Source organism: the organism of the source record quoted next, unplaced genomic scaffold (assembly GCF_019419815.1).
Source record: "Pyrus x bretschneideri cultivar Hongxiangsu unplaced genomic scaffold, Pyrus_bretschneideri_v1 Contig32, whole genome shotgun sequence".
Taxonomy (NCBI): domain Eukaryota; kingdom Viridiplantae; phylum Streptophyta; class Magnoliopsida; order Rosales; family Rosaceae; genus Pyrus; species Pyrus x bretschneideri.
In genome coordinates, this window is record NW_025999635.1 from 549,850 (window position 1) to 614,326 (window position 64,477).

Genomic DNA, 64,477 nt, shown 5'->3' on the forward strand with positions numbered 1-64,477 from the left:
GAGTTGAACCACAAATCCATGTTTTGAGGCATTTGAAATCATGAACCTTAAAACGCTCTTGGAGTTTTGATGACCGTTAGCAAGATAAGTTCCAGAATACAACTATTTTGATCTACTATTCTGCCACAAATATAGGTTTTGGGATTTAAACTATTTTACTTAAAAAGCTTGAAATCATAAAAAATCAAACCGACAAAAATTCATGAGATAGGTAACTCCACACCAATATTATTATTTTTCAACTATAAAATTAAGATTGCGAGTTGACGTTTAGCAAATCTCACAAGCTGGACCAACCCAAGAGACAAACCAAATTCATAAAAACTAAAAAGACAGCAAAAGATGGACATATCACACATCATTTCTGCGTGGAATTTGGATCTTCATTTGACAAATGAAGGTTGTGTTTGTCAAATAATGTCAAAAGTCTTATATCGACTATGTTACAAAACAAATTTCAACTTATATTAAAATGTTTCACTTTTAATTACAACGATATTTTGTAATAGCACAATATAAATGTGATTGGTAATAGACCAACCGTCACTCTAAAATCTGAATACATACAACCAAATTTCAAATAAAACAAAATCCAGATTGGTCAACTATAATATTAGACAAAATTGAAATTGGAACTCGTTTTTGTAACCACAATAAGTGGTCCAGCGGTAAGGGAGAAATATGTAAGGTCGTGGGTTTGATGCTACGAGTTGGTGAGTCTGCTTGACTGTGGCCCAGACAGGATGAAATTTTCCCATAACCTCTTTGGGTCCGAAAAGAGTGGATATCGTGGCTTGAAAAGAACTCGTTTTTTGTATAACAAATTTACAACGATGATGTGTTTCTCAATATTATGTGTATATTTTATTGACCAAGATCCAAGATTTCCATAGTTTGCGTCCCTACTCTCCTTATTAGTCAACCGTATCGATCGGATTTCCGACATGAGTTTTTGCAAACAAACTACAACCTGTGTTTCCATTTGAATCTTAATTAATTTTGCCTTTTCTAATCACCTGCACGCATTGCATACATGAGAACATAAAATATAATTAAGTTTAATAACAGAGTTTGAGACATTGATTAATCTCAAAGTCAACACCAAGAACACCACGAAGCAAATGTTGAGGCTGAGCATGTGACATTATGTTTTATTTAGACAGTAAACATGTTACATTCATTTCTAACAACGTGTAGTTGTCGAGTCAACGAAGAAATATGTTTTTTTTTGTATTAATTAATGTACAATGGTTACAATATATAGGGTTGAGTTTACTTGATATACAAGAAACGTTAACTAATAAGGAGAATTCGGAAATGAGAATTATACTCTAATAGTCAAACTAAAGAAACAAAACGGTGAGTATGAAATTACTGGGTTCTTATCATAGTTGCGTAAATTTATTTAATACGTGTTGTTTGTAAGTGATTGCACGTATTCAAAGTTTATTTTGTAATTTTATACACAATAAGATAACGAACCGTAAAAGCTTTCGGACAAGAAAAAACCTATTTGTACAACGTTTATGGATCAAGTTGCTTAGTTGCTACAAGTGAGATTTACGTACGATTTAATCCTAATTCTATCTTAAATCGTTGGGTCAGAAAAAATTAGCCAACAGATGAGCCCATTAGATATTTAGTCCAATTTGTGTAATTGAGCCCATTCTTTCCGTGGACACATTTTCTGGGTTCATCCAACTTTCGTTCCTATCTTCTTCTGTTGATGTCGACCGGCCTAGTTTGGTGGTTTATCTTCCACTCCACATGTGGTCATAAATTGAAACATGATAAAATAATGTTTTATCTAACTTTCGTTCATCAGATTTAAATTCAATACATTTTCTTGTTACTGAGATTTAAACTCAACACATACTCTTAAAAAATGACGTGTTTACTAATTTGAATCGAAAACTGAAACTATTATGTCTTGAATTCTTTTGTGTTTACTAACACATGAGTATTGAAATTATTTTGATTTCTAATTTTCTTTACATTTATCGATACATAAGAAGAGAAAAAAATCGTGATTAAAACATAAACAACAACAAAATTTTATTCCACTAAGTGAGATTGACTGTATATATCTTACAACGCTAGTTTTCATAATTTTATACTGAGTCTTCTGTTAATTTAAAGTACTCCAAACCCAAACGTATAAAAGAAAATGAGAGCTTTGTATGATCATGTCCGTGCTAAAGATTGCCTTTTTTTTGTTGGTCATATGAATAGAAGGTACCAGAAAGAGTGTTAGAACTTGGTAGGTAGTACCGTAGTAGATAGAGTTACTGTTTGTTGATAGTGTTTTTCTTGATTCGCAAATATATTTGAGTGACGGAAACTTGTAGGCAAATAAAATACGTAGAAATAGCCAGGTGTCCGTGGCCTTCAATATTCATCCACCTACCCTCTTCTTCCACCGCCGTCTTCTTCTTGCATCTATCGGCTTCTTCGCCTAACTTTCTCTCCCCAAACGCCGATCGGTTTACAAGATGGAAGGTAAAATTCTGCTTCTTTTTCTGAAATTTGAACTAATATCAATCCTCCTAGCTTTCCCATTAGATAAAGATTTCTTCTTTTTTGTAAGTTGTTATTTGCTCTGTGGATTTGCTTTACGAAAGTGACGATTTTTAATGCATAAGATTGGGTCACTTTGTTCGGGATGTGCGTGATTAGAGAATATAAATTTGGGTTCTTTGTTAATTAATTTAGTTGTCAGCTGATATTTTGAAGTTCAATCCTAGCTGCTGGATTACTGAATACGAAACTGGTGATTATTTTATTTGTATTTTTTAATTTGAATCTTAAGGCGGTTTGGATTAGTGGTGAATGGAATTGTTCTTAATAAGTAGATTATGTTGATGAATGATAACGAAAATACGCATTGAATCGTTGTTTAGATTGTGAACTGTGGTTTGCTGACGACGATATGAGGATTGAATCCTAATTCTGTCTATTATCTGTTATGTGCTTAGTTGATATTATGCAAGTTTTGATCAAGTAGTTATCACATGGTGTGGCATTACTGAAATAAATTTAGATGAAACCCTCTTCTACTCCGAATGTCAGTTCTCCGATGTTGTAATTCGAAATTCCAAAAGATTGCACTCTTCTGTAGAATTGACCCTTCTTATCTCACAAATAATTGTGGTGAAATTTGGAGGTGGATTTCAAGACTCACAAAAACCCGTTGATGAACAAACTCTCTTGATTATATTTTATGACCATGAGATCTGATAAAATTACAAAACTTCTATGCAGCAATGTCAGGGAAGATTGTCCAAAATGTTTCTGTGTCTCAGTGCCACCAACTAAGTAGGAAGTTTGACACCCAATGTAAAAGGGGCAATTTTGCCCCTTTTTTGCGCAACATGCTTCCCTTCCAGCGAGGGAAGTTAGCATGTACTTCCATTCCATCCATGCAATTGCGCAACTTATCAAAACACCAGAGCAGTTGCATAAACCGAAGAACTGTTCAGTGCAACGGTCTGTTCTAGACTCTCATTATCAAGGTCGATATCAGATTTAAAATTAGTGTTCTACACTTCCTTAAAATACGTACTCTTCTATTTCATGCTTGTCATAAATATCTTTTCTTTGGCATGGGCGAGTTTTTATTTGGGTTGTTTGGATGGCTTAGGTTTCAAAATATAAAATTTTGGATCTCTTGTCAACTTATTTATTATGGTCCTACAAACGGTTACCTTTTTTGATAATGTATGATATTCATTTGGGATTTTCTTGCAGCTGCTCCATCTACCGCTGCAGTGCCAAATCTTGACAAAATTGATTTTTCAAAGCTTCAAAATGGCAGGTAACAAATGATGCTACCACAGAGTAGTCTTGTAGTTAAAATGTTTCCAACTTTCTCGGCACATGACAGTTTTTGGAATTATCAATTTGATTTGTTTTTCTTTGTGGTCTGATGTTTACATACACAGTGATATTCGAGGTGTTGCTGTTGCTGGGGTTGAAGGAGAGCCAATCAGTCTGACTGAACCTGTTTCAGAAGCAATAGGAGCTGCTTTTGCTGCATGGTTAGTGGAAAAGAAGAAAGCTGATGGTTCTCAACGTTTGAGAATTTCTGTTGGCCATGACTCTCGAATATCTGCAAAAAAGTTAGAGGTATGTCCTAACTAAATGTCACAGTCTGTTCAAGTATGGTTTTTTTTTTTTTTTTCCTCTGGTTATGCAGTATGTGATATTTTTTGGATTGCTCAGTTAAGTATTATATCTGTCACACTATCTTGAATATGTGTTTACCAAGTAGCTTTTGTCTGCTTCATTTTCTACAATATTTTAGTAATAACTTTGTAAACTTAAACATGGCAACCATTGTTTAAATTGGAAATTCAGAAGAAAACTTAGATGTTGGCAGAGTGGAATTGCAAGTTGATTATAAGTAAGATTCATATGAAAATAAAAATCTCTTTTTTGTTGTGTTCATCATTCTTAGTTGTCTTGTTTGGGTCAAAATGGGAGTAGCACTTAGAATTATTGGATTGGTAGCCTGTCTTACTATATTTAGTTTCTGAAATTTCCAGTGTTGATCAAATATAAGAGAATTATATTTTTTATTAGATACTATACTGTTGTTAGGTGTTAAAGTTAATCTCACACTACCTATTTCAATAAGGTATCTGAAAAGTTTTACTAATGGTACTTTCCTTAATTATTGATAATTTGGTTCTATTTGATGAATCAACTTCCAGGATGCCATTTCGCGAGGAATTGCCAGTGCTGGTCTGGATGTTGTTCAATACGGGTGGGTGATGAACTTCTCTTTATTATATTGTTGATCATAATGTTGATAGACTCTGGAATAACTATTTGGATTGATAGTTTTGTTGTAAATAGATACTGGTTTGTGTATGACCAATAAGTATGGATTGATCCGGATATTGATTGAAACTGTTTTCCTCTATGTAGATTGGCATCCACACCCGCAATGTTTAATAGCACAATTACTGAAGATGAATCTTTCTTATGCCCCTCCGACGGGTCTATTATGATAACAGGTAGGGTATGCAAGCTCATTTGTAAACTATGTTTTTTAACCACCTATAGTTCTGGCCTTATTGTGTTTTTTTACCACCTATAGTTCTGGCCTTATTGTCTATCCATAATTAGATAACGCAGGATCAAATTTCGGATTATTTTTTGAGATTATATTTTTTCCTTTAGGCTATCTCATTTATGCTGGCTTCCCCTGATGCAATATATTGGTGTTATTTCAACAGCAAGTCATTTGCCTTACAACAGGAATGGGTTCAAATTTTTCACAAATTCTGGAGGGCTCGGGAAACCTGACATTAAGAACATCTTAGAGCGTGCTGCAGATGTATATGATAAATTTACAGTTGAAGGTTTGACGAGCTCAAAAGAAAAAGTGCTTGCCTCCGTAAAAAGAGTTGATTACATGAGTGTATATACATCTGATCTTGTAAAGGCAGTTCGCAAAGCTGCAGGAAATATAGGTATGACTTCTAGGGAATCTTCATCATTGTGGAAACGTACTGAGATTCAGTTCTTCATCCCTACTATGAAGTGAGATGTTGGTTGTAATTGACTTGTTTGATAAGTGTCAAACACCAGCACTTGCATTCCGTATAAAACTGTTATTATTAGTATCTTTCATTTAATTCTTCTTTGCCCTTCCATTTAAATGATTGTCCTTTGAGGCGCTTTTGTCTTCCTTTTCCTAATTTGTTGTGCGGTGTTATATAATCTCAGAGAAGCCACTGGAGGGGTTTCATATTGTAGTTGACGCAGGGAATGGAGCAGGAGGATTTTTTGCTGTAAGTTTCCTTGTTTTGGACACTGATATTTTGCTTACTGTTAGAGAATTTTATTTGACGTAAATTTGTAATTTGATGGCAGTCTGTCATGTGCATTGATGAAAAAGGTTTGATATTTGTTCAATACGTACTCAAGTTAATCATAAGTGTGTTCTTTTCAATTTTATCAGGCAAAAGTGCTTGAACCTCTTGGTGCAGTCACTACTGGAAGTCAGTTCTTGGAGCCAGATGGTAATATTGATTGTTGAACGCTAGAATATTGAAGTTGTAAATACGGTATCGGGATTTTTAATAAAATATATGATCTTGGATCAGGTATGTTCCCAAATCATATCCCGAACCCAGAGGACAAAACAGCAATGAAAGCTATCACCCAGGCAGTCATTGATAACAAAGCTGATTTGGGGATCATCTTTGATACAGATGTTGATAGGTACATTTTCTTGCCGCCCACAGATCTATTTTACATTAAGTTTGTTTGCCTCTTTCTAATTAGCGTTTCTTTTAGATCTGCTGCGGTGGATTCAACCGGCCTGGAGTTCAATAGGAATCGTCTGATTGCCTTGATGTCTGCAATTGTTCTTGAGGAGGTAAGATTTTTCTTCTGTTTTTGCAACAAGGCTCTTGTATTTCAAAATATATCATTTCATGTGTTTCCACATTTTATCTCAATATGTTTTTGTCGTTTAATTTTCTTAGCATCCGGGAACTACCATTGTTACAGACAGCGTGACTTCAGACGGTCTCACCACATTTATTGAGAAGAAACTTGGTATGAAAGAAACTGAAAATGGTGTACTTCTCTTATTGTATGGAATGTTTAATAGTTACCGATTAGCATTTTCTTGTAGGGGGAAAGCACCATCGTTTCAAAAGAGGCTACAAAAATGTCATTGATGAAGCTATTCGTTTGGTAAGAAAAACTGTCTAGTTATCTTGCTTACACTTTTTATGATTCATAAAAAATCAATAAGGAATAATTCACGGAAGATCTTGCATCCAAGTGCTTCTAGCTTTAGAAGCCCCATAGTCCTGGAGATAATTTTTGCATATTAGAAAGGACGGACTCCAGGGAGATCTTTTATTCCGAATCTAGCATTAGGAGCAGTAAGGTCCTTCCAGGCATGGTTTGTACATTATAATCTAGGAACTATCAATGAACCGAACAAAATTTCCTAATCAATCTAGTTCTAGCCAACCGTCAACAGCAACTGGCAATGAAATCAACTGATATTTTGGCCGTACTGCTAGATCCTTAACTTCTTTTCTTCACACCCATCGCTTTTTGTAAACCTTTTTCTGTTCAAGGCTCCAAGCCCATAGATCTTTTTGGGCATAGTGTTTTCCCTAATTATATTGTTTTTTATATTCCAAATATGCCCGTGAAATAAACAGTTATATCACATCTTAGCGAGCATTGTGTTGATAATTCTCATCTCATTCTGTATCTTATTTTGTTTTTCAACTGAAGTCTCTAATATTGATTACAGAACTCTGTTGGTGAGGAATCACATCTGGCTATTGAGACAAGTGGCCATGGAGCTCTCAAGGAAAACCACTGGCTTGACGATGGCGCATACCTCATGGTAGGCTTTTAATGTAACACTGCGTTAGGGTATTCTTACACTTGAGATTGATTGTCCATTAATTGACATACAATCCCGTGATGTGAAAAATTCGCTCGTTCATTTCTGGTGAATTTGTTGTTGCTGCTCCTACTGTTTGAATTTAGCCGCTGCGGCATTATTTTCAGGTCAAAATATTGAATAAACTTGCTTCAGCCAGAGCTTCAGGGCAAGTCGGTGGCAGCAAAGTTTTGACCGGTCTTTTGGAAGGTCTTGAGGAACCAGGTTTTTCAGTTGAGTTGAGATTAAAAATCAATCAAAGTCATCCAGATCTTAAAGGAGGGTACGTTACTGTATATGTTAATCCTCGTTAAGAGTTTCTTCTGCGTGTCTGTGTACATGGGTAAATGCTTTAAGGTTTCTGATAAATCGAAGCTTCAGATCTTTCCGAGACTATGGAGAAGCAGTGTTGAAACATTTGGAGAACTATATCAACTCTGATCCGAAGCTTAAAAAAGCCCCTGTTAACTACGAAGGGGTAAGTTTATTTTCGTCGAGACTGACTTTATTGTCACTGTTTCATTTTGTTTAGTTTCTTAAACTCATGCTTCCCCAATGTGCACTTGGAAACAGGTCCGAGTTTCTGGCTATGGCGGATGGTTTCTTCTTAGGCTCTCGCTTCATGATCCTGTACTTCCCTTGAACATAGAGGTAGGCAAGAAACTCATGTCTTGCAACCATTTCTTAATGTAAGGCAACTAATACGACGTTTACACTGTAGGCACCGAGCAACAATGAAGCCGTTTCACTTGGAAACATTGTGCTTGCTGCCGTGAAGGAGTTCCCAGCTTTGGATACATCTGCTTTAGACAAATTTGTCCAAGCATCATAAGCTTTACGTCTATCCAAGTGGAAAATCCTTTGGCTTCTTCGGCATCTTCATGCCTCAAAATGTTTACCGGCATAGGTTGTTAGGCACCTATAGATCTCGACGACGTTTGTTTACCTATGGCACTATAATACCACTGTAGAAAGATTGAGTTTACCATACTTTGGCGGTTTAGAACCATAAACATGTCGAATAACGTGGAATTCTAAGCAGCATCATATGAGAACATCTGCTTGTCCATGGTAAAACGTTGCAATTTTGATTTGGTTTGAAATGTGAGCCTTTAGACGTCACTTAAATGTTTTGAGATCATGGTCTCTCTGTTTTAGAATTTGTATACGTGCAACAGCAGTTTTTGTTTTTTCTTTGGTACCATGGCTGTCTTTAGTTCCGCCATGGCGGTGATTGCAGTTTCAGGCACCGACATGTTACACGACTCTGAAAAAATTAGAGAAATATGAATTGGGCGGAAGTATATCTTCACTAGATATGAAGATGCTCCAACCAGACCTCCCCCCAAATATTTACAAAATTAGCGTTTTATCCAACGAAAAATACAAGTTACCGGCACAGATTCATCTTAAGCTTACATAATTATATACAACCTATTCTCAAACATCCTAGTTTTTGTTCCTCTTTCTTTTGTGTTTCCAAATGTCTCTTCTTTTGTCCGTCTTATTCGTTTCTTAAGCCAGCAGTCTTGGGGTTCAGAAGCTTCATCATGAAGTTGAAGTGAACGTCCGGACCGGTCTTGGGCTGGGGCCAGTTCGCTCCTTCCGGCACCTTGATGCTTTTAAAACCCTGGCCTTTGTACAGCTTTATGGCCCCGGGATTGTTCAAGTCGCAGTGCAGTGCAATGGCACGGCAATCCCAGCTCCTGGCTTGGGCTTCTGCCTTTGCTATTAGCCTTTTAGCTATTCCTCTTCGTCGAAATGTCTCCCGGACAGCAACGTTTGATACGTACGCAACTCCAGTCCTGCGATTGAAAAATCCATGCACATGCGTAAATAAGAATGTATACCAGATGAACCATAAATCCATGCACATGGGTAAATAAGAATGTATACCAGATGAACTATATATCTTGCCACATTTTGGAATGAACATCTGAAGTCACTGGATTTAAGGGTTCGGAGAGTTGAACTCTCATCGATTACAAGAAACTGAATATCCATAGTTGGTCTACGGTTGGTACTAGCCAACACCATATCATTTCTAATGTGCGATATGAATCTAAGAATTTCTTTTCGCCTATGTATCAGAAACTACATTTGTGACAGATGAGAACACATCATTTGCACATGCACAAGAGATGAATATTTGAGCTGCAACAGCTGATGCGATGAAGAGAAATTCAGAACAGACACGGAAAAGGGCTAGGGAAGGAAATGAGGGTGGGCGTTGAGGCTGGGAAAGGGCCTGTGAAAAACCCACGTAATTGGTTTGGATGAGGTTCTCTATAGACAGGCCAAGGGGAATGATGTCGGAGATAAAAAGAAGTAGGGGCGAAACCAAACAATTGCAAAGATAATGGTTTTTTGTGCGCTGATAAAGCGGACCAGAAAAGCTAATTGTGGTTCCACACTAATCAGTGAAGAAATTAACAAATCGATCCTCTTATCTCCTGTTAATCTGATAGCTGTGTCATGAAAAAAGCTTCTGATATACAATAAAAACCTTTCTCCGTAACAAGATGATAAACAGTTCATATGATGTTGCACAAAAAAGACCGGTTTTTCATAGACGACAGTACTGATTTACTTCAACTCTATAATGGCTAACAAATAAGTTTCATCGAAATTCAACTCGACTAGTAAACTATAAGCTGCTCAGGGCCTAACAGTCAAAGAAAGATTCTAATTATGAACTTACCTTCTCTGACGAAGAGGTCCTTTTCTCGGAAGAAAATCAGCAACGGTATCCACAGTCAATATTCCAGCCACATACCTCCTACTGAGACTGAACTTCCCATCAAAACCGCCGACCTTGAAATCATCACTCCTGAAGAGGAACGTTTCATAACAAGCATTACCAATCACAGCAACCAGACAAGTTCTCTTACAACCATTCGGCAGAGAAAATCCGGCCAGCATCCCCACCAGCCGGTCAATCCTCAAAACAAAGTCCAAGGGAAAAGAATACTCGGGGAAGAAAGAGCTGCAGTGAGTCTCAGCCACCTCCCAACAATCCTCCAACCGTGCCTCCCGGACCACAATCTGGGGAGACACCGTGGGAAATAAATCAGCCACTTGACTGGCTCTGCAAACTCCTACACCCAATAACCAAAAAAATCATCCAAATAGAATCTCACAAACCCAAATTTCCCGTATGACTTTTGAGTATAAAACAGATAATCACTCAGCTGCCTCAGACAAACAAAAGCACTTCTAATCATGTTTGACGATCGACACTTAAAGTGTTTATAGATCAGAGCAGGTGCTTCCTAGAAAAGCAGTTTTTAATAAAAACACGAACGTGCTTCTAATTAAAGCGCTTCTAGCAAGAACGATTATGAACGAAGTGCTTCCGATAAAACCAGTCCCAAAACGGAAAACGTCCGTTGATTGCCAAAACAAATCAGAAAAACTAAAGGGAAATGAAAAATTAAGCTTGCTTATTCATACCCCAGTTGAGGAGTCAACACAAAACTAAATTTTACAAAATACCCAAAAACCTTCTGACATGGAAATTAAGGAATTGAAGTAAAACAAGTAAAAAGACAGAAGCTTTTGGATTACCCACCAGATTTGGAGAAGTTAAGGAAAGGGAAGTCATCAGTGGAGGTGGAGGCAGGAACAGGAACCCTGGAAGAAGTGGGATTAGTAAGAGGAACAAGAGGGTTTGGTCTGTTGAGGTTGAGAGTGTTGAGGAAGGAGCTGTTTAAGGAAGTTGGGGATGCTGCTGATATTCCCAACGGTATCGTCCGCATTTCTTGGACCCTGTCTCTCTCTCCTCCCCCTCTCTCTCTATATCGGATTCAGGTTCTTTCTTTTTGGGGGTTCGTTTCAGCTATGTCACATGATGAGGGAAGCCACTGTGTTTTGATCTGATGAGGAAGCCACTGTTTCACGCCAAAATTAACTGTGTTACGTCAGGCCTGTTTGGCATCCTATTTAAATTTTTTTTTCATTTTTCAAAATATTTTTTAAGAATATTTTTTGAAAATAATTTTTTTTTAGATTATAAAACTTGATTGGTTTGTGATTTAAAATTTTTAAATCTTACAACTTAAACTAAACAAAGAGATCTAAAAAGATAGGGTCGCAGAAGAGGAGGAAAGAAAGTAAGAGATAATTGAAGTAACGAGAGAGTGTCAGACGAGATAGAGAGGAAGAAGAGTGAGGGAAAGAATTGAGAGAATGAAAAGAGCAGACTGGAGGAGAGACAAAAATGTAAAAAGAAAGGAGAGAGATAGATTTGGAATGAGAGGGGAGGAGGGAGAGAGAAAAAAAAAATAAGTGAGTGTAAATTTAAAAACTCATTTTTTATGTTTTTAAAGAATATACTATATTTTTTTAGTTAATCTTGAGTTCAGTTTTTAAAAATAATCACACCAAACAAGTTTTTTAGACTCAAAACTCAAAAATTGTTTTTGAGTTTAAAATGTTGAACTCAAGGAGAATATCACCCCTAACTTTTCCTTCCACACGTGTGTATCTCTGTTTCTTCCATTTCACTTCGGGTAAAAGTAAAACCCCCATTCTTTTACCTCGTTGGGGTAATGGATAAAACCCATGTTTTTGTGGTGTAAGTTAAGCATGTAAAGTTGTAAACGGTGAAGGTATGTCGTTTAAACCTTCACATGCAAATCTTGTATGTGAACAAATGATGTCTGTAGAGAAGCCAAAGGTTTTAATGGCTGTTGGACAATAGTATGGCTATGGAACGGAGTTTCTGTCCTTGGTAATGTGTATGGATGAATTTCTGTTCTCTAATAAAAGACTAGTATCATGCATATAGAATTTATAATTTGAACTCGACTTTAAGGTTTCGGGTAGAACAACATATCACTATAAGCGCAATGTCATTTGATGATGTCTTCAATACAAAATTGCATGCTTAATTACACTTGAAAATGATGACGGTAATGCTATATTGAAACTCATATATCCGATTAATTTGTGTCTGCTTATACATGATTCATTTTATTTTCTTCAATCTGAAAGTTCCTATGTAATTGCAAGCAAAACGTATAAATTACATTCGAAGCACCTAAAAATTAGCAGGAAGACTGCTCAAAAATGCAAGGGCGTGGGGGACATGAACTTGCCAAACAGCGAGCCCCAAGGAGAAAGCTTTGAAAGAACTCTTTCGACTTAGGAGTCAATATGCCCATCTCAGTTCTTAACTTTAGAAGGGGAGTGTGCTCGTCCCTCTTCCATTCAACCTCGTGAGCCATCTGGGTAGAGAGTTCTGTGACCAGAAGAGTGCAATATCGAACCTTGTCGGTGCCATAACTGAACTGATATTTGGAACTAATATTAGTGGTATACGACGTACAAAATTAGGAAGTAAGAGGTAAGGACACTCCAGGAGGTTGGTGCACTGCTAACAGAAACTTACATTTACAGCTCTGGATGTGTCTGTGGTAAATGGTGGAACCATACCAAAAAATACAACAGCAATTGATGAGAGGTCAAACAGCACGCACGTTGAAAGGACAATCACTCTCTTGGCACCTAGAGAGAAAGTGACGAATCATCCAAGTTAGTTTAAAATTAAATATAAAAGAAGGTAGTGAAGTTCTCTCCGTAAAAATTAATACGATATATATGGCACCATTCACTCGAGAACGCAACAACACCGTAAAAATCCAACTGCTTTGAGATGAACAATAACCTGGAAGATGAATATACGAAAGGAGATACACCAAAGTCAGGCACAAAACAACAGCAGCAAAAACAGCAACTATAACATTCGCTGGCTACTCATTGTTGAGAATGAGCCTCACATTAATGAGAGAAGACATTGCATGGGCTTATAAGTAAGTTGGGCCACTCCTCATATTGCCAATTGGTTTTTATGGTGGAACCTCAATTTTCTTCATTGTATCAAAGCAGGTTGTCCCACGCGTGAAGCCAAACGGCCAAGCGCTCCACGTCACCCTGTTGTGTTGTCCACGTGTTAGGCTTAAAAATTTGCTACATGTAAGGGGGCATGTTGAGAATGAGTCCCACATTGATTGGATGAGAGACTTTGCATGGGCTTATAAGTAAGTTTGACTACTTCCCATATTGCCAATTAATTTTATGGAGAAGTGTTATTGCCACCCGAGTTCCAGCAAGCAAATACAAGGCAAGGTAGTAAACAGTTATTTTCCAAATGTCTGCAGAAATAACAAAAGGATTCACTTTTGAAAGTTGGCATGGAGAGCTCACAACGAGGAAAATGAAAATGGAGGACGTTAGCTTGCTGAATGTGCAAATAGCTACAAAATATTGTTTACACAAACTGACCATGGGCTATTGCTCTGCAGGATTTTGTTAAGTATTTAATTATTAACGTTAACCTATAAAGCCATACAAATAAATAAGTTGTATTAAGAATCATGGCTGTGTTAGTTTTCATGCTCGCTTGGTTAACAGTTGCTTGGATTAAGCACAGTAATTAGTTTGTTTAGCAGTTAACTGAATTAGTAAAGCTTCATTCTCATTAGTCTTCACCAATAATCTGATTTCGTTGTAGCATTTTTTTTGTTCATTCTTTTTATCACTTACACTATATTTATAGCGTCAATGTACTATCATAGTTAATCTTTGTCAAAAAATCCCATTTTTGTCATCTTAATAGAGTTAACGCAACTATATCGTGTCGAGTTTTGGTCCATACAGCCCTCACTTCAAATCATCTAAAAATTGTGAAATTGCGAAAAATGTCTACAAAAAAGATGCAGTCATACTAAAGATGCAGTCAATGTGTCAAAGCTTAAAAAAGATTTTTTGAGTGATTTTGGAGCCCATATCGTATGAGAAAATATTGAAATATTGAGGAAAAGAAAACAAATTGGGGGCATAAATAAAGTGTAGTTTTAATAGGCTTCCACCACTCGGCAGTCGCACAGGCGCTGAGTGATCTGAGTCCTCCCCCTCCGCAAAATCCCACCTTCTTCTTCGCAAAGCCCCTCCAATAAACTCAGCAACTGTAGTCTCTATCCACAACTCCCTCGACGAAACTCAATATTCAACACCAAGGTATCTTCTCTCTCTCTCTCTCTCTCTCTTTCTCTCTCTGTAATTTGTTGGGTCATTTACTGGCGCGAGATCTCGGCCGCTTCAAACTACGACGTTTGAAAGCACTGGGATGGATGCTGTAGTAATTTCTTAGGATTGTTGTATTAGATTTGGTGGTAAAGATAATCCATTGAATCATGGTTGTTGTTGAATTCAGTCAGCTTGGCTTGCTCAGAGTTAGAAGCGACTGATTGTACTGAAATCTATGGCTCTCTGGGTATTTTAGCCTCATTGGTATATATATGCGATACATATGTTGTTATTTCATTTCAAAAATTGTCACAAATGTTATAAATTGTGCTTTTGGGCTGTAATTGTTTGACAAAAGGAAGAAAAGAAAGTAATTGAGAGGGGAAATGGTTGTAGTAATGTGGAATCAAGCTGAATTGATTAAACAGAAGAAAAAAGTAAGTTCGAGTATTTTCATTAAATTCATGAGGGGATATTTCTAGAGCTTTTGAGTGTAAGTTTGTGTGTTTTATGGTGTTAGTGCATTGTTTTTCAAAAAATCTAAAAGATGAAGAAAGCCCATCATCGTAGCTGCAACGTCTGCAGTGTAGCCTTAAATGCTGAGGATTTAAAAGATGTGCGTCAACGAATATTATGGAACTAAAGACTTTTCGTATTTAGTTTCATTTTACTTTGCTTAGCTAGGTTGCAGATTTTGAACTTTGGAGCATATCCTAAATTACCCACATTTACATTTGTTTTGCTTTTAAATATATCAGGAAACAAAGCAAGAAGCAAAAGGGAAGCCATGTCTGGCCTCCCTTGGTCATCGAGTGCTTTACTGAAGAACAGCCTCCCCCCCCAAGAACTCCTTGATGATCTATGCAGGTCCGTAAAGACACACTCTTTTCAGATTTAGTATTGTTCTCCTCTTGCTTTTTAGTGACGAGTCCTAGGTACAACAAACGATTATGTACTGAACTTGGAAGGTTGATGAATTGTGCAATTTTCTCTCTACAAAGCTTTTCCTTTTATGCATCCCAGTTTGATTTCATTAAAACAAGATTCAAATTGCCAATTGGTCTGGTCTTCCTTTCTCCCTCCTTCTGCTTATGGTTTGTCTATGTTATTCTAACTTGTTTAGATATGCATCTGAATCTTTTCTTTTACCATTTACTGGCAGTCGGTTTGTTCTAAATGTGCCAAAAGAAGACCTGCAATCATTTGAGAGGCTTTTATTTCTCGTGGAGTATGCTCATTGGTTTTATGAGGACAACTCAGTGGAGAAAAATCCATCACTGAAGTCATTTAGTTTGAAGGAGTTCACTTCTTTATGTATCCTTTGCAGTCAATGACTCAAATTTTCCTTTCTGTTTCTTATACACCGTGGTGAAGTCAACATACAAATATCTGTCCCCACACGCCCTCTCTCCTGTACCGGCAATATCTAGCTTAATACCTGCTTTCCTGTAGCATCATTGTATTGTTTCCGCATGCATGGCATAGCCCAAATTGGTTATTGCAGCTCCTGCACATATGGAGAGTTTGACAATTTCCGTCTGAAAGCATTGCTGACACTATGGTTGGCAAAGCTTGAAGTTCTTAGCTATGCCATGTTGATGTGTATCAACCCCACCAAAACCAAAAACATTGTATGCCTGAATTTCTTGTATCACTTGTATACTTCTCTTAGATTCCTATGGACCTTTTGTGTACCACATATGGTTTGTCTGTTCCAATTTATCATACCCTTGCTCCATTTTTATCTTTTTGTTAGTCCATCTATAATTTCCTCCCATTATTAGTGCAGCCTTATTTTCCTTAATGTTTTGCAGTGTTTAACAGCTGTGATGTTCTAAAACCTTATGTTGCCCATATAGATGACATATTTAAGGACTTCACTTCTTACAAGGTCAAGGTTCCTGTAACTGGCGCAATCATTTTGGATGAAACCTTTGAAAGGGTGAGGATTTCTGTGAATGATTCTAGAACCTCCCAAGTTCAACCCTTTTTGAACGTGAACGACTTTTTAAAAGCTATTTTTCTAATGTTGTAAACCATTTGGTATCTTTAAACTTGATGACTGGTCGATATCATAAGTTTTTGTTATTTCTGTACACAACCTTCTGTATGAGGTGAAGTTATTGGTCAAATATGAGAGCTTTCTTAAAGCAGTGCGATTGTTTCTGTTGTACTAATTTACATTTGGCCAACTGCAGTGCTTACTCGTGAAGGGATGGAAAGGATCAAGCTGGAGTTTCCCTCGTGGCAAAAAGAACAAAGATGAAGAAGACCATGCATGTGCCATCAGAGAAGTAAGATTTTTCCATATGGCAGTTTCTTTTTTAATCCAGATCGATTTTTTCCCTGGATATCTACAGCAAGGTTTCACAGCCTTGAACCAGTGAAATTGACAATTTGTAAAAAATTAAATCTCTATGTTTCTCTCTGCGGGTGGATGTGTCGTGAGGGCAGAGGGTGGGTGGTGTGTGCACAACTAATATTCAATCTGACATTTTATTTCCGTGATGCATGTATATTCATCTTCTTAAGGTAATAAGATTTGCTGCTGAGCAGACAAGATAAACTACAGGCGCTATGATTTTACGATTCATATCCATTCCATAACAATGTTATTGCCCTATATTTTTGTGACACATTAGGGGTGTGTATGGAAGGAAACATTTCAGAACTCAACTTTTTCCTGACTCTCTGACATGTAGGAGACTGAGGATGTTTTTGGACCTTGTCATTGTGATAGAGTTAGGAGAATAGTCTGGTTTTATGGCTTCATCCAATGGAAATTGCATATGTTACTAGGAAATTTATTGTATGAAACTTAACACCAGTAGGTGTCATTTTTTCTCTCTGAAGGCACGCACAATCTAGACAGTTCTTGTGAACCTCCATATGTTATAAATGACCTGGTTCTTTGTGGTGAATGCAGGTCCTGGAAGAAACAGGTTTTGATGTTACAAATCTTCTTGACAAAGACGAGTATATTGAAGTTATATTTGGACAGCAAAGGGTGCGGCTGTACATTATTGCTGGTGTGAGGGAGGATACTGCCTTTGCACCACTCACCAAAAAGGAGATCAGTGTATGTGATTCTTAATGCATCCACGTTTTTTTCATCATTTATGTTTTCACGGAGTTTTAAATTTCTTAGTGAAAATTATTCTGAAGGAACACTACTTGTAGTTTTCATTGTAGGTTACACTTTGGTAAGGTTGCAGAGTTATCTCTTTATTGAGTACTAAATTTGTGGGTTTTTATTTTCTTGGTTGTGTGACCTCTATAGTTTATTTAATGTGTTCATTATCGCTTCATAGAATATATGCCCCTCTTTTCCTGCACAATATCATTGGCTAAGCGCACACCGTTTGTATTTGTTTGCAGGAAATTGCATGGCACCGGCTGGATGATCTTCAGCCTGCAAGTGATGATGTGATATCTCGTGGCATCACCGGCCTCAAGCTTTACATGGTGTCACCTTTTCTGGCGTAAGTTATTTTGATTCATAACTTTAATTACTTTCTCAACCGTTCCAACTTTTTGCTATGTCTAATAGGATCGATGTTTTCTAACAGAACAATGAAATCATGGATTTTATCACATGAGTCCCCGGTTGCTCCAAGACCTGATATGCCTCTCAAAGGTTCTTCCCCTTCCTTTGAAATCTTTCGGTAGCCTATAAGCTTCAGGTTTATGTTAAACTTGTGGGATAAAGGAAAAGGAAAATGAAAGATGAATCTTACAAACTTGGAGAAATCAAAGCATATGAACATACTTAATTTTCCACCAGACGTCGGTTTTCATACCCAGGTTACAGTAGTGCTGGCATATTGTAGTATACAAGTTTAATCGAACTTGAGCACTCACGCTAATGTTGAGTTGTCATTGATCCTTGTAAAAACCCACGTGTACTGAAATTTCTTTTCCACTTCTCTGATGAGCTTTGTTTTTCATCCTTCTTAGGAATCAGCGTGTGGAATGCAAAAAGCAGCTCGATAGGGAGTAGCACCATGATAGTGGAGAGCCAACCAACTAAACCTGAACCCGAAGTTCATCCTCCAGACACAGAAGCAGGCAAGAGTTTCAGAAACTTCAGGTTTGACGTCACTCCAGTCTTGCAAGCAATTGATGCTGGTTTCCGTTCTCCAATGTAACTTGCTTCTTGTAAAGCGGTTCAAGTTTGCATAGCTGGGTTAATATCCCCGGTTCGTTTGCATTCGCAAATACTGGAGAGTTGCCCCTCATGTCAGATGTACATCGTTGGTGTTAGATTTTCAGTTGTGGGGTTGTGTATATCCTGTTTAGAAACCCATACATGGCAAAGTATCTGCATTTTGAGTCGATGATCGGTTTGTAAACTCCGAGACGGATATAATGAACGACAACGGTAGATTCTACAGCAACGTGATCTGTGTTCGTCATTGTGATATATTGCTCTTACGCCTTGTCCTCTACAAATATTCATTTGTGAATTCTGGTCTCTTAATTACGTTTTTCAACTCGTAGTTCAAGATTTTCTAACGGGAGAATGCTTGCTTTGACATTTTATAATGCCCTGAACTACATAGAAAAAATGGCTACTAGTAGGTCGGAGATTTTGAGTTTGATTTCTATTAAACTGGAACCCAACTGGGACTATTATGCCGAAAAATTTTAGTTTAGTATGGGTGAGTTCTATTGTTTAGTTTTGTGTGATATATGGCCTGCATGAGATTGATTCTTATAGAATATTACTCTCGTAACCGTAACTCGCACCACTACAGCAACGTTGTTATACGAATCAAACTCAGATACTCTGATTCTTATATATGAAAATTAAACTCCAATAAAACCTCTATGGAACATCTTAACGTCTATAATGAAGGCGGATTTAATAGTTAAATTTTTTTTTAAAAACACCAAAACATTCAGAATATTTCATACTCTGAAGTATCCTAAAAAAATTTTGATTAACGAAGCTGCCGACAATTGTGAGGATTCTTATATAGGCCTGTAGATTTTGTATGCATGTCGGTATATGTTTGAAATACGAGCTTCCTTTTTTGTGTGTTGTTTGTTTGTGATTGTGAGTCGCATGTGGTGCTACAAGGGTTTCTGGCCACGGTTAGTTGTGGCATACATTCTCCCTGGACTATTTATGAATGTGGTGTCTTTTCTCTCCTGTCTGCTTTGAGAATTGTGGCGGTGGCGGGCATGTGGCTCATGTTCTTCCTGTTCGCTACATTTCCTTTTTGGCTTTGTCTTTTGCCCTTCAGTTTAGAACCAAGGTCTTGGCTTTCCCATCACACAAGATTTGTGGAAGATTTCATTTTTCTCATTTACTTTTGTTTGGTATGATCGACTTGTTATGTAGAATTGAATACATATGCTATACCCATGTCATCATCTAGATAATGGACCCAACACGTTCTCAACTATGCCGTTGTATTATATGATCAGAGTATTGAACTAAGATGAGAAACTTCCACAGGATGGCCTTATTGTGCTTGTGTGTATCTCTCTCTGCACAGTAACCCAATGAGAGAGACACACACACAAATGCCACATGGACCATCCCCCACAATAGTGTTTATTTTTCTGAAGAAAATACTTTCATAGGTCGGCCATACAACGGTTATGTGTTTACCTCTCACTGCATTCATACAATGAGAGACAGATGAAAATGAACTCTTGTTGGTCGGGATTTATCAGGTTGTAACGTTGAAATGTTTATATCTCTCGTTGCAGTGACGTGATGAGAGATAAACAACTAAACTTTCAAAAATTGCCTCTATAACTCCCGTATTTATCTCTCATTGTGGTCACACGATGACTACACACAAATGGTTCATGGGGCCACCCAAGAATTGGAAGGGATGTTTGATATATAATTTGGGCTTTCCCATCACACAGGATTTGTGGAAGATTTCATTTTTCTCATTTACTTTTGTTTGGTACTATCCACTTGTTATGTAGAATTGAATACATATGCTATACCCATGTCATCATCTAGATAATGAACCCAACACGTTCTCGACTATGCCGTTATATTATATGATCAGAGTATTGAACTAAGGAGAGAAATTTCCATAGAACGGCCTTATTGTGCTTGTGTGTATCTCTCTCTGCACGGTAACCCAATGAGAGAGAGACACACACAAATGCCACATGGGCCATCCCCCACAATAGTGTTTATTTCTCTGAAGAAAATACTTTCATAGGTCGGCCATACAACGCTTATGTGTTTACCTCTCACTGCATTCATGCAATGAGAGACAGATGAAAATGAACTCTTGTTGGTCGGGATTTATCAGGTTGTAACACTAAAGTGTTTATATCTCTCGTTGCAGTGACGTGATGAGAGATAAACAATTAAACTTTCAGAGATTTGTCTCTATAACACCCGTAATTATCTCTCATTGTGGTCACACGATGACTACACACAAATGGTTCATGGGGCCACCCAAGAATTGGAAGGGATGTTTGATATATAATTTGTCTAATATTAGTCTAAGGATGAGACTGCCAAGAAATCTCTTTCTAATTCTTCGGCCACCACAAAGAAAGACGACCTAGAATCTGCAATAAGTGGTCCAAAGAATTGTTGTTTCACTAATTAGTGGAACAAATCGTAGAGTCATGCACATCAAAATGAATGCAGTTATGATGTTCCACCACCATGCATCAAGTGTGCAGTCCTTTTGGACTTTCTGTGTATATGGGATGTAGAAAGTAGTGAATCCATTGATGATTCTGAAAAGAAAAAGCACGTTTTGCTTTGCTTTCTTGACAAGGCACTTTGTTTTTCTGTTGCAAATATTTCCCAATTTTCCATGATCACTCAATATCTCCAACGATAAATGTAAAGGAGATTATTTCAAATGTGAAACTTGTAATGGATGTTCTGTCACCTCATGTTTTTAACACAATGTTTTATAATTTTAGCACAAAAATTGACGTTAAACTGTGAGATGACAAAGAGTTCATAGAGAATCTCACTTTGAGAGAGTCTCCTTAGCATTTCTCTGTATATCTCCAAAATGTTAGCTTCAAATTCCTGTGAGTTTCTCCATGCACATGTGCACTGCCAATGTTAAAAGGAGCTACCAAACTTGTATTAAACAAAAACAAAAGAAACTCTCTCAAAGCTTCCGTTCATAGTCAAGAATACTTAAAACATTGTTTTTCTATAGGCGTTGGTATAGTCAAATTGGTTATATTATTTTGCTTTCCATCTGCATACAAGTTTAAATACCTCTCAACTCTCATCATAGTTTAAACGAACTTAGTGTTGTAGTCATTGTCTATAAAAAAACATTTATTAATTTAAACCTAATCATGGTGTAAATGCGTACTTTATTCCTTGTTGCTTGTAAGATTGTATTAGGGTTGGCTTTGATATGTATATATCTAATAATGAACTAGTTGTGATATTATGACCATTTATAATTTATTTATCCTGATATTTGAAGGTGCGCCTTTTGGTTGATCCTCTCAATGGTGAATTGATCATTCGATATCTTTTTTTCTGTTTTTTTGATGGAACAAAAAAAAAAGTAATAAAATCGGCTAATAATTCCATGAATTTAAGGGTATTTTCCTCCCTACCAAGCAAAATCGACCAATAATATTATTTCTTTTCGTGAAGCGAAATGAAAATCAAACGTACCAAAAATCAACTTGAACTATTTTATGAATAAAAACAGCCGTCCAATTCCGAGCGATAACAAAATAAAACCGAAAAATCGACAGCTGATGGATATGTCTGGAGACGTGGTGATGGTCCTCTCACAGTCTCACCGTCCGGTGACCTAATCATTGCACAGGACGATTGGAAGGCCAGCCGGTCCTCGTACGTGGCATGCGGTGATTTGTTGGCCTACTAACTAGGGTAAATCTGGGGCGGTCGTCGGCGGTGATGGTGGGTTCATCATATTCATGATCACATCAGAAACGTGATTTTTGTGCTCTATATATTCATTTATTAGAAAAACGATAAGCATGTAGCATTCACTAGTCTATCAGTTTTATTTTATTTTTTTAAATATTCATTTATTATATAGTTTTTTAATACGATGTTATAGCAGGGAGTTTCGTGGTTCCATTTTTTTTAAAAACAGAATTCATGCATTTAAACTTTTGCAGAAATTTATGTTTGTGATGTGACATTAACAGATATTTTATGTGTTGTAATATGTGTAAACGAATTTGTTGTTTTTTTCCTTTCTTAGCCGGAAAGATATGTGATTATGAAATCGTGGTAGAGTTGTAGAAACATGTTGTTCTATATACTGGACCTTAGCTCCATGAAATAATATACTAACATTGCTGAAACTATGAATGAAAGGTCATGATGATAAACATAGTTGTGACATAATATACTAACATTGCTGAAACTATGAATGAAAGGTCATGATGCTGAAACTATGAATGAAAGGTCATGATGATAAACATAGTTGTGACATAATATACTAACATTGCTGAAACTATGAATGAAAGGTTATGATGATAAACATAGTTGTGATATAAATCTTGGTTACTGTAGATACATGTATTATAGAATATAAACAAATGAATTTTTACAAGAAATTTTTTAATATGCCGGGAACATGGCTTAGTATACCAAATGTCATATACAATTGATTGAAAACTTGAAGAAATTTTTTTTTTTTCAGCCAATTATATTATAAGCACTTAATGTACCAAACTATGTTCTCAGCACACTAAAAAATCTCTCACTTATTACATCAAAAGGTTAACAAATCGATTCTCCTTCATTATTATTGTCAAATCCGAAAAAGGATCCTCACAGGATTTTTTTCCTAGGGATCCTAGAAATTCCGTGATCGTGACCGTTCATCTTACATCTTGCGGTTAGTTTTCGTTATGTACTACTTGTATTTAATTTTAAATTTTAAATTTTGAAATGATTTATGACCGCAAGATATATGATAAACGATCACGATCACTGAATCTCTAGAATCCCCAGAAAAAGAATCCGAAGAGAGATCCTTTTCCGTCAAATCCAATCATCAACTAAAGATTGCCAATTTTGACAAGGCAATCGTGTCTTCTGGTTAAATCGAGTGGATGTTGAAAATCCATTCACCTGCTTCATTCTTTTCAATCTTTCTCAATTCCCTTCTTTTTGGTCTTTTGACAAGAGAACAAGAAATGAAGAGAAACAAATCACAGTTTATCAAACATAAAAAAAATAAAATAAAATCCAACATCTCAAACTCTTAATTTTAAGTATTATTCATTTTTCCTTATTAGGAAAAGCGTATGATATTATGTTGTCGTTAATAATTACATAGATAAGTTGTTTAAATTGGTGTACGAATTGTGCTTACAGCATTCGCTCATACACTTGTAAATGACTTTTAACATAAAATCATCAATGCTAAAAAGATAAAAAGTTTATCTATAATGCAACAGAATATTTCTTTTTAGATCAAAGTATAACTTTGCATTCCGTCAATGAATTGGAGTATCCAAACTCAAATATAACATTTTTCTTCTAAACGCAAAATCATATAATGATTTGAGTTTACGTTTAGTAGCTTCACACATTAGAGAGGAATCAAGGTTAACTCAAAATCTATATATGTTTGAACCTTCGAGTCATGTGCATTAATACTGAAACAAAAAGAACAAGTCTTAACGTCACCACCTTTGAATCGAGATTAACTCGAACTCTATTCAGGTCATTTACCGAGACCACCATGCCCTTGTTTGTGCATTTAGGCGTTTTTAATGAAATATATTATTTTCTTCATAAAAAAGAAGAAGATAATTTACGCTAAATTCATCTAAACTACGAAAAAAAAGATTTTGAACCTATAACATAGTGAGTTGAAGTGGACGATGAAATATACGGTTAACCCTAAATAAACGTGAGAGTTTGTATTTAACAATTAAATTGGCCTAATCATTCAAAAGCATGAACAATTGTTGTTAGTAACGGATATCTGCCTTGGTGGAATGTCATGTGCTTTGATGTTCGAGGATCAAATATTTGCTTCGCTGCCCAACCGACCAATGACATATGGCTTTGTCTGATCTGTTAATCTGTGCTTATCTGTCTTCTGATTCGTTTTTGCGAATCCACATCAGATTGTCCACTAATTAATCAGGACATGTCACGGTAATGGTGGATAATAACTAATGATTAGCGAGGCCAAGAAAGTCTGCGGCTCTCATCACTTTGCACATTTTATTAAATTAATACACTTAAAAAAATCATCACCATTTTATAATTAGTTAGGGTTTGCTAATTCTGGGAATCACGTCCCTTCCACTTCTCAAATCACTATAATTAAATAAATAAATTATGGGAAAATGTTTTAGTCAATCTGTTTTTTATGACAATAACATGTTTTCTTGGAAATTCTCTCCAACGGTTGAGGATGTCTCTTTCTCTTTGAATGATCAATTTGTGTTGATGAAATGGTACAATTAATTTTTATTTTTTGTGAAGATTTTAATATCTTAACACGCTTAGTAGCGGATTTAGAATGAAAATATAAGTTGGGTTGAAGAGTTGGTTTAAATGTTACAAATGCGTTATAATACAACATTGACCATGTCCAGCCTCGCATGCGAAGTTTTATCCTAACACTAAGACGTTATTTTTATGCGAGTATTCCTAATCACACCACCATTTTTAAGTACATAAGGATAACTTCGTAGCGACACCCAAATTTCCCCTCTTATATTCAAAATTTTCCTCTCATATATTCCCCATTTGGGAATAACGTATCTTGACCAAATAAAATCAACAATCGAAATCATTCAGTTTATTAGATCACTCTAAAAAATCATTCAAAGTGGAGATTGTTTAATCATCTAAGCGTATCAAATAAATGGACAGTTAATGATGAATATATTAATTGATATCTACCCGCCGATCCATTCTATACATTTAAATGACTAAATAACATAAGATTCAAATGAATTTTTGTGTAAGTGATTTTCAAATAAATATTAAAAAGTTGAATGACTTTACAAAATTTGTAATGTTGAGATACGATATTTGCAAGAGAGAATGAGCTCATCCCCAAAAAAAAAAGTAAATACTAAATACGTTCTTTTATTTTTGACCATCAAATCGAATAAATTAAATAAAAAAAAACATTCAACATCAACCAAAGTCTCTAAGGTTAATTATGAAGCTTGTTTTTATTTATTTATTATTATTTTGGGGTGAAAAATGAAGCTTGGTAAATGAGCTGGAAAGCGACGCCGTATTCACTTGTGTCAATGTGCCTCTATTATCCAGTAAAGCCAAAGCATGAATGGGCCCCACTCCCCTGCGGCTGTTTTATTAACGTTCAAGAACCGCCAAGCTATCTCAAACCGCCCATTTCTCAGCCTACCATCGCTGATTTTCCGGTGAAGCAGCCGTCCATCACCATGCGATCATCCTTTGTACCTACGCACGGCTCACATCCCTCCACGTGTCCTTCCAAACCAGCACTTATTACCGTTTCGTGTCCACCCAATACGAGCGCGCCACGTTCGCACGAAAGTTCCAAAAAGGCCTTCGTTTCCGTGCGTCTGCTCGTGGGTACAGTGAGGCGTCTACCCCGACCAGGATCACTGACTCACGAGTCGACGGGACAGCTGTACTCTCGCTGCCGCACAGTTGTGCTTTTGGCTCGTCGCGAGTTACGACTCACTGGGTCATTTTGCACGTGCTGCACTGTTCTCTTGTGTTTTTTCTCATGTATTGAATGAGTGAATATCGGCGCGTGGTTTTCAATTCGGATTCCACAACTTTTCTCCTACTTATTTTGATGCATGTCAATACTGTTGACACGTGCAGTTCGCACATTTATTTTTATCTCTTACATTTAAAATTTTTTTCTATCCGATTAAATGAATTGGAAGAGGTCAATAGATAAAAATAATAAAGGTGTGTTTGATGTCAGAAATTGTGTGTAAATAACATTATCCTTAACGCGTATTTGACTGGGTTTTTTTTAAGGAAAACTAATGAAAAGGGTTTGAAAATTTTGAGTTTTAATGATAAGGACAAAATAAAAGGTAAAGTGAATAGTACCAGGATTAACTTTTTAGTGTAAAAATGTGATTTTTCGTTAAAATGAACAGTACGTGAACTTTTCGTTAAAACTCTTTTTTTTTTATTGTTTGACACCATAAATATTTTATGTTACCAACATTTTTCCATGAAATTTGTTTTTTTCACTATTTTGAGAAAAAATATTAAAAAAAATGCCTTGTAATATTTTAAAAACTTATAACTCAAGTAATTATAAACATCACCTTTGTATTTACAAATTATAAGTTAATTTCTTAATCTAAGTATTGTTTATCAAAGAGTGATGCTAAGTAATTGAATACCTAATTCAAGAATTGTTTTTTTTTTATCAAATCCAAAACAAGCTAAAATTTTAAATCACATTTACAAACCATGTGATGTATCGTCAATAAAAATTAAGCACGTTAATAACTGATTAAGTAATAATTTAATTATTAATAATTACGTTATAAAATTTGTAAAATATAACTAAATAAGTGTCTCCCTGGCACTATCATTTTTAAAATATCATGTCAAGTTCGGTTGTGTAGTGGAGCTCAAAATAGTGTTTAATACCAAAGCTTCATCATCTTGAAACCGATGCGGGAGTTTTCCCAAAGCAAAACATTTCTTATATTTTAAGAAGAATAATCGAGATTGTTGTAGGTGAGTGGGAAGAACACAGAGAGAGAGAGAGAGAGTTGAAGTAAATTTAGTGGAAGGTGATGAGGTGGGCTGTGTAGTAAAAAGCCAGGTCACACATGGTCGGTGAAAGCGAAAAGAAGACACAATAGTATTAGTTGGTGGGTTCACTCCGCATAATTCAAAATTTCCAGTAAATCTACTTCCTAATCTCTCACCGCACCATATATACCCCCTTTCTCTTCACTTCCTCTCCCACACCAAAGCCTCTGTTTTTCTCTGTTTCTCCCAAACTCTGTGAACCTTAAGCTTTGTTAATGGCCAAGGACATGGAAGTTGCAGAGAGGGGCTCCTTCTCAGCCAAGGACTACCACGACCCGCCGCCTGCGCCGCTCTTCGACCCGGCGGAGTTCGCCAAATGGTCTTTCTACAGAGCTCTCATAGCTGAGTTCGTAGCCACTCTTCTCTTTCTCTACGTCACTGTGCTCACTGTGATTGGCTACAAGAGCCAGAGCGAACTAGACGCTTGCGGTGGGGTTGGGATCCTGGGAATTGCTTGGGCCTTTGGGGGCATGATCTTTGTCCTTGTTTACTGCACTGCTGGGATTTCAGGTCTGTTTTCTCTTCTGGCTCTCTCTGCTTTTATCTCTACGTATATAAACTAGTAAAAAGTTGAAGTCTTTGATGTTGGTGTTGCTTGTAAAATACAGAAGTTAGCTAAACAGTTTATCTTTATGTGGGTTTTCTGTATTTTTCTTGTATATATATGTAGAATTTAGCTAAAAAGATGAAGTCTTTGACGTGGGGTTTGTCTGATTTCGCTGCTACATGTAGTACTTGTTGAAAAAGCTGCTTTATTTTTTCATGCGGGTTTAATTTGTGGGATTGAATTTTGCTTATACATGGGTTTTGTAACTTTTTATTGAACAGGGGGTCACATTAACCCGGCGGTGACATTTGGGCTGTTCCTGGCTCGGAAGGTGTCGCTGGTGAGAGCTGTTCTGTACATGGTGGCTCAGTCGTTGGGGGCCATAGCCGGTGTTGGGCTGGTGAAGGCTCTCCAGAAGAGCTACTACATCAAGTACGGCGGCGGTGCCAACACACTTAGCGATGGGTACAGCACCGGAGTTGGATTGGCTGCTGAGATTATTGGGACCTTTGTGCTCGTTTACACCGTCTTCTCTGCCACTGACCCCAAGAGGAGTGCTAGAGACTCTCATGTTCCGGTACATATACACCTTTCATCTATAATTTGCAATTACCATTTCCTTGTACTAATCTTTATATTATATGCATCTAGTGGCTTTGTTCGTCTCTCGTATAGGTGGCTTTCATACATGGGATTTTTATTTTATTTTATTCAGAATGGTTATTCAATACTCTATTTTCTGCTATAAAATTGCGATTCGAGTTTAATAATACTTATCTTTCGAAAAAAATAAAAAACAAAGGAGCTGAGAAAATTAGAGAAAATCTAGTGTCTTGAGAATTTTTGAATAAGAATCCGCAAGCATGTCTCTTTGGGATTCTAATTTTTGTTTGCTTTTATTTTTCTTGAAACCATTTTAATTTAGGGAACTTTTTTATTTGAATTCATCACATGTTTATTATTATTTTTTAAAATTTAAATACTTTTTGAAAATGCATTATTTAATCACATGTCCTAGTTTTTGAAAAATTTGACTTGTGAAAATGCATTATTTTTTTAACGAGCTAGTAAATGCATTAATTATATAAATATATATATATATATATTCCCTGTTTATCACTTTATTTACTTTAAATTTTTTGGTTTGTTTTGAACTAGTGCATGATTTGTTTGGTACAAGACTTTAAACTTCATTTAATAAATGGGACAAAGCGGCCTGTATTTTTCTCTAACTTATTGTGGAAAATTATACCCTTATTCAACCATTATTTAACCTTTGGACAAGGTTAGGTGTCCCACACACTACTGCTAATCCTTTTAGGGTTTTGTTGTACATATGTTCATCACATACAGATGTTCTTAATAGGATCATATTCTTGTGGTTTTGGTTATTATACCCTTTGGGCAAAGTCTTGAGTTTACTGTTCCTTTGGGGATATTGCAACGGCTACATAGCACAATCTCGTCAAATGTTAGATGTTGCCCTTGAAATTATTAGAACCAAAAACTCTTTTTTAAGTCTCACGGCAAAAGATACATTGTTGAGAATTGCATTTCGCAAGTAGTGGATTGCCTTGACAATTTAGGGTCTCTCTCGTCAACTCACTCAAACCCTCTCCCTCTCATTGGTCTAGCTTAAAGAAATAGCATTTCCCTTGTGAGTAGGGTGAAAAGAATGAGCTGGGCCAACTGTTCTTTTCTGGTTAGCATTTCAGGGTATCATGCAATGCAATAGATGCGGAAGTCACCTAATTTTGTTTGCTTTCAACATGTTGCTTCAACTTTTTCAATTATTTTCTCCCAACTTTTCACCTTTCCATCATTCCTAACGTGCTATGCCTTCTTCTAGTATCGTCATGAATCTTGACTCACTCGAGGTCTCAACGTCAATCTGTGGGCGCTTCACATTCATCTGAAGGAAAACCTCGTTTAACAACCTCAAAAACCACTGGTTTAGTTATTGTCTAATATTAAAATGTTGATTAAGGTCTGATTTGTTTCTCGTGTTAAACAGTTGCAAACATTTGATATGCTGAGTCAGAAATGAATGAAAGTTGTCTAATTTTGTTTTTATTTAGCTTGACAATCACGGGGCATGTCTTTTCTTAGTTTTCTAAGTACTGTTTTAGTCCATTTTCCAACTCCTCCATCCTGTTCCAAACCGTCCTGTTGTCTACATTTTATACATGTTTTACAATTGTATATATTCCGATGGAGATTCTTAGTTATCTCTGGTTGTATATCTTCTCGTGTCTATCTCTAAAGTCACGTGTCTGAGAGAGATATGAAAGAATATACAACCAGTTGCATGGTAGATTCTCTCGTATTCTAGGTGGCTAAATTGTGGACTGTTGTGAATTTTGAAGGTTTTGGCTCCACTGCCAATCGGGTTTGCCGTGTTCATTGTCCACTTGGCCACCATCCCAATCACTGGTACTGGCATCAACCCTGCTAGAAGTCTTGGACCTGCTGTTATCTTCAACCAAGACAAGGCTTGGGATGACCAAGTATGTATTCCAATATTAATTATTCATCACTTTTATATTATTATTATAATTTTTTAATTTTATATAACGTAAGATATTCCTGAGCTCCACAGAATTTTCGCTAATATATGTTCTTGTCTACTCTTTTGTTGGTTGCAGTGGATTTTCTGGGTTGGACCCTTCATCGGAGCAGCAATTGCAGCCTTCTACCACCAATTTATCTTGAGAGCAGGAGCTGTCAAGGCCCTTGGATCATTCAGGAGCCACCCGAGTGTTTGAATTTGAATATTTTCTGAGAATGTGATGGGATTTGGAAAACAATGTTAATTATTATGAAGGGTGATATTTATATTTAATTTTGCTTAACTTATACTTTGTGTATGAAGGTTTCATTTGGTCCTCTCGCAATTAACTTTCCATCAGAAAAAGGGGCTGAGAGGCCATGAATTTGTAGATAGTGTCACGAACTTGCCTTTGAGTTTACTTCAATGTCCTTGCCATTTTCTCAAGAGTGTCTCCATGTTTTCTGCTTTCTACTCATATCATGCTTGAAGACGAGTGCTTTTATAATTTTGGGGTCACTTTTGCTTGCTATATGATGGCTCAGTGAGCTCCACTTGAAGCTTTAGTGGGTTGAGCACTGTAAAAAGCAGAAAGGCGAATGCTAGTTTTGCATCTAGGAACCAAAGGCGAATACATTAAGGGTGGATATATGGGGAGTTTGGCACAACTCGCTATAAGCGCTTGTAAGGTTTGTTAACTTTTTGTTCCGAACTAACTTAGATATTATGCGTAACGAAATATGGAGCTACAGGTGGATAAATTATGGATGAATCTTCCAAATGCATATGTTGTTAAAAGGAATTGTACCTAATTGCCTTATTTCTTCAATGAGGTATTAGGTGGTGTGAAACACACGTGAAATATTGGTTTTACACTTGGCAAATTTATTACACGTGGTAAATTTGCTCTATTACTATAAAAGAAGATAAAGTTACAGTCTCATGTTAATAATATCAATGACTCGGGGTGTTTATAAGCTTTCTAAACTTTTCGATTTAAGATATTTCTTCAAATCCTCAACCACTCCCGTTTAGAGATAATCATAATCTTGCAAATCTTGGGATGCTTGATTTGGTTGATCAAGTCATGGTCTCATGGAGTCTGCTATATTTGTCCGTTGGCGCAAACACACTATACAACTCGTTGCCTTCGCTTTCCTTCTACACTCTACTACTATCTACTACCTCACCCTTTTCCCAAGATTCTCAACAACAAAATCTAATCTATCCCAACACACACCACATAATATATATATATATATATATATATATATATATATATTATATGTATGTATGTATATATTATATGTATGTATGTATGTAGCTGTTAGTGTGACATATGCGACTTTTAGTAGCTCATGAAACCTCAAATCCATGAATGTGGACGTCTTGTCTTCCAATATCTGTATATGGCCGTAAGGAAGCCGTTTAAGAAAAGAAATCTCCGATTTTTATAAAAATGGAAATTAGTTGTAGAGCCCTCAACATACCTATTTTTAAAGTTGCACCTCATAAATTATCTTTGCAAAACATTGGCCAAATTGAAAATATTTGAGGCGTCTAATTAAGTACAAAGAAATTGACTAATACTTTATTTTCTAAGAAACATTGAAATTTCATCGTGATAATTAAATAGGCAAATAGTTTCAGATTAAATTGAATTTTTGAAAAGATGATCTATGAATCAAGACTTACAAAATAATTAATTCGGATCATTGAAGTTCGACGTGAAGTGAGTCATATCATTAGTCTCTATTTACCTAAAAATGGGGATCCTGGGCCTGATGGCTGTAATATTATATTTAACTTTATTTTTGGTTTTATTATTATTATTTTTTTTAATTGTGCTTGTAAAATTATTTAAGTTTAAGATGTAGATGCAAGGATTGGTAGTTGTTGCCCTCTCACTCTCGTACATTAGTCATGTGTGATTAGAAAAATAGATAGAAATGATATGAAACATAGAATATGTAACTGTATTTTACACTGTATGGTCTGGGAGTCAATTGCAAAATGAATCATGAGCTTCTAATTTTTGTATTTCACACCACGTGGTTTCTGAATTACACAAAGTTAACATCTCTGTCAATTTCACCCTTTAATTGGACGTTAACTAAGCTCACATTTTACGCACCCGTTGACCTTCAATTTCAATGTTTAGTAATTTGTACTCTTTTACTCTTTTAATTCTTTTATGAACGTGTGCTTAAAATGCAAGCCTAATATATGTCACATCAGCAATTAATGCATAATTTAACAGTAAAATAGACGGAAAGGTTAGTCGGTACAATTCAGAAATCAGGTGGTGTAAAATGCACAAAATTAAAACCTCGTGGCCATCTGCAATCGACCCCAAAACTTGTGGAGTAACCTGCAGTTAACTCGAGATAAAAATGCTCACATTGATGTAATTAACTGAGAGAGAGACCTATCTGAAAAGCAAATAAGCAAAGCAAACGGTGCTGTGGTGTGCACGCTTCTATGATTGCCTATGGTAGCACGGCATGCAAATGCAATACTTCAAAGTTAAGCAACCACCCCCACCTGCAATTCTATTTAGCAAACACTGCCTACCACTTCCCTTTCAGACTTCAACTGCAAAAAATTACCAACAAATTAATCAAATTTTCTTATGGCACCCATCACCAACCTCGTCTGCTTCCTTCTCACTCACTTTGGTTTTCTCTGGACACCCACGTTGCTCCACAACTTCAGGTATGAAAACCTCACTGAGCTTGAGCGATATACATTCCAAAGTTACAGGTACGAAAATCCCTTCGGTCTCTCTCACTTGGGTATTGGTTTTGCGCACCCTGAACTTGCAACCCTTATCTAATCTCATCGTCTGCAGCTACCGGCATTTGATTGTTGTTCAATCTTAATCAAGACATATATGTGTGTGTTCATATGTATACATGCTCAAAGAATCAAAGCTCCACATGACCGGCTGTGTGTGATCCCCGTCGATGAGTGATCATGAAGGCCGTTCATCGGTTTTGGAGCTGCAGATGGTGTTGTGATCATAGCAAAACATCACCGTAAATGTACTGTTATGATCAGGAGAAATTATTGTATGTATCATATACGCAACGTGGCATTCATTTCTGTTGTCATATGGTGCATTGCAATGTAGTTTTTAACTTTGTTTTTGTGGGTCTTATTATTTGCTTTAATTGGGATTGATATTGAATGTAACAACTTTTTATTTAGTACATATTCTACACTAATCGCTAGGAGGAGGGAGAGTTCAAACCCGAAATACAATGAGTTGAAGATAAAAACTTTAACCGCTGGATCAATTCCCGCTGGTTCTAAGGGCTGGTTTGGTATTGCTGTGCTTTGAAAAAAATTGTTTCTGCTGTGCTGTGAGAATAAGTAGCTGTGAAATAAAGCAGCAGAGTGTTTGGTAAACATTTTTGTAAAAGTGCTTTTGATAAAATAAAAAAACAGTATTATAGTGTTTGATAAACTTTTATGTAAGACAGATGTGAAAAAAAAGTTGATTTTTCAAAGCTGGGTTTTGCAGCTTTGTGTTTTTGGCTTTTTTTTCACTCAAAACTGTGAAAAAAAACTGAAGCTGAATATTTACCAAACAGAAAAAAGCTCCCAGCTTTTTTTGACAGCCATTTTTTTCAGAATTATCACAGTACCAAATTAAGGCTAAATGTAACAAGTTTGAGTGTATTGACTTTTATGCTTTAAATAAAAGGGGTAGTTAACTTACCTTTGAAGAAAAGCAATTAAAGAGCTAATCACTACACTTTACCATCTCTAGTTTGGCCACCAAACGACACATCACTATAAATCACCAACAAATCTTGATTGAGAATTTGAGAGTAACACATGCATTTATCTAACGGACCAAGTCTTTCCACGTCATTGTCAATTCTGCTTCATCATCGTAGAATCCAGATTCTTGCCGAATCCTCTTTGTGAGGATCTTGGGAATCTATAAATCGTGTCTGTTCATCGTACATTGTGGGGTCATAAATCATTTTAAATATTTTTATTTAAAATTAAACACAAACAGTACCTGACAAAAATTAATCGCATAATGTACGATAAATGGACATGATTCACAGATCTCCAAGACCTTCATTAAAAGGATGCGGAGAAGATCATGTTGGATCGTCATACGCCAAGTCTCATTCACTTGTTGATCCAAACCCATAACTTAACACAGTTGTCCAACTCCAAGCCTTCTTTACATCCCATGCGGCCATGCCCAATAAAACCACACATGACCATCCCCCAATCCACAGAATGGGGACGCCCATCCACTCAATGCAATAGGCCATATTTCATTATATGATAGTATTAGTCACGCACTCGTTTTTATTTTTTACGCACGTTTTTAATTTTCAGTTATCGGATCGAATATATCGAAGAAGACTAATGACAAAAAAATTAACAATAGTGTGTAGGGTAAAAATGAGTGTGTGAATATCACTATCCTTTGTTACATAAAGTATTTAGACACTTGCTTTTAGTCCTGAAGGGAATTTTCTCATCTCAATGATAAATTATTGCGTGAAACTAAAACGCTGTCAAAAGCTATAATTATTTCTTTTTTACGTGTAAATAAAAATTGATACCAATATCATACCAAAAGCATAACCTCGTTGTCTATTCATATCATAACACGTAAATTATTTATTGCATGAGCGTATTTTTGTACTATACAATAAAATTTTCATTTCAATTTAGTTATAATCACAAAAAGGTGTATTTTTTTTTTTTTTTTTTTACTCATGAGCATATCCTATTCTTATTTAGGAGGAAGGAAATTTGAACTTGGTAACAAGGTTGGTTAAGTGATAATTAATTAAAATATAATGATCTTGAAAAAAACTCAACAATCGCATTTTTTCCAAAAATTATGATCTATCTCTCCGTTTTTATTTGTTTTACTAAGTTCTTGACCCATCACATGCTTCATAAAATTCATAACTCAGTTTTGAGCCCTATTAGTATTTTTCTTGAATTTTCAAATTTTCAACCTAAAGTTTCAATAAAAACCCTTATGGGGCTTGTAAACTGGTTGGATCACTTCTAAATCATTTGTAATATCTTCGCATAAACTCAACAATTGCCTCTTTTCACAAAAATGTGAGCTATAACTCTCGATTTTTTGTCGTGTATAGATAACAAGTTCATAGTTAGTTTCATAAATCGAACGTAGGACATTTTACTTGTGATAAAAGTATCGGTAAGTAGTTATCTGCTCAACAAAATGAAGAAGGCCAACGACGTCGTTGGGGAGGAACGTGTCCGTTCTGCCAATCATCTGACTTTGCTCAGGGAGCCAATTATTACGCGTCCCTCTTCTTGTCGAAACATACAGTCCCCTCCATTTCCTCCGTCGTCGAAGACCACCAGTGCACAAAAAGAGAGAGAGAGAGAGAGAAAGAGAGAGAGAGACATGCATCTATGGCCGTCGGCGACGATCAGAGACTCCTTCAAGCTCGATTACCTGAGGAAGCTCGACTGGAACCTCCAGAGGATGAAAAGCGCGAAGGAATCACAAAAATCAGTCAAGCAGAACCTGCTCGACGGCAAAGACGGCGGAGCCGCCAAACAGTTGGATAGCCCACGAGGCCAAGTCAACGGAAAAGCGGCGGACTTGACCAATCCAAAGGCTCATGGAAGAGATAGAATTTTCGCTGGACTCTGCGGAGAGACTCTGATGCTTCTCTCTTGCTGCTTCTGCTGTGGAGGTAAACTTGAATTTATCTGAGCCCCTTTTGATTTGACATGATAAAGTTTTGAAATTTGTGTTGGAATTGAAATTTTATGATTTGGGTTTTGTTTTTATGAGCTTCTTTGGTATTGTATGTGGGGAATTATTTATTTTGGGAGGAAAATTGGGGTTAAAATCGAATTCTTTGAGGGATGTTGTTGTATAATCGTTGCTTAGGGAGTTCAATGTGGCATTCTCTTAATTATGTGTGAGAAAGAAAACTTATTGATAGTGTAGAATAGGTATTCGGAATTCGAGCAGTGTGCCTCTGGTTTGATTGCATTTGGACACAAGATGATGCTGAAATCCTGTCATGTCTTTTTTGTTTATCGATTAGTTTAAGCATAAACTGATTGTTATCAAGGTCGGGTCAATCTTTTTGTTAGAGGATTCAAAGATTCTACCTGCTTTTGTGAGCCTGTAAATGGTGGGCGGGTGGTGGCTTGTTGCCTAAGAATTGATCAGCTTGACAAGGATTCTTGTCACAGTCGTTTTATGTAGAATGTTTTTAGAGTACTTTGTTTGGAGAAGCTGGTAAAGGAGGTGACTGGAGGACTGAATGAGATATCATTAATGAGCGGTATCAGCAGATTAGATGCAAATTACTTCAAAAGATTCAACAAGGAGTGCATGTGCTGTCGATTAACATGGGGACTTTTTTTCCGTAGAGGTTAACAGTTTTTGGTTTAACTATCAGTATTGTCTTGTTGAGCTGGGAATAGTGGGAATGCCTAATTCCAGGGTGATAAAGTGCTAAATTGGGGGAGGATATCAGTGCGAGGTACAGCATTGTCATCCATGATCATATATTCTCACAAACTTATTGGCGTCCCTATGGATTTATGCCCTAAAGCATGTCGACATATATGTGAAGAATGGGTACGTAAGAAGTCTCTAATTTGAATGGTCTATGTGGTGGTATATTCTTGGTGCAGTTGGAAAACAATATGAATGACATCCTTTTGCTTAAATTTATAGACTGCGGCAAATGAAATGTGTGATGGTAGTTGTGAAAGACTGTAATGATAAGACGATCATATGCTTGCTTCGGGCATGTCATGGACAGACTTCTTTCTAGGTGGGGGGTTGTTCTGTGAAGATAACATAGTACTGGCAGAGTTGAGACTATGAGCCGGTGATCAGGTTAATTGATTTGATGCTGATAGGGGCTCTATTTGTATATCAATGAAATCTTTTCTATCCGCTTTGTCAATTAATAGTTGATGGTCTCTTCTGATTGGTTATGTCCGCTCGTATACTTTTTATTCCCAGCAGTTGTCTTTCAGTTCATACACTAACCATTTTCCGTTTGCCTATGCATGAACAAACACCAAGCTGTGTGTTCTTCTTTCTTAAAAATACCAAGTAATGACTTGATCTCGAAATTCGATCATCTGATATGAGGGTTTTCTTCTTTCAGCTTGCGCAGACGAAGAGGCTGATCTCATCTTTTGACAACGAGTCTAGGAATCGAATGTCACAGACAATAATGTACAGTCTTTATTAGGTGTGGTCTTAATATGTAGAGTCTTCTCTTGGGGGTATATGTCAACAAGACGAAGATGATACAAGGAAAAATTGTAATTCTTGTTTCAACTATGGAGCAGGATGTCTGGACCTGTATATTGTTGGGTGCTAATACGACGCTAAATGCTTGTACTGCTAATTTTCTATGAACAGAATAACATTGTTTACAATTGGTTTTACGGTGGAATTATATTTTTTTTTATGGTATTAGAAGCAAGTTGCGCCGCCTAATGGTGTGTCCCTTGGCCCCGCTTGTTGGGTGAAACCCCTTGGCTTTACGTGGGTGCCGATGTATGGATTTCCCATGTGTCACTTACTAATTGGGTCCCACATGAGGTGGTGTTGAAATATCTCACATTGGTAGGATGAGAGAGAAAAGAGGAGTTTAAATATTCGACGAACACTGCCTTTTTGCGATAAAACCTGCACTTGTTGAACTGTGCATGTGGTAATAATAAGTTAGAGACAATATCGGTACTGTTAGAAGTGGGTTTTTGACACGTCTCTGATAATTTGACAATACTACAATCTGAAACTCACATTCTATGCATAAAAACATAGTTTCAAGTTTTTGACAAGCAAAATATACATTAAATTGCTCTATGAAGCTCAGCCGTAATACATTAGGCATCATCGCCCACACTGGATTATCTGATGGGCGATTAACAGTAGAGTGGCAGTAGGGTTGTTTTGACATATCTATACAGTTACACCCCCATTTGTTCTCTAGTTTTATCGACTATGAGGGTGTTTCGTGTAACTGAAGCTAGCACAACACATCTTCCAACAACTTTAATAGCATCAACACGCGATTGCCGTTAGCATAACTCTTTAGATTTCGCACCTTTGAATGATTATGACAACTCAACACACCTTTGAACAATTAAGTTAAGTCTAAATGCGACCGACACTACCACAACTCTATAAAAAGCATTGCAATGCATTCATCCAGCATTAATATTGTGACCCATCACACCCACCCATCACAACCAACTTCAACCCAACCCTGCCCAACCATCAGGGCCAGCACCAAGAATAAGTAACCCACCCAGCGCATTTTAGCAACCGCAAGTTCAAAATGGCGCACCCGATTGCGGAGGCGAACGAGCAAAGCCCCTTCGGCGCGTTAACTCCGGAGGCCTTCTATTCCCGCCACAACGTCTCCCACGCCTCCGAGTACACCACAAACCCCAGAGGCCTCAAGCTCTTCACCCAGTGGTGGACCCCGCTGCCTCCGACTGAGATCGTCGGGACCCTCGCCATCGTCCACGGCTACACCGGCGAGACCAGCTGGTTCGTCCAGCTCACCGCCGTCCATTTCGCCAAGTCCGGCTTCGCCGTCTGCGCCATCGACCACCAGGGCCATGGATTCTCTGATGGACTCGTCGCTCACATCCCCGACATCAACCTCGTAGTCGACGACTGCATCTCTTTCTTCGACTCGTTTCGTGCCAACCACGCGCCGAAGAACCGCCCCTCGTTCCTCTACTCTGAGTCCCTCGGCGGCGCGATCGCCCTTCTCATCACGCTCCGGCAAGGAAGCGGCGCGTGGGACGGTCTCATCCTCAACGGCGCCATGTGCGGGATCAGCCCCAAGTTCAAGCCGCCGTGGCCGCTCGAGCACCTGCTCTTCCTCGTGGCCGCGGTGATCCCGACGTGGCGGGTGGTTCCCACGCGTGGGTCGCTCCCGGACGTGTCGTTCAAGGAGGAGTGGAAGCGGAAGCTGGCGCTGGCGAGTCCGAGGAGGTCGGTGGCGAGGCCACGCGCTGCGACGGCGCTTGAGCTGCTGAGAGTGTGCAAGGAGTTGCAGGGGAAATTCGAGGAGGTGGAGGTGCCACTGCTGATAGTCCATGGCGGCGATGACGTCGTCTGCGACCCCGCGTGCGCGGAGGAGCTGTACAGGCGCGCGTCGAGCAAGGACAAAACGCTCAGGATCCATGAGGGCCTGTGGCACCAGCTGGTTGGCGAGTCCCAGGAGAATGTGGATTTGGTGTTCGGTGAAATGGTGGAGTGGCTTCGTACTCGAGCTGAACGCGCCGCCGCCGCGAATGGAGGTGGTGGTGCCTAGTGTAGAACTCTACGGCTTGGTCCTTAGTTTAGCTGAACTTGTAGGAAGGAAGAAGAAGCAAATGCAGCCAATGACGGCATGACATGTCACTTCAAGTTTAAATAATGGGAACTGGATCCCTCTGGATCCAAATATACTAAGTCTGCTGAGCAAGAATCTAGACCGTTGAAATTTGATTCAATGACTACAATTATTATAACTCTTAGATGACCTCCTGTTTATAGTCGTTGGATCAAATTTCAACAATCTGAATCCCTTACTCAGCAGTCTCAGTTTTATTAAGTCGGAGGGGATTTAGTTTCAAATAAATGTATTAGTAATTAATTAAAGAATTTATATTGCTTCATGTGACTTTCATAAAATGTCAACTCCTAGCTAAGCAGGTTAAAAGTAGTTGCATTTGCATACGAGGTTCCTTGCTCAAGTTCCTCTTTGTTTCTCGCAGTTTAGTGTAAATTATCCAATCGTTTGTCATATGAAAAAGCTTCAATACCCCAAATTCCCAAACCTTATTTTTGGTCCAATTAAAGGGATCCAAATATGGGCTTTGGCTACTATTAGATTAAGGGTTTACGAGGGTATGAAATTATAGTTCACGTGTTACGAGCATGTGATGTGTGATGTGCATATATTTGAGGTATCGTGTTTGAATCCCGCTCCTCTATTATCTCTTGCATCAAATAAATGAAAAAATATTAACCTTGCAAGGATAAAATTGAATTCAATTGATAAAAGCAATACCTTAGAAAGGTCATACAACAGATCACCCACGTTTCTTGGGCAATATGAGAAAATAGAGATCGTTTTTCTGCTAATAATTTACCATATGTTTTGTTTCCACCATAGAAGATGAGTTTTTCTGCATCTAATCCTTTATTTTTTGTTGATTTTTAGTAAAATAACAATTAAGGATGATGGATTCGACCATGATGTGGATTGTGCACCAAGCAACGAAAAAATGCAGTCGAAAGAAGGCGTTCTCCAGCGCTTGAATGGGATCTGCAGATTTTATGAATTGGCTGTAATGCAGCTAGAAGGGTGTTTGAAGTTTGTTCGACCAGAAACAGACAGCTACGCTCTCGAGAGCAGCCACGAGCAGCTTTTAGAAGACCTGTCTGAAATCCAAACCCGCCTTCAAGGGCAGCTCAAGGAGTCTCAGCTGGCAATCAAGGCAAAGGATTTGGAGTTGGCTTCGCTGCGTGCGAGTAGCATGAATGTCAAGCTCGAAAGAATAACGACAAGTGAGCCGGTTGAAGAGTACATTCTTGATAATAGATTGAGTGGGGATGATGACAGAAGATGATGGTGATGGTGGTGATAGAGATAATAAGTTTTGCTCTGAGTTGAAGAATTCAGTGGATCAGCAGGTTTTGAATATCAGGCAGAAGCTCGAGCCGGATTATAAGGACAAGGAAGGAAATCCTGAAGTAGTAGAAGGTGTGACAAGAAGAGGATCGAGCAGATGGGTTCAGACACTTGGATCTGGCTTTCGGGAAAATGCACAATGCCATTTTCAAGTCTGATGTCGGGCCAATCGAGCAGCAATGGAGATGCAGTTTTGAGAAGAAACAATGTCTATTTTGCTCAAGGGGTTTATGACGGATTTCCAAGAAAAAGAGAATCAGGTTTCTCTTGGCTTGAAGGAGTATTGGTCCGATTTGATGAATGAGGTTGCAAATTTGCGCCGCAAATTAGTCTTTCGTAGGTCAGAATGAGGTGGAAGTGAAAAGTATTGATTCATTGCAGACAACGTTGGAGGCGAAAAAACATTCACCAGAAGATTATAGTCATGGAAAGCTGGAAAAACAGCGGTCTTTAAAGGCTAAAGAGTCAATGCAGGAACTCCACAAAGAGGTAAATAAAGACGAGGGAGGGCATTATGTTTCGAAGATGATAAGGAATCACTAGTCCATCATCCGGAAGAAGAGTGCAGAGGCAGAGGAGCTGAATTTGCTGAGGCGAGAAATTCTTCGACAAAAGTTGAATTTGTCAAGCAAGAGAGAAGAGATGGGGATGCAAGAAAACAGCTTGAAAGAAAAGGTCCAAAAATTTATTTTAAGACTAGACAAATTAAGAGATTGTAAGTTCCGTCACAAGGAAGAAACTCTTTCGGACCACAGGTTTCTGAAGTCTGATGCAAGTCGCGACAAGAATTTGGAACTTGATACTTTGGAAGATGGATAAAATACCTTATGAAAAACTACAAAATGAGCGGATGAAAGCGGAGCTAGAGCAAGAAGAAGAAGATATGAGAGCCGTGATAATGGAAAGACCTATGTTGCTCTTCTTGAAGGTATGATAAAACAAAATGACATTGAGTTACAGGATTATGAGTTAGAGAATGCGACTTCGAAGGACATGTGCAAGGTTCTCCTCACAGAAGTGGTCAATCAATGGAAGGAGAACATAGCAAGTGTCAGCAATGAATCTCGAACCAGAGAAGATATATATTGCACCGTCATCCGCGAGGGAATCACGGATTATGGCTCAAATGGTAAGATTACATTAGTAGAGTGCAGGTTTTGAGGGCTGAAAATAGTATATTCCTGGAAGGCACAATTAGAGGATGTATGCTGGACCCTTTTGTAGGAAATGTGTAAGGAATGGAATGAATGCATAGATAGCCATGAAACCGAAAGCCATATTAGACAAGAGATAGAACGGCTTACCACATCCGAGACCATCAAAGGTGTAGTTAAAACAACCAGTGATGAATTGGATCAGTATCGAGATACTGTTACTACACAGTTTATCCGCAGAAAGTTTTATCAGGGAGGATGTCTATACGGTTTTCATCAGAGAAACCATGAAGGAGTGGAAGATGGAGTTTAATTTCTTTTAAGATGGAGAGTGTCATTACCAAGAGCCTTCTTACTGCCAACCTAAACCACACGAAGAGGTCCAATTAAACTCATCTGTTTCTTTATCTCCACCTGCCCTCAGATTTTCACAAATCACAAGCATTGGCTGATTTTGAACACAGAACGAGCGATAAGTTGGAAATGAACTTTTTGAGGTATTGCTCTATGTACAAGTCATTCCTCACTCAAGCTTTAATTTACTTCTAGTAGGCTTCTGGTAGACTAACCAGTTTGCAATCCTACTTCTTTACAGATTGGACAAGATGAAGGATAGTTTTGATACACTCGTCAAACTTGTATCCTCCTTGAGAACTATGCATCTGGACACTTTTACTAGGAGATGTCATGATCTCCGGAAGGCTGAAACTGGGGTTCTCGGCTGCTGTAAATTAATATTTTCGGTTTTGATTAGTTCATGATTAAATCATTTCAAGTTTAATATTGGTTGATGTGTGTCATGAATAGGTTGATCTTCTTGGTGATCAAGTGGATGACATTATGTAATCACTCACCAGTTCTGCAGCACTATTCCAAGGCAAGCAATGTTTTCTTTTCGCCATTTCTTGTGTCGCAAAGTTCTGTTTTTACAGATGCTTAAGTAATCCTTTCCATAATACACAAACTTCTGTTTTACTTTGGAAATGTGAATTGTTTATCGCCACTCGATTTTCCTGTAGGTCTCGGACATCTCACAGTTGATCAAGGTGGAACTAACTGGAGTTGTGAATGCATCGAAAAATTGACATGTCCATAGAAGACAAAGAAAAAAACAAACAGAAACACAAGGGTGCAGGAAAAGACAGTAAGAAACCAACAAGGAAAACAAAACAAAAATACAGCATTTCTCAATTGGTCGGCGAACTATACTATGTTTTGAGAAGATCAAACAGCAAGACAAAACCCAGGCGGGCGATTAGCTCTCATCCTTGGTTTTACCTTGATAACTTCGTACCAGGTTTTTTTTGCCGTCTGCTTCTTGTCTTTTTCTGGTTCTGTGAAGGTTAAACAGTTATACTTTGTGCATATATGAACCTGCATTTCAAGTTGTTGATTGTTTTCTGTACATCATCGAAAACTCGAAAGCTCTCTCATGGCCAAACTGCTTCATTTATGCTCCTATTGTGTCCTAGTTTTGGTTCTCTATGTTAAGTTTGTGACTTCCTTCAACCAGTTAGGATTGGGCGCACCACGGCCTGCGCCCACTGGAGAGCGAACGACATCGCCATCACCATCACCACCATCACAGCCACCTTTGGCACCATCACCACCACCATCACATCCACCTCTGGCACCATCACCACAGCCACCTCTGGCACCATCACCACCACCATCACATCCACCTCTGGCACCATCACCACCACCATCACATCCACCTCTGGCACCATCACCACAGCCACCTCTGGCACCATCACCACCACCATCACAGCCACCTCTGGCACCATCACCACCGTCTCTGCCACCATCACAGCCACCTCTGCCACCACCACCACCTACAAATAGCAAAGGGTCTTCAGGAGGACTGAGTGGTGGACAGAAGGCAGGGATAGTGTTTGGAGTGCTGATTGGGGTAGGACTGATTGGGTTTGGTGGCTTCGTGTACAAGAAACGCCGCGCTAACATTAGACGGAGCCGCTATGGAGCTGCAGCCAGGACAAGCTTTCTTTGATTTACAAAAAATTAGAGTGTGGGATAGGAGACCAACATCAACGTATACTTGTTAATTCAAATTTTGATTTGATTGTTCTTTCTAAATATCGAAAAACTTGCATTTGCAATAAAATTTGAAAATGTCGTACGACTTGTTCATGTCATAATCTGAGTTATGGACGTGTTGCAATTTGTAATTTACAAAGAAAAAAAGGTTTGAAACAATGTATCGCTTGTAGTTTAATTCCATCTACTTTCTCATCTAAAAACTTTGTATGTGATTTGCACACGACTCACTCTTTTCAAGAGTATTTTAACGTTTGAAATATCGATACAACTTTGTCAGAATATTGTTTTTCAGGTGGCATTTTCGCCTAAAATCCAAGTGGTGCAAAATCGTTCCCTAGCAATGCACCACGTGATAGCTTGCATTACAAAAACATGTGAGACTGGTTCTCATATGGCAACTTAATAACTGTCTTTGACGTAGAAATCTCTCTTTCATACATTTGATATTGTATTTCTAATTCCTCCTATCAATCTAACTTGTTGTCATCCGTTTCTTCCTCATTTGGCCTAAATTCCTTTAAATTTGCAAGTTCCTTAATTTGGTGTCATTCTTCCATTTCAATTCAATAGCGGTGTGTGTGGTTTGATGTGTTTTTCTCTAAATTAATTTGGTGTCATTCCTCTTCACTTGAAAGTGAGAGGTCTTAGGTTCGAATATCGTGGATGACGAATTCGATACCAAATTAGGTTGCCCATTGTGTTATTTAGTCGAACTCCCTCTTTCTTTAATGTGACGAATTCTTTAATGTATTAAAAAAAAAATTAGTTTACTCTTGTCGAAATTAGTTTGAATATATATGAACGCCCCCAATTTTTACGGACTTTAGCCCAAGAGAAATAGTTTGACCCAACGAGAAAAACAACCTTAGACGAGCCAACCATAAAAGAAATATCCATAAGGGTCAAGTATTTGGGCCCATTGGACATGACAGCCCAACTCATCAAGAATGTCTTAGGCATATATAATGTGTTCCAAAAGTGGGTTCAGAAGATATAACAGATAATAATAGCCTTCAATTATTTCAGATTAGGCGATTATCATCTGTTGATGTATCTACCCGACTCGTAAAATAATCATAATTCGTTTCATGTTTTGATTATTAGTTGTAAATGTAAGGAAACGATTGCCAGTAACTATTGTTTGCTTTAGTTGATGATTATCGAATGTTGATCAATGTGAATGACTGATAATGACGTTCATTCCCTTCAACACTGACGATCATCTACCCATGTTGTTCATAGGGGCTTGAAATTGGATGTATTATCTTCATGAAAAACATGATGGTAGTAGATTACAAGCACTAAGCAAAGCAATAAGGAAAAGTGGAACACTAAAACGATGTGTTGTGAGTATTAGTGGAACACCAACACTAAAACTGTCCTTCCCTTACTTATTTTAAACAAATCACAAATATTTTTGTGGATAATACATAAGGCAACTGCCTAATCACCAACCAAATAATTAATTAAATTGTTTAATTAGATAAAAATTGTCAACTCTTGGAGGAGACATAAAGGAAGGAACTATGCTTAACTAAGCTAATCAATCTCTAATTCAGGCTTTTGGGGCAAAAATTCCTTAAGCAAATTACTGTTTTCAAAGACTTTTCCCCCCTTTTCACATTTTTCTTCTTTGAATTTGATTGGCCCTCCTTCCACAATCAGCACCTTTTGAGGTTTACAAGCAATGACTGTTTTTTGAACCATAAGTAAATATTTTTTTTTGTCCACGGGATTAAATCTTTTGCACTCATTTTATTTGTGACCTTTCAGTGATTTTACTAATCGATTGATATATGTTAAGTTTATGACAACAAAATTAATGAGAATTTTTTTTTTAGTGTGACCGAAATATGAGATAGTATGTGGTATGCCACATGATATTATATAATTGGAGGGATTTTTTTTTTTTTTTTCAAGTGTCCCTTAAATTGTATATAGACATATGGTGGTATACCAATCCGTATTACCGTCACGCTAAAAAATCACACAAAGGTAAGAGTGCGGACTGTGGCTCCCTAATAAACATAAAAATGTGAGAGGTCATGGGTTTGATGCTCTGAGCTAGTAAGTTTGTTTGACTGTGGCCACGGGTAGGATGAAATTCTCCATTGCCTCTCTAGATCCGAAAATAATGGATAACTGTGACTTATCACTAGTCGTTCCTCTATTCACAGAAAAAATTAATAAAAAAGGTCACACAAAAAATAAGTACAATGTACAAACGATTAAACCCTTTGTCCGTATTGACTTAAAAAAGTCAATAATTTATTCAAGTTGACAAAACGTTGTTGTAGTTTTATGAAAAAAAGGCAGAATAAATAAAACTTGGCTTTCTGCGTACACGTGTGCTTTGTATTTGAAAATGTTACAACTAACATGTTTCGAATAATTTCATCAATTTGGTCACCTCTAGTACAAGGACGACTACAATGTCGCAAGTTGGAGAACGATGAAAAGTCAGAGAGCATGAGAAAGTACATAGATTTACGTAATCCAAATCCAGTAATTAAGTTGTCTATATACACTTAAGAAGTACGGAAACATTTTTCTGAACCGAATACCACGGACAAAAATTACCAAAATCGAAAGTATCGAAACCGAAACTTTTTGTTCGGTTTTGATTAGCAAATTTCGGAACGGTGACCAGCTGTTTAATGCTTAGATGAGGTTTAGACAGAGCAAGGGATGGATTTTTACAATAGTGGTTTCGGGTCAACTCGTTGACGGGTTGCGTCATTACAAGTTAACCTGACATAAAACAAAACATGTTAACGAATCATATCGTTATCTGGTCATTTGTTAAGAACTCATTAACATAACGAGTTTGACACGACACGATCCATTAAGATATTGCGTCTGACATCAAAACGGCACAAATAAAACAAACGCAATCCGTTTACCAGGTCTAATTGCAATAATAATAAAGAGCACTTTTTTAAGAAAGTACTTATCTTGTTTATGTCAAAGATCAATGACTAATAATTAACGAGAATATGTAAAAAGTAAAAAAGTGTGTAAATATCGCAGTACTTTTAAGAAGAAAGGTCGCTTGTGAAATCTGGCATTACCGGAGGGGCAGCCCAAATATGGTCGTGGTTAATCGGTGATCATTCAGTCAACCTCCTCGACCAATTGTCTCCATCCTATACGACAAAAGAAATAAAAAGATAAAAAAACCTCTGTGATTTTTTGTTGTTTATTAATTTATTGCTAATGAGTAACAAATGTTATCCACTATTTCCGTATTTAGTATTACTTATTACAGTGACAGTTGTAAAATTCACTTTTCACCCTATGAGAGTAATTGTCCAAACCAACCGGCAGGCAGATCTCACTGTTCCCAAGTCCGGTCGACCAATGAATTTTCAGAGTACCACACGTCAATTTTTACTTTTATATATCTTTCTTAATTCAGTTGTCGGATAATTGAAGAAGATTTATGATTACAGATTAATAAGGATGTGTCAGAGATAAAATTAGGATGCGAACAACACCATCCATTATTAATATTCTAAAGCTATACTAGATGGAGGGAAAACGCCTAACTTCATAGAAAAACGCTTCAAAACGCAATATGTTAAAGAAAAATGTCTTTTCACCATAACAATCCACGAATTGCATACATGTGTTTTAAATTCAAATATTTATTTTCTGCAATAGTTTTTAAATCCTGAATTTCATATATTGATATATAATCCGAACCGTTGGATTAAATTTAAAAAATTCGAATTGTGTGATCAGTAGATTTAGATGGAAGGGGATACGGAGAGCATCCCTTTCCCCAAAGTAGTGGTATTTACTATTCACTATTTACCGTCGTACTAAGGAAATGGAAATCCCATTGACCCAACAGCGGAACCCACCTTACACGTCAGCACGTAAAATCACGAGTGGGTACCCACAACACCAGCCTAATCAGGGTCAAATTTGTCACAGAAAAAGCTCTAATTTAGACCCTAATGGAAAACAGAAGGGGGAGACGAGCATCGGCAGTAGTGCTTCTACATTCTCTCACCGACGGATGTGGCGCGCGGGGCCCCACGCGGTTCCAACGAGGGCGCGAAAGCAGGAAATTTTCTTTTTAACCCCCAATTGACCGTTCATCACGGACGAACAGAACTCCGCGGACTCCCGACCGTCCGATCAAACGAGACGAGCAAAACCAACGGCCTCAACCGTCCCTGTCCCACTGGATAGTGTAAAAAACAAGGTAAAATAACCACCTACTGGGGGTGAAACAAAAAACGACATCGTCTCGTGATTGATATTTATTTAATTTGAATAAAAAAATAAAAGGGTATATAAAAAACAGACATGCTCTGCGAGTCTGCAGAGCTCTGCGTTTTTGCTCGTCTTCTTCTTCTTCCTCTGCAATTCGTTGGCTTTTCTGGTTTTTCGCGTTGGTTTAGCTTTTCATGCTGCTTTGTTGGCGTGCCTTCTTTCCCTTCTTTCGTCCCCAAACGACCTCGTTTCGTCCCCTTCTTTCCCTCTCATATCCTTCGCGGAGACTTGAATAAAATGGCAGTGAAATTCATTCCTTTTGTCTGATCAAAACAGAAAATTTTAAACCGAGATTTTTGGTTGGCGAAATTTTGATCATTTTTTTGGGGGAGGACTACTGCGGCGATGATGAATTCGACTCGGACCGAAAGCCAGGAGCCGAGCATCGACACCGATAAGCTGAGCTACGAGATATTCTCGATATTGGAGAGCAAGTTCCTGTTTGGCTACGACGATCAGAAGCTCTGGGTTCCCAAACAGGTCTCTCCGTCCCCCACGCCGGTCTCCGACTCCAAACCTGACCCCGCCCAGCTGGTGGGCGTTCAGCCCCAATCTGAAAATGGCGTCGCGGCGATCAAAAACCAGAGGGGCAAAGTCTGCATTCTCAGCATCGACGGCGGCGGAGGAATGAGAGGGATTCTCTCCGGAAAGGCCTTGGCGTATCTAGAGCAAGCGTTGAAGAAGAAATCGGGGAATCCGGACGCCAGAATCGCCGATTACTTCGACGTCGCCACTGGAGCTGGCGTCGGAGGTATATTCGCAGCCATGCTCTTCGCCACCAGAGACCACGCCCGCCCGATTTTCAAGGCCGACGACACGTGGCGCTTCCTCTCCGATCACGGCAAGAGCTTGTTCAACAATAACCGCTCCTCCACCTCCGCCTCCTCCCCCGGTTTGCTGCGTCGCCTCATTCGAGGTTCTGGTTCGGGCTCGGGTTCTACGGGGTCCGCCACGGCCGGTTTGGAAAAAGTGATGAAAGAGGCGTTCGTAGACGACGACAGGACCTTGACGTTGAAAGACACGCTCAAGCCGGTTCTAATTCCGTGCTACGACCTCTCCAGTACGGCGCCGTTTCTCTTCTCCAGGGCGGACGCCCTCGAGACCGACAGCTACGACTTCCGCCTCTGGGAGGTCTGCCGCGCCACGTCAGCCGAACCGGGAGTCTTCGAACCGGTCCAAATGCAGTCCGTCAACAACCAGACCAAGTGCCTGGCCGTGGACGGCGGCTTGGCCATGAGCAACCCGACCGCGGCGGCGATCACGCACGTCCTGCACAACAAGCAGGAGTTCCCGTTCGTGCGAGGGGTCGAGGACATAATGGTCCTTTCCATAGGAAGCGGCCAGTTTCTGGAAGAAGCGAGGTACGCGTACGAGCAAGTGAAGAAGTGGCGAGCCAAGGAATGGGCCCGGCCCATGGCCCGAATCGCCGGCGATGGGTCATCCGACCTGGTAGACCAGTCCGTCGCCATGGCGTTTGGTCAGTCCGGGAGCAGCAACTACGTGCGCATTCAGGTACGAAACACGCCACACCTTTACTAACGCGCGCATTTAATTCCCAATTTTAATTATTTTAATTCCCAATTTTAATTCTTTTTTTTTTTTTTTTTGTCACGGAGTTAAATTTTCGAGGTTTGGCTGTTTTTTTGCCGTTTCTGTTGCAACTGACTACGAGACGACACTGTTAGCCAGGCTGGGTAATGCTAAGAACGACATGTAAAATGTGTAGACACACACGTATAGAGGACGCTAACTTGCGCCAGGGGCATGGGTCTCGTTTTCATGCAATTAAATGCGGGTGTTTTGTAACGTAAAATCTTTGGCCCCATGGAGTGTTGTGGGAGGCATTGCCGATCCAAAGTGTTGCTATGCTGCAAGTGCGCAGACCAAATGGAGCAAAATTTTGCTTTATCACCGAAAAATGATTTTCGCACACTTATGTTTTGCAAACTTTTGGTAGTGTGCGGAAAACACCTCTTTTTTTTTTTTCTACCTTTACCATCTCACGTCACATGATGGGCGATATACGATTAGGGATACGCCCTGTGTGAGCTTGAGAGAGCTCTGGTTTTGTTTTTTCGATTAGATTTAAGGACCGAGAGGGAAGGGATTTTGGTTGGTCCGGAGTAGGTTAGCTGATTAGGACTTTCTGTCTTTGTAGAACAGCTAAGGCCTAAAGCCTAAATTTGACGGGTGTCTCAGTAAATTGGTTCGGTTCTTGGCTTTTAATTTTTTTTTGCTTTACTTAGCAACTTTGGTCCCACTGCAATTGCATCCCATGATTTTCCCTGAGAAAGTTGATGATTTTCCCCTGTTTGCTGTTTTCTTAGCTTTAAATTTTATTACCTTTGAAGCTTGCTTCTTGGGGCAGTGGTCCATTATTTTTTTACTTTCTTTCCCTTTTCTTTTACCTTAATTGTCAGCCTTTATTTTTCCCTGCTGTGGAAAGTTGGACCAATCTTGACCTGGATTGCTGTGTGGATTTCTGAACCTGTATTAGTGCAGTAACTAGTAAGTAGGTAGAAATGCTTGGAGAGATGGGCTCACAATTTACTTAAACCTTAATTAACATCCATTTTTGTAATTAACTCCAAACCATATTAATCTTAAATTCTTAATGCTACAAAAAGAATGTGGGGTTTCCCTTTAATTTGGCTGTGGTCACTTCTCTCCATTTTAGAAAACGAAATGGACTCAATTGTAATATTTTTCTTTTCTCTAACTCTTGGATAAAAAAAGGTTATCGTAATTGACCCACAACTTTTTGCCATATTCTGTTTTCCATCATGGTATATTTTTATCTATGAGGGTGGTCCTAAATCGGAATTTGGAGCTGCCAATCCAAATTGTTTTCAACTGTTGGGTACAATTTTTTTTGTTAGCAATTGAATCTTTCCAAATTTATGCATTGCTTGGTTTTAAATTTTAATATTAAATTTGAGCAGAGCATCTGTTTTACAAATTCTTGTTTATTTTGTTTGGAATATCATAATGTAGGCACCAACTGTGGTTGAATTCTAAATTTCTAAGTGGGTATGCATGTCTATGTTCTGGACCAATTTAGAAATTAGTTTTTCAAAAAAGGTTAATAACCGGATGTTTACTTGTAATATGTTAGGCAAATGGGACAAGCTTAGGACGTTGCGGGCCAAATGTAGATACAGACCCAAGTCCTAACAACGTTAAGAAGCTGGTAGGAGTGGCAGAGGAAATGCTGAAACAGAAGAATGTTGAATCGGTGCTCTTTGGCGGTAAGAGGATCGGCGAGCAGAGCAATTTCGAGAAGCTCGATTGGTTTGCCGGAGAACTGGTGCTCGAGCATCAGAGGAGGAGTTGCAGAATAGCTCCCACTGTTGCCTTCAAGCAAGCTGCTCCCAAAACAAGTTAGAACTCAAGGGTACGTGCTTGTTGTTCTGTTTACCAATTTTCAAATTCATGTCGTGCTCAGACCTCACAAATTTGAAGAAAACAAATAGGAACTTGTCTCGTGATAATGGTGCTCAAGGGTATTCTATTCTCGAACCAAAGATCTAACGGTTAAAAAATACTACTAATTTTACGGTTCAAATGAGTCGGACTCATGTATTGCATTTGAGTTTGACGCATGCTCACTAAACAACTCGTGCACATCCCTATCCTCTGTTTTCTGTCATTTTTGAATCTTTTAAAGTCATGAAATTTAGGTAGATCTGCTATATGATTGGTTGTCAGAATATAATTAGAACAAGTACTTTCTGTAGTTCTGACGCTGTTGGAGTGCGAGAAAGTCTTGGCCCCTAATTGCTTGTTTATCATATCATGCTAGGCACTAGGCATGCATAGTATTAACAAATTAAAATGAGAAATGTTGTTGGTGGGATTCATATTATTAATTAAACTAAATTAACAAAAAGATTAGGGGTTCCACTAATAATGTTTACATGCCATCTTATCATTTGTTTGGTATTACCTGTTAGCAAATAGGGTTATAGACATTGAATAATTAGGTGCCATGACACGTATGCATTGAAAATTCTCAAACTTTTGTTTCTCTGTGGCCTAGACCTGTCATTTTCTTCGTCCTTTACAACAACCAGGTTGTTGTTGTAAATACAAGAAACCAAAACAAAAAACGAAGGTAAAGAAAGAAGATGAATGCTTAGAGCCCCATCCGCTGTCGGCGTACCGACACTTGAGTTTTTGTGTAGGCATGGGAGGGAAGGGTGCTGTGGTCATTTTGTCAGGAAATCAAATCTTTGTGGTCCTAATTCCTAAGGGCAATGTCCGTAGTCCGGAGAAAAGAAAAAGGGTTGCTTCTTCTCCCTCCATCCGTGCAAATGTTTAGTTTGAATGTTTTGGGTTGCTGTGTTGCAATGGCATTGCCCCACACAATTACACAATGCCTATGAAGAACTCATCCAACTAGCCAATTTAGAACTGGAACATTCAACTTCTTAAAACTGCTTAAATGCCGTGCACGAAATAAGCAATTCATTCCTTGAACTGATTTTTTATTTCACTGCTGCATCAATGTCTGTAGATTCTGTACACGTAGTGCTTCGCAGTCCATAACTTTTTTAATGCTCGATGAGAACCGTCTCCTAACGTAGACATAGATTGAAATGTTTATTTCGTGTACAAGTCACTGGGGCCATATGCTTTTGGCATTGTTTAATGAATCATTTTTAAGACCCATGTGTTAGGTAGAGCCTAGAGGATTAGGACCGTGCTTTAACGGTCGAAAATTGCTGTGCATAGGATACACGAGAGCATAATAGAAGTTTTGTTAGGATCATAGGATGAAGATAATTTTGTTGAAGGAGTTTTAAACAGTAAATAATTGTATGGAAAATCACATGGGATTAACTACATGGGGGTATACCTGTGGGGTAAGAAGTGTCAAGGACTAGCAAATTGTGTCAGTACACCTCCCAACTAACTTTTAAGTTTTAACAGACAAGGGGTAAAACCTTGGAAAAAGCCAAATTGGTCAAATTTCTAAAGTTTTACATTGGTTCTTTCATCAATCCTCTTCTTTGTTCAAACTATTCTCTCTGTTTTCTTTTACTTTTCCAAGTTGTACTTGTAGTTAGTTTGTACGAGTACGTAGAAGAAAAGAAGTCGCGCTTTGAAAAATTAAGAAATCTTGTAACGGTTTATAAGGTGTTGGTTCGTTCCCTTTACTACCAATTGATTTTAGCATGAAACATTAACGTCCTTCAGTTTGAACATACGACTTGGAAAAATTGAAGTGCAAATCATTGAACTTTATGCAATTCCAATGTATGTTCTTACCTGTAGATGTGAACCGTCACAGTAAATATTTTGTCCCAAATATTGCAGGAGAATGGAGAGACATCATCAAAAGGAGGAAAAAACAGGAGAAGAGTAATGTGAAAAGGACTAGTAGCTATTTGTAGAAAGGGGTGGGGGTCCGGGAGGAGGGGAGAGATCTGAGTGGGATTTGTTTGCCTGGCAGAGGACATGCATTTGTGGTCTCCCACAGTCTCTACCTTTATACAATGGCAAGGGACCAAAGTGAGAGAGCTTCAAAAGCTTTTGAGATATCAAATTTTCAGTTTCAAAAATTGAGTGCTCATCATGGGTGGGAAAATCTGCTTCCATTTTTTTTATTTCTTCCCATACCCTTTTCCTTTTTGTATTTTTCACATTCCCCCCCAGATGTTTTTACATTTCTTGTCTTTTCATCCTCGTCTCAAGAAACTTGAGGGGTGGTGGGTGGTGGGTGGTGGGTGGTGGGCTGGCTACCCTATAGGGCCTATACAACTGTGGAAGACCCAGAGTTGAAAAAATAGTCAAAGCTATTTGTCTGCAGAGTAATTTTCAGGGTGTGGTTTATATTTTTCAAGCAACTGACCGTATCCATCTCTCATGGGTAGGGGGTGGGGGGGTGGGTTCCTTCTAGTTGTTGATGGGTGGGGCTTTCTGGGGTTAGGGGAGAAATGTACTATTCTTTTGTTTTTCCTGCATGTTGAAGAAGTGTATTATTTTTGAAGTTGCAGAATCGTTTTAAGAAAGTTTCAACTTTTTTTGTACATTTTTTTAATTTAAAGAAGTGTTTGGTTTGGTTGTTTTGTTCGGGTGGCTGTGGAATTCTTCACTTTTTCTTTCAGTTTTATGGGACGAATACGCTGTCATTGTGATGTTGAGTGCTAATAATATAATGTCTTGTACGACTTTTTTATGTGACGGTTTTTAATTGACACAAGACGTTATGATATAGTGTATCCGCACGATTTAAGTTTTTGGCATTAATGACTTTAAAGAATAGATGGAAAGGATTGTCCAGTTTGAAATTCTTTTGTCATGATATCTGCGCATGACTGACTTGTGTATTCTTCACTAAGAAAGGTCAGCGCGGCTACAATGAACGCATTCTTTCACTTCTTTTAATAGAATGAAAGTGAAGATTTTGTTCAGACCCAAATATTTGTTGTATCATCTCACACTCAACACTTACTATCCACAGACAAGGATCCTCTTTGTGAGAATCCAGAGAATCAATTAATAGTGTCTGTTTATCGTACATCATGTGGTCATTTTTCATTAAGTATTATTTATATATAATTTTAAATTAAAAATTAAAAATAATTTCTAACCGCATGATGTATGATGAATGGAAACGATTGATTGATCCTTCGGATCTCCACAAATAAGATCCGGAGAGAATCCTATTCCATTGTCCACACCAAAATCCACTACCTAAACCTATACATGGGCAATCATTTCAGAGTACGGATGTCAAAATATCTAACTTAATATGGACAGAGTTTGACTACTGAAAAAATCAGCAGCAGCTCCTACTGCTAGCAAATCACAGGTGGACACTGTCCAATCTGGATTAAAAAATCAATTACTTGGACACGTGTCCACCTGTAATTTGCTAGCAGCAGGAGCTGCTGCTGATTTTTCAGCAGCCAAGCTCCGTTCACTTAATATTAACAGCAAAAAAAAAAAAAAAAAAAGTCAATAACAATATTTTTAATTGAAAAGTCAAATATGATGTGGCATGACGTGGATTGCAAGTAAAAAATTGTTAGCAGTTTCAAATTGTTTTTAATTGATTATTAAATGCATTTTGTTAATTATATTATTGTTTTCTTTTACATTTATTATAATGTTTAATGTAATAAAATCATAGTCTAATTTGATATATCTTGTGAAGAGTAAAATTTGAAAAGATGTTAAAATACCACATAGACAGTCAAATTTAAATTTTAAAATTTGACATCTCCTTGAAGATACTTGTAATCCTAAAATATACAAGTTGAGACCAAAACATAAGAACAAAAAATAGAGTTGTGATTTGACACTGAAAAAAGGATAATTATTTTGAAGCAAAAATAATAGGCATGAAAGTAATTATATTGGTGTGAGCGAATTTAGGTTCTCTTCTCCTAAGTTTGGAGACTTTAAAGTACTAAGAAACGATACCATGTTGCAAATTTTCAAAGAGACTGGCTAAGGGCCCCACTTTCAACAACACCGATATTGTCCCTAACTTGATAGTTGCCACCTGCCCAAATCGTCAGGTGTGAGGTTTTATCACAAAAGATCTCGGTGTTAGTTAAAGTGGGGTAATCATATTTAAACTCATCTTTCTTTCTCCCCCATCAGATGTAGGATACTCAACATGCCCCTGCACGCGGGACCTAATTAATGGGTCACACGTGGGAGATCTACATTGACAACCACGTGGAGCCAAGTCGGGGCTCACCTAACACATGGGGCCAAAGGGGACCCACCCAATTGCGTGTCAGTACAGGCTCACCCCTTGGTTCTGATACCACATTAATACACCCCGACCCGGAATGTCCACGTATCCATTTAAGTCGTGATGTGCTGGCGACACCGGGAGGGTGATGAAACCATAAAGATACTACTAAAATGCTACAAATGGACAACAAAGGAATAAATTAAGGACTTACAAGTGACACATTTCATGGTATCATTTGAAATTTTCCTTAACCACTCATTTTTAAGTATGTTTGTCTAATTTTTGTAGTGCATTCATAAATAATTTAGACTAAGTTATATGTAGATTCTGTTGACTATAGCAGATGACTTGATGACTTGGCAGCTCACTTATGACATGGCAGATTTACAATTAAAGATTGATGACTTGGCAGCTATGGTTATTATTGTTATAACTGTTTTATCAAGGTAGTTAGAATGGTTAGGATAATCTGTTAGTATTCTCAAGCTATATATATGCTGAGATAACAATGTAAGATATGTGTAAAACCATTTCAGAAAATAACATACTCTCATTTCTCTTTCTCTCTCTAAGCTTTCGAGCCTTTCTTACTTCCATTGATTTCTTCATTTGTGATTTCTTTAGTTATGTTATGATGGTATTACTCGCCGAGGTAAGATCGTAGGATTGTTTTTCGCTGTGCTTCCTAGAAGGATTTCTAGGTGGATTCATCTCACACGTTCAAGATTTCAGTGTTCTTCGAAGTTCAAGGTTGTAAATTTTCTCAGGTTCATTAGTTCTTGTTTTTTGTTTTTTCAGTTTATCAGATATTCGATTAAATGTCTAAGTGAGAAGATTTTTGGGTTTAGCATATATTTTCTTGATGAATTAAAGGCCGATGCCATATGTGAGTAGTAAAGATTGAAAGTGTTAAAGATTGAAAGATACAAGGCCAAGGCCATTCTTTCTGTATTAAATATTGAAGATTTGTTGATTTTCTGTGCTTCAGAGGCCAAAGCTGAGGTTGCAAGGAACATTCAAAGGTTTTCAGTAGTTTTTCTGAGTTTTTCTACATTTCATAAAGTCGAAGCCGAAGTGTAGTGTTGTTCAGAAGTTTGTTTGAAGGAATTTTATGGGAATTTCTTGTGCTTGGTTTGTAAAACATTTTCTTGGTATTCAACAATGTCTGAGTCGGTGAAGATTGAAGGATTATTAGGTATGCTTACGATGAAACTCCAAGATGACAATTTTGTTAAATGGAGTTATCAATTCCAATCGATGCTGAGGGGATATGATCTGTTTGATTACTTTACAGGGTATCACATTGTCCTCCAAGGTTTGTAATCAATATAGAAACTGGTGTTACAAAAGAAGTCACAACGGCATATAAGAATTGGGTAAAGAAGGATTTGGCATTGCTCTGTTTAATGATTGCAAACCTATCTGATGATGCCATAAAATATGTCATTGAGTGTAAGACTTCCTAAGAAGCATGGACATGCTTGCAGGAAAGGTTTGTATTTATTTCTCTGGTTCAAATTAATTGAAGACTGAGTTTTATTCTTCACAAAAGGGTGTAGAATCTGTTGAGAAGTTTATGTTAAATTTGAAGGCTATAAGGGATTAACTAATTTCTACTGGTGAAAAGGTATCTGATAATGACTATATGATTGCTGTGCTATCAGGACTACCTGTTGACTTTGAGATGATCAAGACATTGATTCTTGATAGAGAAACAATTGTCTTTGAAAGATTTTTTAGCACAACTGCTTGGGGCTGAAACAAGCATTGAATCAAGAATGCATTCATTGAGTACATCTATGTCTGCAATGGTGGTACAAGGTGAAGGATCTAGTTCTCAAAGATGTCAAGGGGGCTATGAATATGGAGAAAGTTCTAATACTCAGAGAAGTTAGCAAGATTATAATGGAAGTTTTCAGGGAGGAATTGGCAATGGAAATAGGTCTTACCAACAAAGAGGAAATTTCTCTGGTAACAATAGAAGGTTTAATAATGGGAATACTAATTCAAGACAGTATTCTGGTAATGGAAATTTTGGCAACAGAAATCGAAATAGAGATGGCAACAACAGTGGACATTTCTTGGGCAATGGCAAACAGTCTCAAAATGGCAATTCAAATTCTGGAAATTCATACTCTGGGAATAATGGTTTTTTTTCTTCTAGAAATGGGGGTACAAAAAGCAGTCATTGGAATGGTAACACAAGTTACAAGTTTTCAATTTCTCCAGAATATTAAATCTGTTCAAGAAAGGGCCACACTGCACCTAATTATTACCATAGAGCTGATAATGGTGGTTCTTCTCCAGAGTTTATAATGTGTCAAATATGTGGGAGAAGAGGCCATATTGCATTGGAATGCTACCAATAGGAACAATCTCACCTATCAAGGGACTTCACCACCTCCTTCATTGACTGCAATGATTGCATATGATAATATTGAACAACAACAAGCACATGCATCGAATGGTCATGGCTTTTTTGCATCTGATACTTGGATCATAGATACATGAGATACCCATCATATGACAATCAATGTTAATAATCTCAATCAAGCCACTACATACAATGGGAATGACAAGATCATAATTGGAAATGGGGAAGGTTTGATAGTTAAGCATATAGGCTCCTCAATTATTCCTACATCATCACATCATTCCTTCATAGTACACAATGTTTTGCATGTGCCTATAATCACTGTTAATTTACTATCAGCTAAGAAATTATGTAAGGACAATGCTTGCTAGTTTATTTGTGATGATGTGACCTTTTTTTATATAGGATAAGGCCACAACGGTGATTTTATACGAAGGAATGAGTGATGATGATTTTATACCAAGAAAAGAATGATGATGGAGAATTGTTCAAGATACCAGTCAATACATTTTCAAATAATTTTGCTGCAAAGTTGAGTAATTGTGTTGCTTTTCTAGGAAAGAAGGTTCAGGTTTCAGTTTGGCACCAAAGGCTTGGACATCCATTTGAGGAGATATTAATTTTTATGATTAAATCTTCAGATCTATCAGTTAGTACAGATTCTAATTCACGTATGTCTATGTGTCAATCTTGTATTCAAGGAAAAATGAGTAGACATCCATTTCTTGTAAAACAAGATAGGGCTAGAAATATGTTTGATAAGATCCACTTTGATGTATGGGGTCTATCTCTAATAAAGTCTAAAGAGGGGTATAGATACTATATGAATTTTGTAGATGAATATTCAAGATTCATGTGGATTTTTCCCATGGTTAATAAATAAGAAGCTTTTGCTATTTTTGTGAAGTTCCATGCCTTTGTATCAACTTAATTTATTGCATCCATAAAGAATTTTCAGTCTGATGATGGAAGAGAGTTTATGAGTCAAATGTTCAGTGAATTCTTGGCAAATAGAGGAATTAAACACATGGTTTCATGTTCATATACCCCTCAGCAAAATGGTCTTGCTGAGAGGAAACATAGACATGTTATGGAGACTGTCATCACACTCATGGCAAAAGCTAATCTAGCACCAAAGTTTTGGTATCATGCTTGTGCTCATGCAACTTTGTTGATTAACAGAATGCCATGCAAAGTATTAAAAATGAAGTCACCTTATCAATGTTTTTTTTTTTGAAAAGTTCATGTAGTTAATCACTTCAAAAATTTTGGAACTACTGTGTATCCATTTCTTAGACCTTTTAATGTAAACAAATTACAATTTAGGTCAACTCATAGGGTTTTTCTTGGATATGCTTCTGGACATAAAAGGGTAATAGTTTATAGTGAGCAGAATGAGAAGTTGATATTGTCTAGGCATGTTATTCATGATGTGACTGTGTATCCATGTCAAAAGAAACCTGTTTCAGAAGCAAATGGTATGTCACATTCACAGTGTTCTAGACAACCTAGAGTTATGGTTCAGTTACCAATTCCAAGTGTCAATGTTGTATCCAAATCACACTATGGGAATTCTCAATAAGCTTAGGCTGTGATTATACTAGATGATTAACTGCAATCAAGTTCATATAGTTCTCATTCTTCAGAAATGCAAGATTCTTCGGAAAATGAAATTCCTCATCATCATCACTATATTCCAGATTCAACAATGTCACCCTTGCTGCATGTCCATCACAATTCCTAGTTAGAGGTAATCCTTCCACTTTCAACTGATGATAACAATACTAGTGCTGTTTCAACCTCTGTGATAAATTCAGTTTCAAATCATCCCATGACAATACGATTGAAGGGTGGGGCAATTGAGAAGAAGAATTATGCAGCTTTACTAGCTACATTTCCAGAGTTACAGTCATTACAATTAAGTGAAGAAGAACTATTCATTGGGGGTTTCTCTTTTGTTTACTGATATAGCAGAGCCATCAAGCTTTAGAAAAGCTTCTAGCATACCACAACGGCAGCAAGCTATGCAAGATGAATAAGATTCTTTAAGAGCACAAGGGACATGAAGTTTGGTTCCTATACCTGATGATAGGGCAATTGTGGGAAGTAAATGGGTTTATAAAGTGAAAAGAATCCAGATGGCATTGTATCAAGGTTTAAGGCAAGGCTAGTTGCACAAGGCTTTTCACAAGAACATGGTGTGGATTATTCAGAAACTTTCAGTCCTGTTGTGAGACATACGATAGTGAGAATTATTTTAGTTATTGCTACAATGAATCATTGGGATTTAAAGCAACTAGACATCAAAAATGCTTTTCTTCGTGGGGAATTGCAAGATGATGTTTACATGAAACAACCACAAGGGTTTGTTGATCCTAACTACCCTAATCATGTTTGATTGATAAAGTCATTATATGGTTTAAAAAGGCACCAAGGGTCTGGAACTCCAAGTTCACAAGTTACCTTCTTGCAATGGGGTCTCATTCATCCTTATCTGATACAAGTTTGTTCATGAAGAAGGATGGTTCAGACATTGTTATATTGTTGTTACATGTGGATGACATAATCCTCACATGCTTAAATAATTTGAAGATTAATCAGGTTGTTTAAGAACTATCTGAAGTCTTTGATTTAAAAGATCTGGGAAAACTCACATTCTCTCTTGGTCTACAAGTACATTACAAAGAGAATGGAGATATCTTTGTGAATCAAGCAAAATACATCAAAGATCTTATTCATAAAATAGGTTTGGAACCTTGTAAGTCTGCAGCAACACCTTGCAAGCATCATACCTCAATGCTTATGACTGAAGGCAATCCCTTACGAGATCCAAGCACTTATAGAAGTATAGTTGGTTCTCTGCAATATCTGACTTTCACACGACCAGATATTGCATTTACAGTAAATTCAATGTGTCAATTCATGACTACACCAATTGAGGTACATTTTGGGGTAGTAAAGTGGATATTAAGATATCTTCAAGAGACAATTCAGTTTGGAATTTGTTACTCAGCAAATGCAGAAATGAATTTGAATGCATTCTCAGATGCAGATTGGGCTGCAGACCTTAACACACGAAGATTAATGACAAGGTATGTTGTTTTTCTTGGAAATAACCCTATATCTTGGCAATCTAAGAAGCAAAGCTCAGTTTCAGGGAGCTCAACAGAAGCTGAGTACAATGCTCTTGCATATACTACTGCAAACATTAGTTGGGTGAGCTATATTTTGAAAGACCTGGATGTATTTCTTCCTAATCCTCCTTTAATTTAATGTGATGATATGTCTGCAATATCACTGAGTGCAAATCCAGTGTTTCATTCTCGGATAAAACACTTGGACGCAAATTATTGTTTCGTGTGAGAGAGAGTTCAACAAGAAGACTTGGAGGTAGTGTATGTTCCAACAGATGATCAAACATCTGATATTTTGAGAAAGGGTCCACATAGTCCTTTGTTTGTTAAGCATTATTACAATCTGCAACTAGGAAATCCTAGATGCGATTGAAGGGAGATAGTAACTATAGCATATGACTTGATGACTTGGCAGCTCACTAATGACATGGCAGATTTACAGTTAAAGATTGATGACTTGGTAGCTATGGTTATTACTGTTATAATTATTTTGTCAAGGTAGTTAGAATGGTTAGGATAATCTGTTAGTATTCTCAAGCTATATATATATATGCTAAGATAACAATGTAAGAAGTGTGTAAAACCATTTCAAAAAATAACAAACTCTCATTTCTCTTTCTCTCTCTAAGCTTTCGAGCCTTTCTTGCTTCCATTGATTTCTTCATTTGTGATTTCTTTAGTTCTGTTATGAGATTCAAAATCACTCGTTGAAATGCACCAAAAAGGATTTAAGTAATTTGTGAGAGATGAAACTTATAAAGCTTATAAATAGTTTTCATAACTTTTTATAAACTTTATATTATACGCAATATTCAACTTTATTGGATAGGTTTTGTCGTGTCACCGAGTACACATGCCACGTATTTTTGGTCCCTGTCCTTTGTGTTTAGACCAACTATTAAGTTTGAGGAGGAACCAGTTGTTTGATCGATCAAAAGGCCAAAAAGCAAATATTGAGAAAAAGTGTACAGTTGATAGCAAAATGTAAGTTGTTTTTCATCCATGCCACTTTATATCATGACCAAGGATTTCAAAATGTGTTACTCAATTGGAAAAAGAGGATCCTCCTCTCTCCAAATCTCTCAAGACCAAAGAAAGTTGTCCAATAAAGTTCCCAAAAAAAGAAAGTAAACTTTTGAGGCCTCATGCAACCATCACCACCTATTCATAGTTATTTACTTGCGGTAATCAATCTTTTGCATGTAACTTCTGCCCTCCTTAAAACTACGTATTTAGTTTCATTCATTACTATAGTCTAGTAGTATTTCTCTTTACTTGTAAGTGAGAGATTATTATGGCTCGACTATTATGAGGTTTAACTCACTCCCCACCCTTTAGCGTAAATAATATCATTTGTTTAAAAAAAAAAAAAAAAAAAAAAACCTACCTCTTTAGTATGGGCATCTTATCACTGTGGCCACAATATTTTGCTACTTTATCTCCAAAACTTCCCCCACCTGATGACTACTACATGGCAAGAAAGTACACAGGTTTTATGTTCAAGCAAGCATCCAGTATAACCAAATTTCAACACAAATAGTACAACAACTTGAAGCCAAAAGGGTTGATTAGACCAATATTACTCCGCATAAGTTGGCTTTGGTGAAAATTAACCAATCATTGACCCACCAAGTCCAATCGGTGCACCCTCGGATGCTCTCCTTGTCTACCTATTTGTGTTAACAAATTTTCTTCTTGCTTATGTCATAACCAGAATCGTCCAATAACTACCATGTAAGATTAAAAATAAAATTGAATTTGACGTTACGTTTGGTAATCCATATGTGTTAAATAAATGAGCGATTCATTAATTATGAGCGTCGGAATTGTTACCAAACCATTGATTTGCTTGATATTATGAACCACTAAACGATCTCTAATTCGATTGATTTAATTGAAAAAAAATATGAACATTTTCAATTATGATAAATGTACGACGAGAATTTGGTAGTCGTACACAAGAAATTGCACTCGAGGATGCACCTAATCTTGTTCAACCAAATTAAGTTTGACATGAACCAAAGCATATTGTGAGGTTGGCAGTAGCTCTCCTTTTGCATTTTAAGTAATATTCAATGTCTAATCCCTAGCCATTACCCAATGCTTAACAACCTTTCCGGCCTACTTATGAAAAGAAAAGTGAATCCTCTCTTTTGACCTCTTCCCTTTTGCATAACCTTTCTTGCGACAAAGCAATGATCAATCATCAAAACCTAATTAATCTCCATGGTAATTTGGCTTTGTAGCTCCTTTCACGCGGAGCTTGATAAACAATACGTAAACCACTTAGTTAAAAGTCATACAACTTTTCGTGTGAGCGTCTCATGTTAGAGTGATTCTTTTAGAAATTACATTTTACGTATGATCATAATTAGACCTAGTAATTTCTTACATGACTCTTTAACTTGACACGAAACGATATGACAATAACGAATTTCGGGTCTACCTGTTAATGAGTCGGGTCGTAATTAGGTCACCCGTTAAAAACCCGATAAGACATCGTTTGCCAGATCTAGACATTAGCCATGACAATTTATTGCACAACCCGTTAACTTGACACGAAACAACATGACCCGTTAATGAACTATATCGTTATTGAGTCACCTGTTAAGAACTCATTAAGATAACGGATTTGACACGACACGAACCTGTTAAAATAACAAATATGATATGAAAACAATACGAACACGATTGGTTTGTCAGACCTAATTATACTATAAAAGAGGACCCTAACCACTATCATTGAAGTAGA

At 37.6% G+C, this 64,477-nt stretch overlaps 7 protein-coding genes, 1 long non-coding RNA gene and 1 pseudogene across 11 annotated transcripts; 8 read left to right on the forward strand and 1 right to left on the reverse strand.

Moving 5' to 3' along the window:
* Nucleotides 1-2,203: 2,203 nt before the first annotated feature.
* On the forward strand, nucleotides 2,204-8,559 carry LOC103936642 (phosphoglucomutase). 3 transcript variants are annotated; one of them, XM_048590536.1, is made up of 18 exons: nucleotides 2,204-2,499; nucleotides 3,262-3,486; nucleotides 3,748-3,814; nucleotides 3,942-4,125; nucleotides 4,713-4,765; nucleotides 4,930-5,018; nucleotides 5,241-5,477; nucleotides 5,734-5,798; nucleotides 5,969-6,029; nucleotides 6,114-6,231; nucleotides 6,307-6,388; nucleotides 6,498-6,570; nucleotides 6,650-6,711; nucleotides 7,289-7,384; nucleotides 7,552-7,706; nucleotides 7,805-7,901; nucleotides 7,997-8,074; nucleotides 8,145-8,559. In XM_048590536.1, exons 1-18 carry the CDS (start codon nucleotides 2,493-2,495, stop codon nucleotides 8,253-8,255), a joined length of 1,860 nt encoding a protein of 619 aa, XP_048446493.1. In that variant the 5' UTR covers nucleotides 2,204-2,492; the 3' UTR covers nucleotides 8,256-8,559. The 3 variants fall into 3 exon arrangements, with proteins under 3 accessions (XP_048446493.1, XP_048446494.1, XP_009344763.2); XM_048590537.1 differs by lacking the exon at nucleotides 3,262-3,486 and having other exon boundaries at nucleotides 2,207-2,499; XM_009346488.2 differs by lacking the exon at nucleotides 2,204-2,499 and having other exon boundaries at nucleotides 3,268-3,512.
* A 132-nt stretch (nucleotides 8,560-8,691) lies between these two features.
* On the reverse strand, nucleotides 8,692-11,311 carry LOC103936641. The gene is made up of 3 exons (XM_009346485.3): nucleotides 10,995-11,311; nucleotides 10,125-10,521; nucleotides 8,692-9,228 (listed from the first exon to the last, which is right to left on the reverse strand). Exons 1-3 carry the CDS (start codon nucleotides 11,179-11,181, stop codon nucleotides 8,928-8,930), a joined length of 885 nt encoding a protein of 294 aa, XP_009344760.2. The 5' UTR covers nucleotides 11,182-11,311; the 3' UTR covers nucleotides 8,692-8,927.
* Nucleotides 11,312-14,266: 2,955 nt separating this feature from the next.
* LOC103936640 (mRNA-decapping enzyme subunit 2) lies at nucleotides 14,267-18,875 on the forward strand. Of its 2 annotated transcripts, XM_009346484.3 has the most exons (9): nucleotides 14,267-14,443; nucleotides 15,211-15,319; nucleotides 15,615-15,766; nucleotides 16,267-16,394; nucleotides 16,651-16,746; nucleotides 17,379-17,531; nucleotides 17,831-17,934; nucleotides 18,022-18,089; nucleotides 18,410-18,875. In XM_009346484.3, exons 2-9 carry the CDS (start codon nucleotides 15,240-15,242, stop codon nucleotides 18,598-18,600), a joined length of 972 nt encoding a protein of 323 aa, XP_009344759.2. In that variant the 5' UTR covers nucleotides 14,267-14,443; nucleotides 15,211-15,239; the 3' UTR covers nucleotides 18,601-18,875. The 2 variants fall into 2 exon arrangements, with proteins under 2 accessions (XP_009344759.2, XP_048446807.1); XM_048590850.1 differs by lacking the exon at nucleotides 14,267-14,443 and having other exon boundaries at nucleotides 15,237-15,420.
* Nucleotides 18,876-27,334: 8,459 nt separating this feature from the next.
* LOC103941235 (probable aquaporin PIP2-5) lies at nucleotides 27,335-30,754 on the forward strand. The gene is made up of 4 exons (XM_048590636.1): nucleotides 27,335-27,722; nucleotides 28,041-28,336; nucleotides 30,126-30,266; nucleotides 30,405-30,754. Exons 1-4 carry the CDS (start codon nucleotides 27,428-27,430, stop codon nucleotides 30,522-30,524), a joined length of 852 nt encoding a protein of 283 aa, XP_048446593.1. The 5' UTR covers nucleotides 27,335-27,427; the 3' UTR covers nucleotides 30,525-30,754.
* Nucleotides 30,755-32,622: 1,868 nt separating this feature from the next.
* LOC103936638 lies at nucleotides 32,623-33,534 on the forward strand. Its single transcript, XR_665691.3, has 2 exons — nucleotides 32,623-33,070; nucleotides 33,159-33,534. It is a non-coding gene; the product is annotated as an uncharacterized LOC103936638 (long non-coding RNA).
* Nucleotides 33,535-35,517: 1,983 nt separating this feature from the next.
* LOC103936637 lies at nucleotides 35,518-37,758 on the forward strand. Its single transcript, XM_009346482.3, has 2 exons — nucleotides 35,518-36,024; nucleotides 37,468-37,758. The coding sequence occupies exons 1-2, from the start codon at nucleotides 35,541-35,543 to the stop codon at nucleotides 37,500-37,502; spliced, it is 519 nt and encodes a 172-aa protein (XP_009344757.1). The 5' UTR covers nucleotides 35,518-35,540; the 3' UTR covers nucleotides 37,503-37,758.
* An 834-nt stretch (nucleotides 37,759-38,592) lies between these two features.
* On the forward strand, nucleotides 38,593-39,988 carry LOC103936636 (caffeoylshikimate esterase-like). Its single transcript, XM_009346480.3, has one exon. It carries the CDS (start codon nucleotides 38,653-38,655, stop codon nucleotides 39,640-39,642), a length of 990 nt encoding a protein of 329 aa, XP_009344755.2. The 5' UTR covers nucleotides 38,593-38,652; the 3' UTR covers nucleotides 39,643-39,988.
* Nucleotides 39,989-40,134: 146 nt separating this feature from the next.
* Nucleotides 40,135-43,033, forward strand: LOC125480231 (annotated as a pseudogene).
* Nucleotides 43,034-48,539: 5,506 nt separating this feature from the next.
* Nucleotides 48,540-54,684, forward strand: LOC103941228 (patatin-like protein 6). The gene is made up of 3 exons (XM_009351424.3): nucleotides 48,540-50,015; nucleotides 51,619-51,897; nucleotides 53,823-54,684. The coding sequence occupies exons 1-2, from the start codon at nucleotides 48,849-48,851 to the stop codon at nucleotides 51,886-51,888; spliced, it is 1,437 nt and encodes a 478-aa protein (XP_009349699.2). The 5' UTR covers nucleotides 48,540-48,848; the 3' UTR covers nucleotides 51,889-51,897; nucleotides 53,823-54,684.
* Nucleotides 54,685-64,477: the final 9,793 nt, after the last annotated feature.

Excerpts from the sequence above, each read along its gene's own strand:
- LOC103936642 (XM_048590536.1), top strand. Across the intron at positions 6,030-6,113 it reads TCAGTTCTTGGAGCCAGATG|GTATGTTCCCAAATCATATC; the intron begins GTAATATTGATT and ends ATCTTGGATCAG. Across the intron at positions 6,571-6,649 it reads ATTTATTGAGAAGAAACTTG|GGGGAAAGCACCATCGTTTC; the intron begins GTATGAAAGAAA and ends ATTTTCTTGTAG.
- LOC103936636 (XM_009346480.3), top strand. The coding sequence starts at position 38,653 with ATGGCGCACCCGATTGCGGAGGCGAACGAGCAAAGCCCCTTCGGCGCG.
- LOC103936641 (XM_009346485.3), bottom strand. The coding sequence starts at position 11,181 with ATGCGGACGATACCGTTGGGAATATCAGCAGCATCCCCAACTTCCTTA. Across the intron at positions 10,522-10,994 it reads CCTTAACTTCTCCAAATCTG|GAGTTTGCAGAGCCAGTCAA; the intron begins GTGGGTAATCCA and ends TATTGGGTGTAG. Across the intron at positions 9,229-10,124 it reads GGACCTCTTCGTCAGAGAAG|GACTGGAGTTGCGTACGTAT; the intron begins GTAAGTTCATAA and ends TTTCAATCGCAG.
- LOC103936637 (XM_009346482.3), top strand. The coding sequence starts at position 35,541 with ATGAAGAAGGCCAACGACGTCGTTGGGGAGGAACGTGTCCGTTCTGCC. Across the intron at positions 36,025-37,467 it reads TTGCTGCTTCTGCTGTGGAG|CTTGCGCAGACGAAGAGGCT; the intron begins GTAAACTTGAAT and ends TTCTTCTTTCAG.
- LOC103941235 (XM_048590636.1), top strand. The coding sequence starts at position 27,428 with ATGGCCAAGGACATGGAAGTTGCAGAGAGGGGCTCCTTCTCAGCCAAG. Across the intron at positions 27,723-28,040 it reads CTGCACTGCTGGGATTTCAG|GGGGTCACATTAACCCGGCG; the intron begins GTCTGTTTTCTC and ends TTTATTGAACAG. Across the intron at positions 30,267-30,404 it reads ACAAGGCTTGGGATGACCAA|TGGATTTTCTGGGTTGGACC; the intron begins GTATGTATTCCA and ends TGTTGGTTGCAG.
- LOC103936640 (XM_048590850.1), top strand. The coding sequence starts at position 15,314 with ATGCAGGTCCGTAAAGACACACTCTTTTCAGATTTAGTATTGTTCTCC. Across the intron at positions 15,421-15,614 it reads TTATGTACTGAACTTGGAAG|TCGGTTTGTTCTAAATGTGC; the intron begins GTTGATGAATTG and ends ATTTACTGGCAG. Across the intron at positions 18,090-18,409 it reads ACCTGATATGCCTCTCAAAG|GAATCAGCGTGTGGAATGCA; the intron begins GTTCTTCCCCTT and ends CATCCTTCTTAG.
- LOC103941228 (XM_009351424.3), top strand. The coding sequence starts at position 48,849 with ATGATGAATTCGACTCGGACCGAAAGCCAGGAGCCGAGCATCGACACC. Across the intron at positions 50,016-51,618 it reads GCAACTACGTGCGCATTCAG|GCAAATGGGACAAGCTTAGG; the intron begins GTACGAAACACG and ends GTAATATGTTAG.